General features: G+C 39.6%; 1 protein-coding gene and 1 long non-coding RNA gene across 2 annotated transcripts; both read left to right on the top strand.

The window, feature by feature from the left end:
- Nucleotides 1-21,098: 21,098 nt before the first annotated feature.
- Nucleotides 21,099-48,373, top strand: LOC113164860 (receptor activity-modifying protein 3-like). The gene is made up of 4 exons (XM_026364382.1): nucleotides 21,099-21,394; nucleotides 39,579-39,608; nucleotides 39,971-40,130; nucleotides 46,731-48,373. The coding sequence occupies exons 1-4, from the start codon at nucleotides 21,343-21,345 to the stop codon at nucleotides 46,984-46,986; spliced, it is 498 nt and encodes a 165-aa protein (XP_026220167.1). The 5' UTR covers nucleotides 21,099-21,342; the 3' UTR covers nucleotides 46,987-48,373.
- Nucleotides 48,374-63,136: 14,763 nt separating this feature from the next.
- Nucleotides 63,137-65,003, top strand: LOC113164211. Its single transcript, XR_003298979.1, has 3 exons — nucleotides 63,137-63,275; nucleotides 63,619-63,783; nucleotides 64,186-65,003. It is a non-coding gene; the product is annotated as an uncharacterized LOC113164211 (long non-coding RNA).
- Nucleotides 65,004-66,500: the final 1,497 nt, after the last annotated feature.

Below are 66,500 nucleotides of genomic sequence, written 5' to 3'. Positions count from 1 at the left end.
TTGTTTGAGAAATAATTAAAATAAGGGTCAAAGTTTTGTACAATTAGGTCCATAAATAATACGTTTTTGGCATTTGGACTCTGTACACCAGCACATTGAATTGAAACAAGTGCCTGGACACTTGTTTCAATTCAATTCCCCCCTAGCCTTTGGTTGTTTTATTAGAAAAACTGTACCATGTGTCGTATTTCAGAAAAGTTTGAAATTGATTTCTATTTTAATGAGTGAAATACATTTGAAGCATGTGATCCCCTATCAAGCAGCAAGACCTCTGGCTCACAGGTCACATAAAACCACCTAGATTAGAGCTCAGATGGATTTTAAGATGGAGCAAACCCCTTCAGTTGCAAGGGGGCGTGGCCTCCCCTCGATGGGCCATTAATTAAGGCTGTGCTGCAGGCAGCAGAAGTCCCCACAGTACTGAGGCCTTCTCAGCTCCAACTTGAACAAGTCACAGCACCTTTTTACAATAACTGTCGAAATATTAAGACTGTAGTATTATCACAGTGTATAAATATGTATTAAATCGATACAAAAAGTAAAATGTGGTTGGAGTACATACACTAAAAAGTAAATATACTCCACATTGTAAAAAACAGTACAATACTGAGCATACATGTCCAAGTATAGGAGATTTGTTTGAGAAATAATTAAAATAAGGGTCAAAGTTTTGTACAATTAGGTCCATAAACAATACGTTTTTGGCATTTGGCCTCGGTACACCACCACATTGAACTGAAACAAGTGCCTGGTCACTTGTTTCAATTCAATTCCCCCCTAGTCAAGGTCCAGACAATGTATTTCTTTTATATAATATGTTGGTACATTTTATAGTTTGATGAAAACATCCCTCTGTCTACTACAAGACAATTCTGAAGAATACATTTTTAGTGATGCATACATATTCTCAAAAAGCTATGATAAGTCCATCATTTTAGTAAAGTGGTGGCATAACAGTTAACATAATTTTCACATTTGGTTGTTTTATTAGAAAAACTGTACCATGTGTCGTATTTCAGAAAAGTTTGAAATTGATTTCTATTTTAATGAGTGAAATACATTTGAAGCATGTGATCCCCTATCAAGCAGCAAGACCTCTGGCTCACAGGTCACATAAAACCACCTAGATTAGAGCTCAGATGGATTTTAAGATGGAGCAAACCCCTTCAGGTGCAAGGGGGCGTGGCCTCCCCTCGATGGGCCATTAATTAAGGCTGTGCTGCAGGCAGCAGAAGTCCCCACAGTATTGAGGCCTTCTCAGCTCCAACTTGAACAAGTCACAGTGTTGGAAGTAAAAGCACCTTTTTACAATAACTGTCGAAATATTAAGACTGTAGTATTATCACAGTGTATAAATACGTATTAAATCAATACAAAAAGTAAAATGTGGTTGGAGTACATACACTAAAAAGTATATATACTCCACATTGTAGTGACAGTTATTAGTCTTTACTTTAAGTATACAAGTATCTTAAAAGTTAATAAAACCCATAAGATCTTAGTAAAACAAACAAACAACAACAAAAACAGTACAATGTATTTTAGACAATACTGGGCATACATGTCCAAGTATAGGAGATTTGTTTGAGAAATAATTAAAATAAGGGTCAAAGTTTTGTACAATTAGGTCCATAAACAATACGTTTTTGGCATTTTGCCTCTGTATACCAGCACATTTAATTGAAACAAGTGCCTGGTCACTTGTTTCAATTCAATTCCCCCCTAGTCAAGGTCCAGACAATGCATTTCTTTTATATAATATGTTGGTACATTTTATAGTTTGATGAAAACATCCCTCTGTCTACTACAAGACAATTCTGAAGAATACATTTTTAGTGATGCATACATATTCTCAAAAAGCTATGATAAGTCCATCATTTTAGTAAAGTGGTGGCATAACAGTTAACATAATTTTCACATTTGGTTGTTTTATTAGAAAAACTGTACACAGGTGTCGTGTATTCTAAATACACTGAAGTACACACATGGACAAAATTGTTGGTACCCCTCAGTTAATGAATGAAAAACCCCCAATGGTTATGGAAATAATTTGAAACTGACAAAAGTAATAATAGATAAAAATTTGCTGAAAATTAATTAGGTTAATTGATTAATGTAATCTGAATGGTGAGCTTTCCTGCTTTCTAACACAGTATAGTTTGTCCTTTTGAATGTATCTTTTGTTAGGATAGATAGCGGTAATTGTGATATACTTTTGGTAATTGATTTACTACCCTGCAGGTGACCAACTGATTGTAAGGGAGTTAAAAATATAGTTTTGGTCTATCTGATCTGGTCATTATTTGAATGGTTGGAAGTGGATTTGTCATTTTTAAAGGAACAATATACAACATATTTACTATACTAAACAATTAATTACCAAAAAATATTACCTCTTCAGACAACAATGGTGTAGCCTGTAAACTCTAATTTGAAATGTTTGTTTCCATGACTGACTTTCTGTTTCTGTCTGGACCTGTGTGATCCTGCCCCCTGCACATTATGTTACAGGACACCACAGGTTGCCTCACATAAAACCACCTAGATGGATTTTAAGATGGATGTAGAGTTGGCAGGCAAATTTAAGGCACACAATGATCGTGACAAGTCCAGCTAGCACCCTTATGCTTACGGCAGTGAGTATTTAAGATAAGATAAGATGAGAAAACCTTTATTAGTCCCACGATGGGGAAATTGCATTTTTACAACAGCTTAAAAACTAGAGCAGGGGTCACTAACAGGCGGACCGCGGTCCGGATCCAGACCCAGAAGCTGTCCCATACGGACCCGGAGCTACAGACCAAACCGAACGTTTTGATTCCAAATCTAGCGGGACACCTTAATTATAACCGCCGCAGCTATTGCGATCGTTACGGTAGTTATTTAGTGGACGCGAGTTAAGCCATCCCACGTGACTTCACATAGCCAATCGATTCTGTGGATCGTAGGCAGTAAAATTAGCGACTCAACAGTAGATGAGAGAAAGTTGGAGGTTGGAAAAAAATTAATAAACAGAGATGGTGATAACAGAGAGACAGAGAGGAAAGATACAGACGACAGAGAGGAGAGATACAGACCACAGAGAGGAGAGAGACAGAAGACAGAGAGGAGAGATACAGAAGACAGAGAGGAGAGAGAGACAGACGACAGAGAGGAGAGGGACAGACGACAGAGAGGAGAGGGACAGACGACAGAGAGGAGAGAGACAGACGACAGAGAGGAGAGGGACAGACGACAGAGAGGAGAGAGACAGACGACAGAGAGGAGAGGGACAGACGACAGAGAGGAGAGAGACAGACGACAGAGAGGAGAGGGACAGACGACAGAGAGGAGAGAGAGACAGACGACAGAGAGGAGAGAGACAGACGACAGAGAGGAGAGAGACAGACGACAGAGAGGAGAGAGATACAGACGACAGACAGGAGAGGGACAGACGACAGACAGGAGAGAGATACAGACGACAGAGAGGAGAGAGATACAGACGACAGAGAGGAGAGACACAGACCACAGAGAGGAGAGATACAGACGACAGAGAGGAGAGAGACAGAAGACAGAGAGGAGAGAGAGACAGACGACAGAGAGGAGAGGGATAGACGACAGACAGGAGAGGGACAGACGACAGACAGGAGAGAGATACAGACGACAGAGAGGAGAGAGATACAGACGACAGAGAGGAGAGACACAGACCACAGAGAGGAGAGATACAGACGACAGAGAGGAGAGAGACAGAAGACAGAGAGGAGAGAGAGACAGACGACAGAGAGGAGAGGGATAGACGACAGACAGGAGAGGGACAGACGACAGAGAGGAGAGAGACAGACGACAGAGAGGAGAGGGACAGACGACAGAGAGGAGAGAGACAGACGACAGAGAGGAGAGGGACAGACGACAGAGAGGAGAGAGACAGACGACAGAGAGGAGAGGGACAGACGACAGAGAGGAGAGAGAGACAGACGACAGAGAGGAGAGAGACAGACGACAGAGAGGAGAGAGAGACAGACGACAGAGAGGAGAGGGACAGACGACAGAGAGGAGAGACACAGACGACAGAGAGGAGAGACACAGACGACAGAGAGGAGAGAGATACAGACGACAGAGAGGAGAGACACAGACCACAGAGAGGAGAGATACAGACGACAGAGAGGAGAGAGACAGAAGACAGAGAGGAGAGAGAGACAGACGACAGAGAGGAGAGACACAGACGACAGAGAGGAGAGACACAGACGACAGAGAGGAGAGACACAGACGACAGAGAGGAGAGACACAGACGACAGAGAGGAGAGACACAGACGACAGAGAGGAGAGAGATACAGAAGACAGAGAGGAGAGAGAGACAGACGACAGAGAGGAGAGGGACAGACGACAGAGAGGAGAGAGACAGACGACAGAGAGGAGAGACACAGACGACAGAGAGGAGAGAGACAGACGACAGAGAGGAGAGAGATACAGACGACAGACAGGAGAGGGACAGACGACAGACAGGAGAGGGACAGACGACAGAGAGGAGAGACAGACGACAGAGAGGAGAGAGATACAGACGACAGACAGGAGAGGGACAGACGACAGACAGGAGAGGGACAGACGACAGAGAGGAGAGACACAGACGACAGAGAGGAGAGACACAGACGACAGAGAGGAGAGATACAGACGACAGACAGGAGAGGGACAGACGACGGAGAGGAGAGAGAGACAGACGACAGAGGAGAAAGTTGATAAAAGGACGGTGAGACTGAGAAAGGAAGAGATAAATATAAAAATGTCCAAAAAGAAAAATGTGCACAGTAAAGAGTTTTTAATCCACAATAGACAGACTCCTGTCTGGTCATATTACCACTGGGAGCAGTAAACCAGTATGTTTGATATGTTCAGAAACTGCAGCTCTTATTAAAAGTGCCAATGTCAAACGGCATTATGAGACAAAACACAAAGGTTTTGAACACACATACCCACTGAAATCTGAAGTGTGATCACAGAAAGTTGCTGGTCTCAGAGCCCAGTATGACCAGTCCACCAAGATCTGGAGCCACATGCTCAGTTTGATGTTACATAACAATAAATTTGTACTGAATTAATTTGATTTGACAGTCAAGTATTGATTACATTCAGGCTACTTAATAATATATCACAGTATATAGTTAAACATTATAATCTTCTGGACCTTTGCTTCCAAAAATAACCTCTTTAAATTTTTGTTGAATACCCCTGCACTAGAGTGTCAGAAAGATAGTCTGACCAAAGGAGACGAAAGACTTAACTGGCACAGTCCGAGATGAATAAACTACGAAACCTGATATTACAAAAAGTACAGTAATAAATAAAATATATACATGTAAGTACAGTATATGTATGTAGCCCCCAGAATAATATCTTGGGCTTCTAAATAGCATGCAAATAACTATGCATAACTAGTTCTTTTGATTTATAGAAATGTTACAGATGTGTTCAGTTTCTTTATTTCTTCATGTGATGTTGAGGTTGATAGAAATAATGTGCTTTGATGTTAAAGTGTGTATTGTAGTTTGGTTGCGATGTACTGTGTGCCATGTGCTTGTTCGTTGAACAAGCAATGATGTTTAGCCCTGTTAATGTGATTGGAAAATTAAGTGTCATGCCAGTGGTTTTGTATTGTGATTGGCTAAGGGGCGGGAGTTAGAGAGTGAGAGAGGTGGAGAGGCGCAGCGGACGGACATGGACATTGATATTGACACTGGCTTTGTGTGAGTACTCCAACTTTTATTTCTGCTCGCTAGAATGAAAGGGCTTCAACGTTTTTGGCCACCATGTTCACAAGCGTCGACCAGGCCTGCAACAGGGGTTTGTTGTCATTTTTATTTTGCTTATCTGTTTCTATTTGGTCGCCGGCTGGTGTGTGTGTGGGCCCACAAAATTGATGTTAAAATAAGAAAGTGATATTAATAATTAATGTTTTCTTTTATTTCAGTACAGACTTTTGATACTGTGTTTTATGACTGTGAAATATATTAAGTATTGTACACCTATTTTATGTGACAGCAAGCTGCTGATATTTTATTTGGCTCAACCAAAAGTATTTTTATTTATTTTCTCTTTTAGTTAATAAATTTGGATATAATTGGCGGATATAGTTGTTTTGGTTATCAGTTTTATAGGTTGACACAGAATAATAGACAACTATAAGGAGTACTGTACTAATTCATTTCATTCTGTTCTTTACATTTAAGGGGTGTTCATAAATTAACTTTGGGAGTAAAGTTTATGAGCTCAGGGCGCTGTCCTTCTGTTAAAGGGTGAAGGAAGCGTTACATGTAGTAGTGTGAGTATGTACAGTATACGGATATTACTGGTTAGCAGTGTTGAAAATGTACATTGTAAAGTTGGTTTATGATTATTTCACAGGTGTAATATGAGTATCAGCAGTGTTCATTGTACAGTCTGACTGCAGCAGGGAGAAAAGATCTACGTAATCTCTCCTTCGCACAGCGAGGGTGGATCAGTCTGTCACTGAAGCTGCTCCCCAGAGTACACAATTTAAGGCAAACAATGATCTTGACTAGTCCAGCTAGCACCCTTATGCTAACGTTAATTGTTGTCAGAGTAAATGGACCTGCTGACCAGCAAATTGTCATATTTACTGAGAAACTTTACATAGTGTGTAGGACTTATCACAATTCAAAGTTTAATCATCTGCTTGTATCCCATTCACTCGTGTACTGTATGTTCAATGTCCTCTACCTGACATCTCACCTGACAAAGTAATCAAGAAGTCCAGCTCTGTCCTGGGGCTGTCCCTTGGACTCAGTGCGAGAGGTGGGTGAGAGAAGGGTCCTGGCAAAACTGACATCCATGCTGGACCACGAGTCTCACCCACTGCAGGACGCCCTGTCTGCTCTGGGGAGCAGCTTCAGTGACAGACTGATCCACCTTCGCTGTGCGAGATTACGCAGATCTTTTCTCCCTGCTGCAGTCAGACTGTACAATGAACACTGCTGATACTCATATTACACCTGTGCAATAATCATAAACCAACTTTACAATGTACATTTTCAATACTGCCATCCAGTAATATCCATATACTGTGCATACTTACACTGCTACATATACTGTACTCACATGTATATATTTAATTTACTACTGTACTGTTTGTACTATCAGGTTTCATAGTCTATTTATCTCGGACTGTGCCAGTTTAGTCTTTCTTCTCCTTTGGTCAGACTATCTTTCTGACACTCTAGTATTTAAGCTGTTGTAAAAATGCAATTTCCCCATTGTGGGACTAATAAAGGTTTTCTTATCTTATCTTATCTTATCTTATCTTATCTTACCTGGGCTTCATGTCTAGGGAGGAGGGGTGGTGGTAGACAGTGCTATCCAGTATTTGTATTTTAGGCTATGACTTTTAAATAGTGTTATAGTGTCATAAATAGTGTAAATTTAATACTGTCAGTGCTACATGTCGTTCCTTTAAGAACTGTGATGCCTGGATTTTTTTTTAACATTGCAATACATTTACATTCAGTTATTTGGCAGACCATTTTATCCTAAACCACTTACAAGTGAGGTACAAGGCAAGCAAAAATTTAAGTTGAGGAGAAAAATTTATAGCATAGCAATGATGAGAAAAGGCATGTGAGTGGATGATAAAACCCAGAGATGTAGTATAGATTGAAAAAAGAAGAGGAGCAAGAACTGATCTCTGTGGCTCAATGGTAGAGAGGCTGTGAGAGTTATAAATATAAGTAAGAATGAATGAATGATTTCATCTCTGTTATCTCTGTTACAGCAGTGTAATTGTAATACATGACAGGCACAAGAGGGGCCTACAAATCTGCAGTATCCAGATGTATTATTTTTATTGCCATAGTTAATATTAGTAACAAGCAGTGTATGTTACTGGTATAATATGTTTCACTTAAGAAGAATCAACCGCAGCATCACTTTAGAAATAAATTATGAGAGGCACCACCACATACATGAAATTATGACTACATGCATACACCCTTTAGTTGCAGTAATCAAATATAGCAGCACGTTTTCTTTCTTTCTTCACTGAATCTTACTGTAATTACTGGCACATTTACTCTTGTATCATAGTTTTCTTTACATACAATTTTCAGGAATTTGTACTACTTACTTTAGTATTTCCATTATATGTTAGTATTTCTCTCCTATATTTTTTTCAACAACTTAGTAGGCTAAGTAAGCTCTATCTTTAGATAACAGAACTAATAACATTGAAAAGGCAGGGCATTTAAATTCATAAAAATATTTTCTTCTATTAAAAGTTGTTAGAACATCAACAGCAACATGAAATGAATAAAATGAACCATTATCAGACTTCATATAATAGCATATGTAAAGTGTAAAACCCTGTGACTGTGTTTCTGTAGTATAAGAAGTTTAGGTGAAGTGATTGTGGTGTTGGGAGGGGTCATGAGGGAGGAGTCAGAGAAATTAGTACAGTAACCCTTCGAGGACGTTAGGTGGCGCTGGAGAGAATACATTTTGCGGTAATTATGGTATGCAATAGGGGGCGATAGAGAGCACAAAGTGTGTGTATGCAAGATATGGTTTACAAATACACACAACTATTTTGACTCAGTTTACTATTTTTTTGAGGACCTCTCTGAAACTTTGAGGGAAGCATAAAAACAGCCTCTGGAAGTCATTATAGTGAAAAAAAAGTGAGGACCGGCCTAAATGTCCTCACTTTGTAAAAATGTCCTCACTCCAAAGGTTTAAATTTCACTATAGTCCTCACAACGATGGTCATACAAACACACACACACTGTAACACACACACACACACACACACACACACACACACACACACACACACACAAGATCACACAGTGAGTGCTAGATGTCTATATAAGGTCATGGTGGATGATAAGGGTGACTAACAGACAGTTAAAGAGGTGTGTCCTCACTTAAACAAATAAAGTCAGCTCGATCAATGACCTTTATTTGCTTGGCTATTGAAATCACTAGAACACATTGGCACAAGTACTGTAGGCATGCAGCAAAGCTAAGAGAAAATCTATAGCACATGTTTAAACCTTCTCCGCCCCAAACAATAAAAAGTGTTATCACATTTATCTATGTAAATAAAAAATTAAATTGAAAAAAAAACTGAGAGTTGAGAAGTCTAATGTATCAGCACAGTGGGGAAAATATAGATTTGTTTTTAGTAACAGCTCTTCACAGAACACTAAGTTTGCAGAGTTTGATCTGATGTTTCTTATTGTAGCATAGCAGTTAGTTATTCATTATGTAATATAACTTTCTTTAGAGGTTGGATATTATGTTTGTGGATTGTATAATCTGGGGTTTTGTTAAAAATGTATGAGACTGAATGCTCATCTTTTTTTGTACTTTGGAGTCTTGCATTGAATAACCTCTCATAATTCTCTTCTCTTAAACTGTTGATTTGAAAAACATTGCTGGGCAAGTAAAAAAACAATACCAGCTCAGGTGTGTCCTCACTTAAACAAATAAAGTCAGCTCGATCAATGACCTTTATTTGCTGGGCTATTGAAATCACTAGAACACATTGGCACAAGTACTGTAGGCATGCAGCAAAGCTAAGAGAAAATCTATAGCACATGTTTAAACCTTCTCCGCCCCAAACAATAAAAAGTGTTATCACATTTATCTATGTAAATAAAAAATTAAATTGAAAAAAAAACTGAGAGTTGAGAAGTCTAATGTATCAGCACAGTGGGGAAAATATAGATTTGTTTTTAGTAACAGCTCTTCACAGAACACTAAGTTTGCAGAGTTTGATCTGATGTTTCTTATTGTAGCATAGCAGTTAGTTATTCATTATGTAATATAACTTTCTTTAGAGGTTGGATATTATGTTTGTGGATTGTATAATCTGGGGTTTTGTTAAAAATGTATGAGACTGAATGCTCATCTTTTTTTGTACTTTGGAGTCTTGCATTGAATAACCTCTCATAATTCTCTTCTCTTAAACTGTTGATTTGAAAAACATTGCTGGGCAAGTAAAAAAACAATACCAGCTCAGTAGTAGATGATTTGTGATATTTTATAACACATTAACTGTGAAAATGTAAAGTCAAGCTTCCTATAAGGGTTGAAAGAGCTCATAAGAGTGACTTCAGAAAATATTCATGCCCCTTTTCTTTTTGCACACTTGTGTTGTTCATTACATTTTAAATAATTAAAATTAAACCATTGTTCACATTAACCTACACTCCATAACGTCTGTTTGTCTCTACACATAGGCAGTTCAGTTCTTGCTTGCAAACTAGTCCAGAACACCAAATACCCTGAAGTGAACCAACACATTTAACGTGCAGAACCATTATGTCTCACTGGACATGCTACAGAACAACAATAGAACAGTTAAACAGATATTAGATCACATGTGACAGCTACAATGAGAGCTTAAATTGAGCCTTGATGCTGCTTCTGAAGTTCAGGAAAAATCTATATAGAAACTAATAGCCTATTTTCTTCAAACGACAAAGCAACAGACTTCCTCTCCGTTATGCTTCTTCTTCATTTGACGTTTACTGGCTGGTTGGCAAACAGCTTTAAGTGAATTACTGCTAGCTTCTGGACTGGAGTCTGCTCCAACTTTGTGCTTTTGCAGGTTTAGCACACACCCACTCATTCTAACAGGTCGCGTTCGCATCAGTGGGACTACGAAATTCTAGGATTGAACCAAACTATTATTTGTGAAAAATGCTCTGAACTTTTTCTCTGTCATGCCCCATTAATGCCCTGGTAATTCCTAAACTATGGTATGGTAAGTATTATAAGGAATCTATGATAAAGGTCACCACTGAATTTCATTAATATTTCAGCAAAAGTTTCCTCTCTTACTTGTTTGGACTGGATTCTGGTGTCTTCTTGAGTTTTTGTTGTGGTTTGTCAATTCTCAGTTTATTGGAAAGTGTTAAGAAGAGTGAGGATGTGAATATAGGACCCGCAGGCCTCTGTATCTGGACCCCTGAATTCTCACAAGGGACAGCTTTCTCCTCCTGTCTCAGTCTGTCTGCTCCAAATATTAGTACTGCAATAGATTCACAACAGCTGATTAACTTTTGGTAAGTGCTGTATTACGGTGAAACAGATTCTTGACAAAAATGCTGTATGCCACATGATCAGTAAGATGTGTGTATGTTTCACCTTTGTGGGTTCCCTCCTGTGTGATGGCTGACAGGTGACTGTCTGGGCCAGTTGGGGTCTCGTCACCATGATGATTGTCCTGCTGTAAGTGTTGAAATGCTTCATCTTGCTGCGCTCTAAAAAAGTCCCACAAAAATATCAAATTAGAATGACTTAACTTGACTTAATCTATCAGTTCTAAACATCAATGAATCCTTTCATGCACCCATGCACTAATACTAATCATTTGCCTGTTTCAGCCCTTGTAGAACCAGCCACAGTGCAGCATAACAGAAGCAGCTGAGGGACAAAGTGATTTTATGGTCAACATGTGTTTTGGTTCAAATTGATGCGTTTCTATCTTCTCACCATGAGCAGTAGACAGATGTATCTTACATTATCAGCCCTTATCAAGCCTTAAATATATCCCTGACAGTATCAATATTTACCTTCCTCAAAAGCCTAAAGAGAACAGCAAAAGCAGCACATCACTGTAGCAGCACAGATACTTTACTCCCAACATGCAATCACATCGATGCACCATTCATCAGCTGGTCCCTAGTACATCTTAACCTGTTATGCACTGTACTAAATTACAAACAGTGCTTACTGTTGTGATCTAAATTCCACAGTAGAGGCAGGAAAATGAGTCATGCTTCCTCCAGCTTATCACTGCAGTGGTGCTGGATAGATAAGCTGTGGTTACATAAGAATTCAACTCCACTCACTCCTCACTTTCTCTTACAACCAAAGTGCAGAGCTAACACACCCACTTACGCAGTCACTAAAACACACATATGCACATTTACAACCTGACGCTGAACTCGCGCTGAGTGCCAAGTGCTGATGACACCAGAACAAAGAGATGCTGAGGAACACATCAGTGCAACCTTTGTTGGATAAATGACAGCAATTACCTGTCCCAGGACATTCCAGGCTCATTTTCTCTATTTTTATTTCAATTCAGTGATTCAAAGGTAGATGCCTTTTTGGATCCACAGGCCTTATGTAACATGTGGCGCCCTGTGTGATCACAAAGTGAGGCATTTTGATTTAGATTCTTTCTCAACCTTCTTTAATAACATCAACCCATCATACAGAGCTCTACCTCTCCCTACCCACCTTGCCTTCAGGCGCAACTCATTGGCCTCATTAGAGCATAATCTGTGTGCAGCTATTACAAAAACTTAACATGACATGACATGAGGGAGAAGCAGAGAGCACTGAGAGGAGGGAGGGAGCCAGATGTTCATGCCAACACACTATCCACGCGGGATGGCACTTAGTGTTTTTATAATCCTGCCTGTGCCCGAGGCAACAGAAGAAATCCTGTAACACCCCAGAGATATTAGTGCTTGTAAACCTACAGGTAAGTGTGTTTGGATCATTTAACCAGTAAGCGATAGGTCTGTCACTGTGGAGCATGAGGAGCTTCTGTTTACACAACAGTCCCACAAACTGTGACTGCATAGTTAATGTTACAGTGACTGGTGTCAGGCTTGTTTTCACTAGCTTTCCTTCTGATCTCCATCGCTGACTACACCTATAGTTCCACCTTAGCTCAAAGGTACAGAGTGTCTGAAATCTGCCATCACAAGAATTTGACAGTACTACCGAAGCAACTACTGAATTAATAAGCAGTCAAGCGTTTCTGAATCTTTGTGATGTGCCGCTGAAGCCCTGTCGAGGTTTTACACCAAATCATGTGATACTTTATTGAGGCCAGCAGAGTTATTTGGTCTGTGGTTCAAGTTTTCAACTATACTTCCTGTGTGTAAACCTAATTGTCACTCAGTCAACTGTTGAGGGGATGTGTCATGGCACCTTTCTTGCAAAGTGGTGGGGCGTATACGCAGTATCTTGGTGCCAAACAGGACGGGCTGGAGTGGACTCCCACCCTGTCTATTGATGTCGCTCCTCTGCATGGTGAAAGCTGGCAGAGATACACTCTGTAGACAAACTCACACAGTTAGAGATAAATGACTCACATCTTTTCCCTCCTGGTATGTTTACCAAGATTCTGACATGTTGTCCCAGAGATGTACCAGGTTTTGACTAACCTGATTTGTATCATTATGTTGTGTTTATTTAGTTAATATGTCGTTTTGTTTAAAGTAATTGCACATGGCTATGAAGATGTCAGGGTAAGGCACTTAATCAGCCACAAGCGAGCACTCAAACTCAACCTTGTTTGTCTAAGTCTTCTCTGGCTCAGCTATCCCTAAATATCTATCCACAACACTGTCTCCTTTATAAAACAACATTTAAGTCAATACTTCAAAAACAACGCAAACAGCAGAAGGTCAGGACAATCTGTGATATGTGCAACATGGCTGACAGTGAGGTGACATGCAGGACTACACAATAACTTTTTCCACTAGTTGCACGGATAACAGCATGACTGATAAATGCTTTGGTAATAAATAGACAATTCACAGAAACAACAAAGTGATATTTCCTTTTTTAGGAGCCTCAATTTTAGGACAGAGCAGTTTCTGGTTCTGGTTTGCAGTGACCTTAGTATATTCGCAGAAACCAGCATTAGCCAACTAGATTGCTATGGTTAACAGGGAATGGGAACTGAATTTTTTTTTCTGCATGTTTATGATTCATTTATCAAATCACGTGTGTATAACACGTGATTTGATAAATTGATCTCCCAATGTTTTTTTATAGTGCGCATTAGTTTCATTATTCGTTTTTATTATTATTATCTCTATGGTTTCACGTCAAGTCAGAAAACTGCTTACGACAATTACCTAGTACATTAGTTAGAGCTGGGCAATTTGGAAATAATGTATCATGATAATTTTTTAAATATCTGTCAATATTGATATATATCACCATATACATCAAATCACTATTCATGTCAAACTTAAAGCTTCTTCTTTACTCCTCAGTGAGATGTGAATATCATAAAGTTAATTCAGCTGATTGAATCCATCGTTTTTGACTGTGCTTACTAACTTCATGTCTCTTGCAGTAAAGCAGTCTATTACATATGTGATACCACTGTGTCTCTTGATTATTATTATTATTTTTGTTGTGAGACATGGCACGGAACAATAAACACTATCAGGTCTGTTGTTGCTGTTGCCCTTGTATCACACTGGTTGCCTCCTGCAGCACTTGCTTGGGTCTGAGACTGTAAAGTCTTGCATTGTGCATGTTCTAAATGAGGATACTGCATCAGATGGTAAAGAGATTAATGGTATTACCTGTCCATATAGAATTATGCTTTTGATTTGTAGTGGTTGGTTGTAGTGGACGCCAATTCTCAGTGGGGCTGTGCACAGCTGCAGCAGCCAAACATTAGCACGTGGTGCTGCTAGCAGCTGATACTATGGTACCGATACTATAACTTTTCCAGCCACATGATTGGTTGTCATTATCATTGGCTTTTTGTGCTTCAGTTAGTTTGACTTGCCTAACAAGATTCAGATTCAGATGGAGAAATTGTATTAGCCCGAACAGCACCAGTGAATTGTTGGTAGTTTGGCATAGATTAATCAGTTATTATCAACAATTATCACCAGTTAATTTTCTATTGGTGGACAAGTCAGTTCTTATATATTATCTAACTTGTGAAATCAGCTGAGCTACTCCACCAGCTTACCAGGTACCTTTTATGTTCCTGGACAAGCACGTACAAGTATCCCTGGTAGAGATGAAATCAATCAGTTACCAGCATTAAATTAATTCATCAACAAGTTTGAAGAACTAAAAGGTTTGATTGATTGATTGTTACAAAAAAAAAACAACCAAAAAACAAACATATTCTAATTCCCGTTTCTCAAGCTCAAGTGTCTCAGCTTCTTCTTCTGTGGGGACTTGTTGCTTTTGCACTGTATCATCAAACTGAATTTTGGGAAACTACTATGGACAATTGCTGTCATGGACTAACAGCCTTATTAATATGCATTTAACTAAAATTACGCTGTGAACAGTTTCTGCTCCTTCAGCGTGAAAGCTCAGACATGTGTGACCTGTGTAACGTGAGTCCTATCTGTGAGCCCTGGTTCAGTTTGTTTTGATGCTTTGTGAGCTGATGACTAATTGTTATGTTTGAAAGGCACTTTTGGGTGCTCCATTATGTCCACTGCATTTCTTGCACAAATCATGTTGGTGTGTACTGCACTGGAGGTCAGCCTGGCTGTGGGGTGTGGGTGTGTGTGTGTGCACACGTATCTGCCAGCTAACACTTACATAACCGCAATGATCCAGTCCGAATAGTGTGGGTGTGTACTCAGCACCGAGGAACCCAATGCAATGTTCCATCTACTGCAAATGTTTTACAGCCTAAACGTCTTTAGAAGATTTAAGTAAAGAGTACTTAATGACTCTGCAATGAGAGTATGACAGGTAACAAAGGAGGCAATGACACAGAGAGACTTGTTCTGTCTGCTGCCACACCTTCAACCTGTCAACTTTCCAGCAGAGCTGCTTATCTCTCAGCCTATAGATAGTCATGGTCTACAGGAGATATGTTTGTAAAGAATTAGCAGGAGGATGTGATAATAAAGAGAGGCTGAGCTCTGGACATGCACAGGCAGCAGCACTGTGTATCCATGGTAGAGACTCCATGAAACTGCAGGCCTGGATGTGCATGTATGAGCTCGCCTGTGAAGCCACTGAAGCTGAACTGCACCAAAACAATACTTAACCCGATGATGTGGGCTCACTGCAGCCTGTTGCTAGTCAAGTGCACGACAAAGACACAGCCCAACACCTGAACACATGCTCACATATGCTCCTTGTGTATCTAATCTGAGTTCATCATTCACTAACAGGGCTACAAAACCCTGTTCAAAGCCGCGCTTTATTCAACCTCTGGAAAGTTAACCAAAGCCGACATACGCCACGTTTTATGAGCTGGAAAAACAGCAAGTCTCAAAAAACAACAAACAAACAAACAAACAAAACAAACAAACAAACCTCACACAACACATCTAAGTGAAATTCGCACATTATTCCAGCTTCTTCCTGCTGCCAAATACAATAAGGTCAAGTTTACAACAGCTGAACCAACAGTAAGACGTAAAATGACTGCAGTACCCTAATGCCGAATTAACTAAAAATAAACCACTAAACGGTAAACGTTTTTGTTTTTTTTGGTTGAAACATGTATCCACGCCGTTTATTCACCGCACATTAAATGCACAGTTTTCCAAAAGGAGTTCTGTGAGCGGGATTCTGTCACGTTTTCAGAATAGCGCGAACCGCTCCAGCCTCCAGCAAGGAAACGGAGACATTAAAAGTGCGTAGCAACGTTTAATATTTCAATAAGAAGCACTGAAACACAGTACAGATCCAACCTAGCGGCTAAAGAGACATTTAAGGACGTGTGTTGACACTTACCGTGCAGCAGTAGTCCGTGCCGTCCCGTACTGAGGCGTCGCTCTCTCTCCTCCTCCAACTCGGAGCTCCAACTCTCCTGCGTCACTTGTTGACATCCTATTTGAACCGATTCAAACGCCTCCGGTATCCAGGCTGACTAAACACTGCATCTTTAAAATGTACTCTGCGGGCCCGGCGTCAGTGCGGAGGTCGAAGTTCAACACCTGCTCTCACGCAGGTGAGCTGGACAGGTGCGACCACGCAGCCGGTCCGGGCTGCGTCCCATTTCTGGAACCCTTCCCATTTCCTCCTCAGGACGCTGTGCAGCGGCGTGGTGCACACTGGTGGTTTCATGGACAGGTGCATGTTTGGATTGCGCTGTCCCCACGCAAATCAGACTGGAAAAAGAAACAATATGTGGCCTCAGGTGTTTCCAGATGCTTTAAACAACAAATCCCAGCAACACCTCGTTCCTCAGCCCTACAAAACACTGGTGCATTTGGTGTGTGTGTATGTATTTGATGGCCTTTGTCCTGAACATGAACAATAAACTTGTTGACAGGATTTGATCGGATTCGTAAGTGATTGTGTCCTTGATAGGTGATGCACAGTTCAAGGGATCTGTGCTACAGTCTGTGTTTCTCAGAATTCATTTAACACCATGTGACAATTGTTTTTCTTTTGCTTTATGAAACCAGACAAACGTGTAATGATTTAGTTGGTCTGACTCCCACACCCTGCACCACCTAACAAAAATTCTCACAGCTCTGCCTCCAGTCTCTGCAGGAAGATCAGCGCCCCCTTCCTGCTCGGACCAACTGTTCCTTCACTTTCTGCTTTCATACTAACGTTGGGATATGTAACTTGATCTCATCTGATCAGTACAAATACTAATCATATACGTTTTATAGTACATAGTGCAACTGTATTCTGCAGCAGAGATGACTGCACACTTACCTCAATGCTAGGTAATACTTGTACAAGTAAAAGTACCACTTTATATTCTTTACTCAAGTTTAAGTAACAGGTGTATGCTCCAAAAACTACAAGTTCACCAATTGGAAATGGATTTCTGTGGGTATACATGAAATAAGAGCATTAATCACAGTCATTGATCAAACAACATAAAAGATAAAGTTTAGACACTTTAACATTTAATTTCTTATGTTCATACATTGTAAAATAGCAGCTGATTACTGTGAACTAATACACCATCATGTATTTGTTTATTGTGTTTAGAATTAAGAATCTGCATGCGAAAAGTAACTAGAGACTAAAGCAGTCAAATAAATGTAATGATAAATAAAAGTAACATGAAATGAAAATATTTTGTAAAGCACATCATACTCATGAGAACTTTGAAAAAAAAAAGTCGCTGCAGCATTTAGGTGTTCTTGACTACAGGCTAAAAACCAGAGTGCAGTGTACACAAAAACAGTTATAAAGTCAATCTGAGTAGGGTTAACTCCCTGTCTGGCTGTGTGTTAAACATGTGCACTGTTTGTTTAAGGATTAACAGGTTCAAACATTCTTCACTGAGGCACACAGTCCATGGGTGCAGAACATTATAGATAATGGAACAAGCTATAGGAACCCATTTGACTCAGACAACTGCTTGTTTTTCCAGTGTCACAAAGCTGCCGGTTGTTTTTTGTCCTCATTGTGTCCGTTCCCACAGACGGTCTTTGAAAGACTTCAAACAATTTAGACAGATGGGGAGAATACTCCAAATTTAATGCATAGACCAACCCAGAAGAAGGCAGCATGCTCTGATCAGGTTGTCGTCTTGAATCAGGACCAGAATACCTTCAGTAATGATGCCCACTACCTCTGGCTCATGGCAAACAGCTGATGTCCACAACATGCAAACTGTCATGAGCTAGATGAAGGACCCCATGGCCAGAGATAACTCAGATTCAGAATAGAGTTCAGAAAGTTTATTAACAGAAATAGAACATAAACAAAGCAGGGGGGTTCAGCAGAGGTCCAAACGAGAGAAGGCGGTGTCAGGTGAGTACGAAGGTCTTGGTGCGAGTTGCTGTTGAGAACCAGAGGGGATGGCAGAGTTGGTCATGGCTGTGATCTGGAGGTGATTGATGAGTGTGAGAGGTGAGACTGACGACAATTCCAGGATGGCCGAGGGTGATAGAGCGTGAGGACTGAGAGCACTGAGACACGTGACTGATAAAGGAGGTAAGTTCCAGGTGAGTAGTGGGGAGTTAGCTCAAACACAATCCAAAACAGTTCAAGTTCAAAAACAGATTGATGTGAGAAGTTTAATGTCATAAACAATAAGACAGTTCAGACAAGAGTAGGCCAATCCAAACAGGCCTCATAACAGAGGTCGTAAGACGATCCAGGTCATACGCAGAGAGAAGGGTCAAAGGGAAGTCCAGCAGGCAAAATCCACCACAGAATAGACAGTCCATGTCAAAAACACTAGGAGGTCCACACAGAGTTGAAGCAGGGAAAAGAACAACGAGGGAGAGATCAGGGGACAACAATCATGTAACAGGAGGGTAGATGGGAAGCAGGTTCACGTCAGGCAGGTCTGGTGAGGGGAATCACACAGACACATGTCCAGGTCAGGTACTGTGAGCAAGGGGAATGACGGGGTGTAAGCAGAACTCACAGCACCAGGTTAGAGTTCAGGGGTTGAGAATAGACTATCTGGACAGGAGGAAGGTGAGCAGGTCTGTATATGTAGTCTGGTGGAAACCAGGTGTAGTCAATCAGGTGAGTCAGGGTAATTAGGCTGGGAGGAGGAAACAGGAAGTTGTCAAAATAAGGTCATGAGGGAAAGACAGGCAGCGAGGAGGATGGAATGGTGACACAAACATAACACAATAATAGGTAGAGAGACTTTATTTTGAATAAGACACACTGTCTCATCTCAAAAATTAAAGCATGGCTTGTATGTAGTCAAATTCAGATGCTTCAGTTTATTTATTCACTCTATGTCCCAGTGTAACAACTCCTATTTAACCAATCAGTCTGTCAGACTTAACACGTGATCATTTACCAAGAAGAAATGACAATGTAAGCTGGGATGTCCACAGAAAGTTTGCTGGACCCCTGTCCTGAATCCACTTCTTTAATACTGGATTTAGTAGTACTGTACTTATGTACATTTTTGAGGTACCTCTACTTCAGTAGTATAGTAGAAGTTGTATAAAAAATCTAATTAACTAATAAATTGTGGTGTAATCTTTAAATCCATAAATGCAGCTTGTCATGTACCAGCGACTGTTTTGGATCCTCCACAGGTTGCTCTAATAAAATACAGTAAACGTCTGTCTTTGTTTTGGATTAATTACTATATTATTATATTTTCATTGACATCATTGACATCATATTTAAAGAAACCCCTTTTACACTTTTACATTTATCACCAGCATGAAATTCAGTACTCTTTACAATGATTTTCTTTCTTAGGGTATTTGTACTTTTGCAGATTTCAGAGCATGTACTTAAGTAAAGATTTGGAGGTTCTACTTCCACTTATGTTGAAAGATTATTTAGGCAGGTACTGCCACCACCTCTGTGTTCTGATTCTGCAGTTCAACCCAATCCTGAATCTGTGTATTATATGTAAGAAAGTGAACATGTCTTAGTGTTTACTGAATGCGACATCTAACAAGGAATTAAAACAGAGAATAACTAGAGAATAAATATTATTCTGATACAAAAAGGCAGGATGGACACTCGGTTCCATGCTGTGTTTATTCAAGTGGAAACTTCTGGGATCTGGATTTCATTTGCAGGGTTGTGTGTAGATGTGTGTTTCTATGTTTTCATCAGAAATTGGTAACCAGTGAAACAAGTAAACAAAACATGTCATGTTTCTATTATTTCGTTGCCTCCTGTTTCTGCATTGCGTGGTCTCTTGATGTTTTTTTTTGCAGCTTTTCTTTTATTGATGTTCTTTAGCTGCCCCCCACATTGTCATCTGGTACATCCACCCCTGGTTGGTGTGCAGATACAGACCACTTTCTTAGTAGAATACTTATTCTTTTGCTTTTAAAGTATATTTCAGAACTTTGAACCAAAGAAAAAAAGTTTCACTTCTGCTTGTGGAGTACAGATTGAGGTGTGTACTTGCGTGTTTCTGCTGCCTCTGCTGAAGTGTCATCACTTAGTTTGATAGAGGCGTCTGTACAGTTCCAAACTCAAGGCTGACTGACGCTCAATGGTGTGAATCATTTGTCAGTGAGTGGAGACTGATCCCAGGTGCAGTGTGAGGGGAAACCAGACGATGTCAGTGTTGATTCAGAGAAAAAGCAGCAGCGGCTGTAATGATCAGATAATAATCCTTACAGTCCAATCATAAACCAGGCCTCTTTTATTACTGTTGATATGTAATGCCAGTAAATCCTTACAGTCAAAAAGTCACATCACAACTTCATTAATTACAGTGGACAAAAAACAAAGAAACAAACAAACATTCATTTCAACAACATTTCTGCTCTCTATTATTTACTGTATTTAGCATTTAGGCGCCTCCCTGACACGTGTAAATGTCTCCAAGGGATTTAGCCTTCACAGTTATTATTAATTAGTGTGAGTGATTCGCAGGACCCCTCTGCTCTCCCCCCTCCTCTGCTCTCCTCTGCTCTCCTCTCCTCCGGAGGATGCAGGACAGTGTGGCTGGTCCTGAGCTCACACTCCACACGGCTCCGACGCAGAAGTGGGCGCGACAGTCGAGCTCCGGTTTGCTTTTCTCGTGCGTGTCTGCAGATCCCTTCACAGACAGTTCGGACTCCTGACAGGATGACTGAACTCGGACCTGCACATGTGGGATGTGTTTAACTATGGTTCGCTTCAAATCGACATTTTCACGGAGCTGCAGCTGAGCTTTCATTCAGAACCTGACAGGAGCCTCTCGGCGTGATGGATACGCATGAGCTCGCAGTGCTGAAACTTTTAATCGTTGGGGTTTTAGGTGGGTATTATTATTCATCTATGGTTACACATTATTCATCGTGTTTTGATTTCTGTTTTGTTGTGTAAAATCACGGGACTCCACACACAACCACATCTACAGCCTCGGGTTGTGCGCCGTGCTCCTGCGTGTTTCGATGTCCCTCATTGCTTCAGTGTGCCAGGTTGCAAAGTGCACATAGTAATGGTGGCACAAGTTATTAGGCTCGTCAGTCATATCTCATATCACATGCTGGGAGCGGGGGGAATGTACTGTACCACTGCATCATGCCCCAGTGCGCAGACCTGACCTATATCGTGGCCAATGGGAATTTCAGGATCTGGCTCATTAGCAGGTCATGCAAGGATGAAATCATGTATGAAATTATGTTTCATGTTGTGCAAAGTTGTAAGTGATGAGCCCCACATACTAGTTCAACTGCTGCCGTGACTCACTGTAGCTGTGTGTGTTGATGCTCTGCTCTGCTCTGTGGTGTGTTACAGTGATTGAGATGAATCAAAGTATTAATGTTGGTATTCTTCCCCGTCACGGCCTGTCTTGCCATCAGCAGGAGAAGCAGCACTAGTTCAGACGCTGAGCTCGTTCCAGGGTTGTAGTTAACTAGGCTGAAGGCTCGCATAGAGCAGTTGCTGAGCTCCTATTTGGTGCAATCTGCTCTGACACTGATTGAAAATGTCTGATCTTTGCCCATATGGACACATGAGCCAGTGATACAGGACTTCAATTTCAAGGTCAGTAGTTCAGAAAGAGAAGCGCTTCCCTAGCTTGGATCCACTCTAGGAGGTCATTTAAGCATTTTAAAGATTTAAGCCTGTAGTAGACAGGAGAATGTGGTCTGTGCCTGGTCAAGATCTGCAGCCTGGACTGCCCTGGATCCCTGCCATGCGACAGCTGTGGCCCTACAACAGCCAACTAGCTTGCATGATGTTTTTTGGACTGCATGCTGATTCTAGTGTCATGGAAAGTGGGACAATGTTTGCGCGAACATATTCATATTGACATTTTGCCTGTCAAATGGTAAAATGTGGGATTTTCCTGTAGCTGCTACTGCTGCTGCTGCCACAGCATTGAGGGTTTTATATTCCCAGGCTGTAAAGACACACAGCAGTGGTTTCCTGTGACAGCTCTTGTCTAAACCCAAAGAGTTTCCCACAGAAATCCTCATTGGAAAAAAAGAAAGTGAACAGCCAGATGCAACGGGCTCAAAGAAAGCCAGAACTGAGTGTTACAAACACACTGATGCACAGTTAGGATGCGTGATGTAGCAGCGATCCCCATCTGCAGCCCAGACAAATAGGGATTCCACAGACCACAAAGCATCTGCTTACCCTAGTAAACATCTACTCACACTCTCTCACAGTGGGGGAAATGCTTGAGGGAAGCCTGTGAAATGATGTGTTTAAGCTTATTTTAGTGAAATGCTATTTATACACCTGTACAGAGATTTCAGCGTGTTCTCTGCACATGTGGCTGACGCCTAGATGCTGGACTGTTTCTTTGCACGTGGAGGTTGTTCATCACATGCACACTCCGGGGTGGAAATTCCTTCATGTTTACTAATCACAGCAAGTCAATTAGAAATGCTAGAGAATGTAAGACTGAAGAAAAAAGCTTGTTTATTCTGCATTTTTTATATGGAATATGTCCTCTTGCTCACAAAAAGTCCTAAAAAGACTAAATGCATCATTTAATTTATCATTGTTTGCCCTCCTGGTTCACTCTGTAATTCCCTTTGACCTAATCCCACATACACATTCCTGCTGCCAGAAATGCTCATTAGTGCATCGAATCTACCACTGGAAATAGTCCCTGACAAATACATATAGTTTATTCTTGGTTGACACACAAGTGTCTGCAAATAAGAAAAACCCACCAATAAATAATTGAATATAAAAAATATGAAAACTGTCTTGTTAAGAAGAGTTCTAGTGGTGGTCCAGATCAAGTTTAATACATCACACTCACTATAACGTCCTACAGGTAGGGAAGCTGGACAGGGCGGCCTGCAGACTGGGTTTGGGAACACAGTTCACAACTTTTAGTGCCTGTTAGTTATTAATTGTTTTGCATTTTAATTTACATACTTTTATCATCACCAGGTTACTTCCTACGTGCTTCTGTCAGTACATACAGGTTACAAACTACCATTAAAATACACAAGTAGTGTAAACATACAGTACATATCAAATTAAGGTAGTAAGTCTTAACAGTTTTGTAAACAATTAGCTTTTTGTAGCAGGATGCTTAACACTTAAGAGGGTAATGGTGGATTTTATTTTATTTTCACTAGATATAGACAAAACATATTTGTGTGTTGAAAGGTGTAATCTAGTACTAGAAAACTCCACAAACACCACAGTGTCCAGAAATTGTAGTATTTCTTTAGTCTCTTTAAAAGACAACATACTATGTTAATGAGATACAATGGACCAGACAGGAACAGACTTTGATTTATTGTCTGCTGTAGAATAAAAAATGAATGTACTGCAATTGTTATTCATACAACACTCAGATGAAAAGTTGTATTCATGGGATTGATGTTCAGTCAGGATTTAGGTGCCTCCTCAGAGCTCTGTAACCTTCAAACACACAAGGTAACAGCTAAATGATCTGAGTGTGGTCACACTGCAGATTCTTGTGTTGTACATTCTAGGCACCAGATGTGCATGTGGATCCTGTATCTCACTACACCCAACACAATAAAGTTCAAAGCATTAGAGAAAAGCTTGGTGTACCAAAGCCTGCAGTTATACAAGTGAGTAGTGTTCCTCACTTACAGATGTAGTGAAGTTCAGCTGCAGTGAAAATGTGAAATAGCTTTATCAATCTTTCAAATACATTTTAAAGATTAATGCACCAGGAGGGCCTTGAACTTTGTCTCTTCCCTCATCCTGTTCTTATCAAAGTCTAATGCTGACTCTAAATGTCTGCATGGAGCACACAGTGTGTTTCTGGCTGAGCACCATATGGGCAAACCCTGCAGAGGAGTCCTATTCTTTATGGATGCTCTAATTAGCTTCTGATGTGTTGTAACTAGCATGCCATGTGACCACGTCTTGAAAAGTGTCAGTTAGAATTAGCAGTGTGCTTTCAGTCTAGATCAGATATTATAGTTTTATAATACCACAAACCTGTCTCCTAAACATGTAAGTATCTATTATTATTTTTGTAGAAAATGTAATAATATAATGATTGTGATGTGTTGTGATGCAACATAATTTTGAAATTTATAAACACAATAATTATTATTTATTAACAGAAAGCAAATTGCAAGAAGGTGGTTGAGGTGGACGGCAGGCATGTAAATAGCAGCAACAAAATGCAGATTTGAGTCCAGAGTCCCAGAGTGTGATGGGGTCTGTCAGGAAAACACTGTGGTTAAGGTTAGAGAAAGATTGTGGTTTTATTTGTTTAAAGGTTAATAAACATGCTCTATGTGAAGTTACAGTTAAATGTTTCCCTATAAGGCCATAAAGTTTTTCTAACCTTAACCAAGTGCGGTGAGAGTCTTTTATGCCATATATCAATTGTCAACATATTTTAGTCATCATAGTCAACATAGATTAGTTAACATAGATGTTAATAGAAATAGTTTGCAGTTTAAGGAAATTTAAGGAAATAGACACATAATTGTAGGAGATAAAGTTGAAAATTAACAATATAATGGACAATCAAACAGAGTAAGAGTAAGTAAGACTCTTTATTCAAAGAAAAAGAATAACAATGTCAAAAGGCTGCAAGTAAAACACTCTAATGTGGCAGCTCAAACTATCCGAGAGAGCGGCGAGAGAACAAACCAACTGTTATTATGAGGAGCCATTAGACACTTCTGCTGCTGGTTCCTCAAAGGAGCGACAAGAGGCCACAGATGGAGAAGGATGGTGGTTAGTTGTCTCTTTGTATCACACTGTAGATGATAGGTGGTCTGACAAATGGGTGGGTTTCTGCCAAAGGCCACTGTCAAATTTCCAATCACAGAAGAGAATAGGTGGTAATGAGCACTATTAAACCGAGCGCTGAATTGAATGTGAAAGTCTAAGTCTGATGATAGACTGAAATGAATGATATTAATGATGACAGCAAAGGGGCGCTTTTAATCATCTGGAGTCATTTTAGTCACTAGTGACAAAACGTTTTCGGTCATGCAGCCAAAAAGTAATTTTTCACTGAAATTAGCTGTAATAAGTACAGCAGGCAAAACTGAATGCGTGTGTGCCTGTTAGGTACTAACCCACCACATCCTGCTTGAATCTACTGCTAGTATATTTTAAAGCCAGACAGAAACTGATCCTGACCCATGTTGAGCTCACTGGCAGCATCTGTTGTGTTTACTGTACAATTTTGGCTACTTGCTAACTAATGTCTACTCTATTGTGCAAATTGATGTCCACACTATGTGAAAAATATCCAGTCCTGCTGCTGACTAGATTACTGTAGCATTAAGGGCCGTGACACACCAGTGTGCTGGTGAGGATCTGTCGCAATCATTGTTGTGGTGTGTCCTGCACTGTGGGCACTAATTGGACTCCCGTTGGTGTTGATGCCTGCTGATATTGTGGAGAGGCTATTGAAGTCTCTTGGAGGTAATGCAACAGTCTAAATAATATATTTATCAGTATACACCAGTCTCACATTAACACACACTAATTACCACCACCTCGTGAACAGGGGTCAGCATGGGAACAATGCTGTGCATGAGCGACAGGTGTTTGAACTCACAGTGAATCACACCTTGAAGCACATGGAGCTTCTTAGCTGCAGAGCAGTCAGAGTGCACAGGCCGACCCCTGGGCTTACTTTCAAACAGGTGAGAAGGCGGCTCAAAATGGAAGGAAAGTATAAAGGCATCAGATGTCTGGAGTGAGAATGGTGGGAGAGAAGAAGAAAGGTGAAAGTAAAGAGCTCTGAGGATGGAAATCGTGACAGCTTCACTGAGCGGAATTTGACAGAAACTGGGCAACAACACAGTTCACCTCTGCTTTGGTTTCAGACTCCATTTATCTGTCCTTTGGTATATCTATCACATCCCTGTTTGGAGTGATAATGCATTCCACTACTGTGCCTTAATGACACAGATCGTGCCAAGAGGCTGTAATTAATGCCCAGGACAAGTTGACGTATTTGTCTGCGATGGTCTGCGTGGGGGAGAAAATCCGCCTGAGGGGTGAAGTGTTTAACGCTGCTGTGTTTCGGCAACCTTGAACATTTAAGGAAAAGTGTGGCAATTTTATTACCAGTTTGAGCAAAGGAGGCAGATAATAGGAGAGTGCAGTGCAGAGTGAAGGCTTGTTGAGACCTCATATCGCGATGCCAGGCATCACGGAGTCTGAACTGAAACTGCTTCTTTATGTGAGAACAAAAACTGACCCATTTCAATTGAACCTCTTCAATTTACAGCCTTGCCTTTTGCTGTGTAGCCGTGCAACTGCTACTGGTGTCCGAATCATTTGGCGATTTTCTAAAAGCCTACATAAAGTGCAGAAGTAATGGCTGCCATGATCTATTTTTAAAATATGAGCTTTTTTTTATAGTTGGATGCAAATGTTCTGGCGGAGCTTGTATTTGTGGTTTCAGGCTGTTTTTTAAGATTTAATATGTAATAATTATGCACTTGTCTGGAGCTGAAGAGGAACACGAAAGCCTGAATTGTGTTGCTTCTCTAATGCTGCTTTTCCGCCTGATTATGTTTACTGACTAGAAACGATTGGCAATTCATAAAGTGTGTGCTGTTTCTGCCAGTTCACCGTGCTACACTTATCTACAACTGACAGGCTGCACTGTGCATCTGTGTCAACACACGGCTGCTGACACTCAGCGTACGAATATGTTTTACTCGCAATAAATGAAAAAAACAAATGTGAAAAACACTTTTATTGACACTATTTTGTTGACATGCTTCATCACGGACAAAATATTCATGAGCTCGTGCAGCAGCTCCGGCACAAACAAGCCATGAGAGCTCATAGACAGATGGATTGGCTCAACAGGCGCCTATTCTGCTGAAGCCTAGCCGTAATTTTCTTCTCCACATGGTAAATGGGCTGCATTTATATGGAGCTGTTATCCCAGAAGCCCTTCTCGATACCTCACAGTCACCCACAACATGCTGTCAAACAACCATTCCTGAGATCACCAGCTGGCCTGCTCCACCAGCTCAGCGCTTGTTGTCCTGCACACAAACAGTGTAATCTGTTCCAAACAAGAGCTCGACTCTCCTGGAAGTCCCCACTCCTTCGGATCCTCTCTTCTCCCCCACTGGCATTTCATTTCTAACCGTCTCCTTCCTCCCACTCTCAACTCCCACGACTCCCTCCACCACCACCACCACCACCACCACTGCTGTTCTACAACTTATTTTGCTCTTTTCCTCCACTGTTTCTACTACAACATCTCTCCTCCCCCTCTTCCTGCAGTTGTTTGCCAAGTACCCCTGTCTTGCACATCTGTTTCTTTCTCCAACTTTGTCTTCCTCTCCCTGCTCCTTGACCCCCAGATCCCCCCACATGGAAGATGTATCCACTCTTATAAAAACAGCTTCTTTGTCCATCTCCTGTAAAAGAGGAACCTATAGGTCATATGTTAAAGCATCTCATTACTGCCCATGGCTATGTTAACCTCTAGTTGTTCTCAATCAGTATGATTGTGATGGAGCAAAGCAGGAAATATAGGTGATGTAGTGCTGAATATACAGGAAGTTGAAGCATTTGTCATTTTAAGAAAGTTAATCAAGTCACAATTTCAGCTGTAACATCTACTGTCTATGACAGGACTGAACTCACTGTGATTGCTCTAGTTGTTCATGGACTTCGATATCTAGACCTAGAGCTCAAAGGAAATGTTGTCCCATACAGGCCACTACAAACGGCAACAATATTGAAACTTGTTAAAAATTGTAACAATGGGACTCAGTCAGCAGTGGTGGAAAGTGACTAAGTACATTTACTTTAAGTACAGCACTCTAAGTACTATTTTAAGGTACTTGAACTTCCTTATTTGGACAGATTTACTTTCTTTGCACACGCAGATCTTGATGGAAAATCTAATCAGCCAATAAATGATGATATTATTAAGGATGAACCACTTGGTTGTTCACATATTGAGTAAAATGAGCTCTTCCTTTACCAGCTGCCACATTAGTAATGGTTACAGAACTGTGTATCATTTTTACAATAATATGATATTGATGGATGTGAAATGAATTTTGAAGTATTTTTTTCAGCTAATACTTATTAAACATAAACAGGTGTGAATGTCCTGTGATTGACTGGCGACCTGTTCTGACTGTACCCTGCCTGTCACCCAGTGTCAGCCGGGATTGAATCCAGCTCCACTGTGAGCCTTAGCAGGAAAACATTATACCTGAAGGGAGTATTTCAATGGATTTGGAATTAATTTTTCTCCCAAACCCTCCCATAATCATGTCCCTAAATTATTGACTGTTCGGCTCAGTTGGCACGTCAGCTGGTAGGCGAGTAATAATCACAAAGCAGTCAATCACTGTGGCCTTTTCTCACCACAAATACCACGGGCTTGTTTTTAGGAGGATTGAAGTAATAACAGAAAGCATAAGCCAGCATTAGCATGTAGCCTTCACTTGCAGTTCTCTCATCTGCATAGAAAAGTGATTTCTTTTTGCATAAAACAATGTACAAAACAAGCAGAGGACATTGTGTGCCTGGCGGGTCTGTCTCCCCTGTGGCTGTGGGCACTTTCAGATCTGTGATAAAACATCTGAAGCTTTCCAGCTCCAGTTCTGAGCAGCAGCAGTAGCTGACAGCTGCTGGCCACGGTTGATTAAAGAAAAAGTTGAGATTTAAATCCTCTGTTAGCAGCAGTGATCCCAGTGAGTGACATATGATACAACAAGTTTCAAATTGACTTCCCCTTAATCCGTAAACTTGTCATATTTATTGGGTAAGAGGCGTTCTATGTGGGATCAAAATCATCATATAAACCACATATGTAGTTAAATTACCAGAAGAGACTCCTGTGTTTTTCTCTCTGAAACAAGTTGAGTTTGTAAGTGGAATTTAGAGCAGGGAGGCAGGTTCTCCCCCTCAATCTCTTATTTTGATAGCAAATGTGCATCAGGCAGATTTCTCATTGGAGTCAAGTAAAAACTTTCAGATGCCAGTGGGTCAGTCTCTGAGAAGGATTTGTCTTTAAAGACATTATTGCTCACGTTCATCTACTATGCATATGAAAGATTTTAATTTGTATGTGAAGAGACAGGCTGAGTAATCTTGTCAGACATTTGCTAAAAACTAAGCTACTTGGACTAAATCCCAGGAAAATATATTCAGAAAAACATGTAGCAATAATATAAATGTTTTGTTGTTATTACCTGTAGTGATGAACTCAGCTCTGTGGAGCGTTTAAGCATGTTTCAGCTGACTGTTTTGGTTAATTCTCGGTGATAGCAGGGAGTATCTGTTTCAGGGACTAACTGGTGAACATAGTGGAGCCAGATATTTCCCTCAGTAGCTGGTGGAGACCAAAAACAGAGGTAAACCAGAGTATCACTAGGATGTCAAACATATAACTTACAATTAACACTAATGTTGTAAATGTTTTACAACATTAGTGTTAATTGTATGGTATACAACTTAACGGCCTGGTGGCTGGTGGCTCAATACAAATTTTTGTAATCCCTGATGATGTGAATGCTTCCTCAGAGACTTTTAAGTCTGAAAAGAAAATATACTATGGATATGGAATTGGGTAATAACAGAGAAAAGCTATGTTTATTTTGTAAACTGACACCAAATTTAATTAACAGTTTCAGGATCCCAATATAAGCAAATTAGTGTAGATGATACTAGATTCTAAATACATTATGAATACTGTAACAGCTTATTGCAGTCTACCTTGGTCAATTCCTCCTAAAATAACAGTAATTTTTAATATTGCACTGTTCTGTTCTATCATACCATCCTCGAAAATAAGAACACCACAGTGGCCTCCTATGTTAGCATGTTATATGGTCACTAAGTTTCCTGAGAGATCTCCCTGTCCATCTGAGTTTCTCCTTATCTCTCTGTCTGTTTATGTTTCTCTCTATCTGTCTTTTACACATCAGTGCCATTTACTGTCAAAATGACTAGAATGAAATAATGAAACATTATCTAGAGGTGTAGAGTTTTATTTTTGCCTCACAGATGTCTCATTTGACCTCTTTAAAACAACATACCCATTCTGATCCTTTGCTTCCTTTTGGTCTGCTCCAGTGTCATTTGCATTTCTACAATGCAAACCAAACATTTTCATCGGAGGGTCGTGTTCTCATTGATACAGCCTGCTTCAGCTGTTTTTCTACACATGGCGAAGCGCAGGGGGCAGCATGAGAGAAGCCACAAACTCAGTGAACTTTAGAGTAGCTTCAGAGAGCAGAGAGGGAGGTCAGGTTTTTATTCATGAACAAGTTGCATGAGCTGAGTGCTGTTTGCAGATGGAAATGAGCCTCGGATTTATTTGGACAGGCAGAGTTTGGGGCTTGGTTCGCCTCACATGCTTGGTTAGGGTTCCTGTTAGCATATGGGAAACTCAGAGCACTTGGCCCATAACCTATGCATCCAGTTTGCTGGGTCTTCCTTTTACTCTCTCCTGATATTACAAGGTGTGTCTCAATGATCTGAAGTTTTGATATAAACATCTGAAAAAAATGTTGGAAAACTTTTCCAAAGCATTAAATGTTTTTGAGATGCATGAGGTTATGTGTATTCATGCCTCCTAAGGGTCACAGGGGTGAATTTGTTACTTTAGGGTTCTCCTGTAATGCGTTTTGCATTATCTCTGGTCCATAGTGATCTAGTCTGAGAGTATAGCCCGTATCATGCAGTAGAACGCCACTGGCTGTGGCCACAAAGAGTGGGTGGCTGTGGCTGCTGAGCATCAAGTACCACTGTAACTCAGTGAGATGGATACAGTTAGTAACCTGAGACACTGATTGGTGATAACAGGGATTATGGCTGGGTTGGTGCTGTTGATTGTGACTGTATCTGTATCTGTGCTTCAGTTGTTGTTATTGTATGTGCTCAGTATATGAAGCACTCAATAGAGCTAAACAGAGTGGCAGATCACCTGCAGCTACATTGAATAACGCAAACAGCTGGAGCGGATCCCAGGTGTCCCTGGATGAAAGGCGCACAGCCTGCAGGACGCTGTACGTGTCAGATATGAAATCTTCCTGTGCATTGTGACTACAGATGTATCTGGGCTTCAGTTGTAATGCTTCTGACTGTACCTGCTAGTTCTAGTTATGTTGTTGTTACTTGTAGTGATGAACTCAGCTCTGTGAAGCGTTTTAGCATCTTTCGGCTGATTGTATTGGTTTGGTTTCTCGGCCGTAGCAGGAAGCATCTGTTTCAGAGAGTAACCACGACAAAATCTGCTGAGCTGAAAACAGCAGACCAACAAAAAGACTGGTGAACATAGTGGATCCAGATTCCTCCCTCAGTAACTGGTGGAGACCAGTGTCACTAGGTTGTCTGACATATAACTTACAATTAACACTAATGTTGTAAATGTTCAAGTTCACTGAAATCAATGGAATCAACTAAGCTTTTCCTGTTAACTTAATGTGGATCAATAAATGACAAACTCTTTTGAAAAGGTAAATAAATGCACAGTCTTGTAACCTGTCATTATGTCTGCTGTTCTTCCCTAATATTTCCATTGTTGCATATATGTATATGTATATGTATATGTATATGTATATGTATATGTATATGTATATGTATATGTATATGTATATGTATCAAATGCACTACATTTTATGCTAATGATACTGTTATGTATTTGACTGTTAACAGTACAAACCATTGATTTGGTGCAGTCTTCCTTTGGTGTTCAGTCCAGTTTAAGTTACAAGCCAAAGAGAAGAAGCTGCTGACAGTAAAATTTAAATGGTCTCAATTAGTAAAGTTTTACATTATTTATTATTATTATTACTTTTTTCAATATTGAAGTTTAAATTGAGTTGCTGTTTCTTTGTCTGGGCCAGAAATTGACTAGTATTAGTATCTTTTTTAATACTATTGGATTACAGTAACCTTCTCCTCATGAGTCTGGCTGATATACTGTATGCTAATTAAACAGTTAAAATAAAAACAGAAAATGGACTTCAGCTTTAATCTCACTTAAATCACAAAGTATACAAAGTCTTTTCTCTTCAGTAAGACCAGTAACCCTGCATGTTTGTACAACTAATGGTAGTGCACCTGAGCGTAACTGGGCACACAGTGATCTCTGCTTCAGTTAAATTCTGCTTCACATAAGACTCCACACTTTGTCAGTTTGTTTTTTAGACGGTACATTTGTAGTTTAGGATCGTATCAAACCTGCTTGTACACAGAGAACCAGAAATCTTGGAAATATTATCATTTTATAATTGGGTATGGATATGTCTTGTACGCTCTGGGGGCTTTTGAATATGCTGCCCCTTTGTCCTGGAAAATGGACTAATTTAAGTCAGATTTAAAGGATCTGGCAAGTGGCATTTCTTGGGATTGCATTTGTTTTTAAATGTATTGTCCTCACTCCTAAGTTGTGTATCAGATCCAGATCAGATCTAAACACCTGGAAATAAAAGCAGAAATGTTAATGGTTTGTCTTAAATTCATCTTTTGACGTCAAAACCAAATGTTTACAGTCTACAGCAAAAATAAAGGAACTGGCATACAGGCTATATTTTCACTGGATAATGTCTTTACTCATTTGCAGTGAGTGTCGTTATACCTCAATTAAATCAAGGGAAACACAGACATGGTGGTGATGTGAGCTAAAGGCTTAGATTTTCATGACAATGGTAGCATATTTACAATTTTTACCTTTATCAAGTTAGCATGTATTTCATGACAACCTATCCAACACTTCTAATAACCATCTTTACTATCCCTTCAATTTCTCTCTTCCTGTGCCTGTAGAAAGCTCCGTTGATTTCAGCAGCTTTGGTTTGTTTGCTGTGCACAGAGACAGATGGTGCCACAGGAAAGGCACAAGCTAAATAACACTTGATTTGTTGTCTTTTTTTTAATTTTACAGATTAGATTTGAAATACAGGATACATTATTGCTGTAGGCATAGATTCAGAGCCAGACAAGACCTCCCTCATATCCTGTGGGGGACCTTTCCCTTGTGTTTAAACCAACAAAAGGTTTTATAGCATTATAGAAAAAAAGGTAAACACTTTCCTAATTAAATCTAAGGCTTATTACCTTCTTGTTGTTGTGGCAATGATGAGGCTGGGCTTTAATTCAGTTTTGATATTAGTGGCAGGCGTCTATTTTTAAGCTGCAATAAGGGATATTTTACATGTTTTCTAAGAAATTCAAATTGAACACGTGGTTTTCTAGTCTTCTGTTGTTACCTGGTGACCCTGCATGTGTTCTTGATACCTGTGCATCAGCCCTGTCTGCCACTGAATTAACCTTATCACAGTGTAAGTTCTCTAAGAGATATAGCAGCGAGTCATAGAAAACAGTAACACGCCAGACGAAGAAGACAAAGCCAAAGAAGCAGTGCTCTTTTGCATAAAACACGCTAAAAGCCTATAGTAGCTGTGCTCAGGAGACCGGCTCTGTTAAACAATACATGGTATTACAGAGAGTTACAAAAGGCTGAGACAGGACCCAAATCAAAAATCTAACTAGAAAATTTGAATTCAGTTATGATTGAATTTGTTGAGAACAACTGTAACGAGGCAAAACAATTTCCCTCTGGGATTAATAAAGTTGTTTGAATCTTGCATCTTGAATAATTCAAACTTTACTGTAATTTTTTTTATCTCTATCATCAACATAGAATAAAAAAGAGAAGAACTAAGAAGAGCTCTAATTTCAACATGCCCCGCAATCTTTATTATTTTCAGTTACTATTATTTATATTACACCAAATGAATATGTAATGTTGTTTTAATTCACAGCTATGGCTTCATTTCATAGTTTTCTGCATACATTTCCCACAACCTCTATGAGGGTTTTATGGTTGTAAAGACATGAAAGATCATATTTTTTTGCTTCATTCTTTTAGGAATCATTATATTTGTTAATACTCTTGACTTAGATGAACTTAGATCAGATGCCTGTTTACTGGGACTCTCAAGTTTACCGACTCTAGGTATGAGCATCCAGCCCAATGGGAAGATTTTGTTGATTTAACTAGGAAGCTAATAACTGCAGCCTGGAAGCATCTTTTTATTTTAAATCCCCTCATTCAGAGAAGCTAATGAATATCCTGCAGTACGGATAATTGAATAAGGCTTAATTATATTAGTTTTATTACTTGCTTGTTGTTTGTCTTTTCTTGTCAAGAGTCAGCTATTGCTCTATAAATGAAGATGTTAATGCATTTCCAAATTAAGGTGTACCTTTGATAAGACAAGAGCCGTGGTTTCATTCAAAACTAGAGAAAGCTATTAAAATGTTAATTTGCCATCACTGTTGGCATTGGGATGTTTAAGGAACTGTAATGCTGACATGCAGTCAGTCTCCCTTTTTAAGATCATAATTGATTGGTTGTGTTGTGAATTGATGGGCTTAAGTCATGACCACCTACGTCCACAGGGGCCAGGGCAGCCTTCATTTGCATAACTGTCAGTGCCCTGCTGCCTGGTCACTCGTGTTTCTCAGCAACAGCAGTCACAACCCTGTGAACCCCAGTGACGAGGAACCTGACAGCCTGATAAATGGAGTAAAAATAGGTGAGCAGCAGGATGAATTAACAAACAGGAGACCGTCCGTCAACTGTGTGTGACTGATGAGAGGTTTAGTGATTCAGTGAATGTGATTCAATAAACTGATGTCAGATTTAATACTTTGCAAATGCTTCATTTACATATTTCAAGAGGTCAAGATGCCAACAACAACAACAAACGTTGTCAGTCATTTGTGTTTCACATCTCAGCTCTCTTAGTTCATTTCCAGCTTTCACATACATGGTTACAGCAGATTGAAAAGACACTGCTACAATCAACAGCTCACTGCTGATTAAGTATCTGTGACACCAAAGGCGGCAGCAGATAAATTGCATCACTGCTGTTTATCTTCTCTGCAGAGGAATTGTGAGATATCCTGCTGGACAGCTGTTTCTGGCAAAATGCTGTTCTAAGCTCTATGATTTTCTACACCATATGAACAGCTATTGTATATATACACATGCTGTGTACATCATTATTTTATATCAGCAATGACTTAAACACCTGGTTCAGATGTCATTAAGATATTCAGTAGCCTGATCTTATCAGCCTATGCCTATGACTTTTTAGATCCCCACCTGCCAGTTATTTAGCTGTTTCGACATAAAGGCTTGCAGCTTTAATGTTTTAATGTTTTGGTTCACACTCATCTACACTGTTTTCCGCACCACTCCAAACAAATGGTTGCATTACTCTATGCTTACCAGATGAATACACTTGCTAACACATTCACCATATCAACTTGGACTCAAATTTAATGCTACTTGCTTAAATTCTCACAGTTCTGATAGTTGACGCTGCTCAATCCAGAGTGGGATTTGGATTTGGCCCCCACTGGGACGAGACAGTCACCATGCTGCGATAATGCATACTCTGCCATAAATCTCTCACACACACACTCGCTCACTGCTGTTACTAAATCTGCCACTGTTTGCGCAGTAGATTGCGTTTCAGACTACCTCCTGCTGTTATGCAGCTCTCACACCGAAGGGAACCCTGCTGCCAGATTGTTGTTACAGGTTATTTTCATCACATCCTCCATCCTGATTGTGTTTATTAATAACTTAGGAGACAAACAGTTGGTACCAAGTCTCTGTGGTAGGCCAATTGAAATTCAACCAGTGTGAATTCAAATTTGTTCAAGAGTGTTAGGAAGCTCATTAAAACTGTGTCACATGGAGCAGAAGTCAGGGTTGGTTCAGAGACAAGAATGGACTACAGTAGTCAAATCACATTAAAATACTGTAAAAGCTGCACAGAGCAGTTTCATTTCATCATTACTTCTAAACTCTGTAACAGCCTTTAAAACATGACATCACAACTTATTTTATAAATTATGTTGGAAGCTTTGCGCTTATCAGTGAGTGAGTGTGGAATATTTGTTTTTGCTCATTCCTTCCAACAAGAGCTTATGTCAAGATGTATTTAGTGTCAGCTGTGATACACTAGATGTTATCTCTGGACTATTTTTAGCCAGGATGCGGCTTATTGTTAAAAAAAATTATATGCAACAAGGGACCTGACGGCTGAAAGCAATGTTTGACAGTCAGAGATAGAGAACTTTAGAGAATTGTACTGTGGACATTTGCAGTATTAAATTTAATTGATGTACAGACAGAGAGGAAAATACTGGATCTTCTTTGTGCTCCGACTGCTCTGGGCATCTACGTTATCTTAAGAAATGATTTTCTGTCTGCTTACATATCTTCACAATTCCCTTTTGAAGCGGAGGCAGGAAGTCAATTTAATGTCTTGGGATAACAATACAGAAAAAGATGAACGTATGGCTTTGACTTTGTGGCCTCTCATGAGCCTGGGAATTCAGGGACAGTGCCCTCAGCTGTCATCCTGTCATCTTATGGTAGAGCTGTTAGAGAACTTTTACTAGCTATTTCCTTTTTTTGTTGTTGTTTTTTGTTGAAATCCAACACTGACAGGAATTCCTTGATTGCACATTTTTGCACGTATTATGCTTTTGCTTCTTTTAAATGCAGTTCAGTTGAGTTCAGTTTTTTCAAGGTTTTTTCCTTTGGCACATTGCTACGGTAGTAGATGAGACAGGCTGAGGAAAAGTGGAGACATCAAAAAGTTAAATACATCTCTGAACAATGGCCGTCACAGACCTTAACAGGAAGTATTCATCTAAAACAGCTATACTTAGAATGGGAGGGCTTTTTCAGGATCATCACCATTTGATATTTTGAAGAGTTTGGACCATCGACCACCATAAATATTATATTATGTTGATATTAAGGTATAAAAATTAATTTTGAGAAATAATTTAATGATGCTATAGCCAGCACGTTTAACATACACTGAAGGGTTCTGCGGTCTGACTGCAGACTGCACTGCAGTTTCATTTGTGTACGGAAATGAAATTAGCTTTAATCTAACAAAAAGCTAATTAATGTAGATCACAAATTGTTGCTTGTCTAAGTGAGTAAATCACAGTAAACCTAATATAAGACCAGACCAGAATCTATTCAAAGACTCACTTAACAATAAAAAACACTTGATGAAATAGTGTCGTCACACCACCACCTCTCCACCTCAAAACATCCTTACATGCTAAAACAGGAAAGAATCTATATTTAGCTTTGCAAACTTGTTATGAGTTTTTGTCCTGTGGGGCGTCTTTCAAGCGGTTATCAGTTTTTGAAAGCGTGGCACTTCAAAGGAGATAGAGCTTCCTGTGCTGCAGCACTTTGGTCATTTGTGATACTCCGACCTGCAGTAAAACCGACCTGTCTCCTAACGTTTGGATCGGAGAGTATGGAGGGGATGAGAATGTGAATCCACTGTTTCATGCTGGATGCCCCTTTGTACTAATTGATTTGTTTAAAGAAACAACAGTCAGATGTCTGTATGAACACTCCTGTTCCCTGTAAAAAATGTTTCCTATGTACTGTAAGTGATGGAGGACACAATCCAGTCTTTCATCTGTACAAACATGTACTAAAAAGTTAATCTGTATAAAACTTCATGCTTCAAAACCAGCCTCGAAATGTTCCTGTAAATGTAAAAGATTGATAGTAAGATTCAAGATTCAAGATTCAAGATTGAAAAAACTTTATTAATCCCAGAGGGAAATTGTTTTGCCTCATTACCATTGTTCTCAAAACAGACAGAAAGAAAAGGAACCACAACCAGGAAAGATCCAACACCAACAGAAATACACAAACATAAATACACAATAACATCAATACCGAAAAACTCAATATATAAACAGAATACGTAAATAGATAAATGAAATTGGGTCAATATATTCACAGCAAGTATATGACAGTATCACTTCCCCCACCCCTTACAGAGGGGGGAGGAATTATACAGATTGATGGCCACAGGTAGAAAGGACCTCCTGTGGTTCTCTGTGGAACATTTAATGTTAATAAGTCTTTGGCTGAACGTGCTCCTCTGTCCAGTCAACAAACTGTCCACCACTCCACGGTACTCTGTGACATCGCCACCCCTAATACATCCTACAACTGCAGAGTCATCAGAGAACTTCTGAAGATGACAGGACTCTGAGTTGTACCTGAAGTCTGAGGTGTACAGGGTGAAGAGGATTGGAGACAGAACTGTCCCCTGTGGAGCACCTGTGCTACAGACACACAGTGTCAGACACACAGTTCTACAGGCGGACGTACTGTGGCCGGTTAGTGAGGTAGTCCATGATCCAGGAAATCAGGGGAGTGTTGACCTGCATGTTTTTTTATTTCTCTCCCAGCAGTGCAGGCCGGATGGTGTTGAATGCACTGGAGAAATCAAAAAACATGATCCTCACTAAGCCCCCAGGCTTGTCCAGGTGGGTGTAGGTGCGATGGAGAAGGTTTATGATGGCGTCATCCACTCCAATATGGTGTTGATAAGCAAACTGGAGGGGATCAAGTGAGGGTTTGACCAGAGGTCAGAGGGACTCCAGGATCAGCCTCTCAAAAGCCTTCATGATGTGTGATGTCAGAGCCACTGGTCTGAAGTCATTGAGGACTCTGGGACGTGGCGTCTTATTCACTGGAACAAGGCACGACTTGGGGGAGGGTGGGGGGGTCTTTTAAGCTGCAATAAGTGATATTTTACATATATACATAAGGTTGGATTGTTTTTCCATGAGGTCAAAAGCGTCTACCTTGATGTAACATAATATGTTAAAAAAGTCAGGTTAGTGCTGTTGCTCACTATGGATTCTTCTTTTTGTGCCATTTCTGCAGTTACAGTACTTTACAATAACAATCCTTAAGAGATTTGACTACGCAGAGCTTTAAATGTGCAACAGGAACAGCATTAACACACACATGCGCTTAGATCCTTTACAAATTGCTTTTCCTTTGCCTTCATCTCTCTGCTGGTCCTTCCCTCTGTATATATGTGGATAAAGTACATGGGGGTGAGCAAGGGTCACTGAGAGTTGTAGAGGTAGCTGTAAAACAGATTCCTATTGAATATATTCAACATAAAGGAACCAATCTGACTTCTGTTATTTTGTTTTTACAGTCAGTACCTGGATGATGAGAGGATTATCAGGTAAGCACATCCATCCAGTCAACCACCCATCATTTCATTCTATTTCATTCCATTCCATCGTCTGTCCAACTCTGAAAGAAGATGAAAGTGTAACTCATCGTGAAAAGAAAGTAGAAGTAAGTAGAAGTAGAAGAAAGTAGTGAGTGGAAATTGAACTGATAATGGACAGTATAAAAACATGTACATCACAGCTGTATGACGTAAAGAGAAAAATAATAATGTCCAAAAATACTGGATACTATTAAACTATTGTAATTAAGTAATAATCCATCTTTGTCAGTTCCTCTACTGTCATGAGTATTCATCAGAAGTTCTCCACCTGTAACTCTGAGTACTCTGCTCTCCTCTTTCTGTCCTGTTAGCCACTGACAGTTTCAACATAGAGCCCACTCCGCCCCGGCCGAGCAAAGCCTGCAATGAGTCCCGTCTGCACTGGGAGGTGGAGGTCTGTGGAGAGGAGTTCAAGCGGGACATGGAGCACATAGACCCGCAGTACAGGTGTAACCTTACACACTTCATCAGGTACGACCATATGGAGGCAGTGGCAGGGGACTGAATGACAGTCTTTGCAGCACCAAAGCAGAAGGTTTAGGTTTTTTTTAATATGTTTAATGAGGTAGATCCAATCAAAGTAGTGAGTGGAACAGTTTGAAGTGTCAGTTCAACATAAAGAAGTTACACAAGCTTTTAAAATCTGGTGGGGTCTAGTTATATTTGCCATCATATTGTCCAGTTTCAGCAATTACAGCTTTAGAAACTGCTCCTCCCTCATTGATCTGCCCCTGTAAAGCAGATTGAACAATCTATACTATAGTGTTCTCCAGAGGTCCAATCGTGTGTTGTTGTGTTACGCTGTTACAGTTGTGTTGCTAAATTGTTAAACACACATGATAGCCTATATACTCATATACTAGCACACTTGTTCAGAGGAAATGTTCTTTATTCCAATCTCAGAGTTTAATTCTCCTCTTTATTGTGGAACTCTCAGTAACAGAACATTTGGTGCAAAGCCCGTATTTATTTTTAGGTACGCTGGTGGTTTCATTGTGTTATGGTTATGTTTGTGTAATATGCTTGAAAAGAAGGTTTTGTGAGTGTCAGTGAAATGGAGTGACATATTTGTAGGAAATTACATAAAAAAAAGTCTTTTTAAGCTGACTCAGTTTCGCCAAGGAAGTGAATGGAGCGCCTGTACGTTTGCCTCAACTCTGGGGAAATAAAGAGAGTGCTTGTAAAAAGACAAAGCATGCTCATCATATTTTCCCAGTTTTAGCACTATATATAAATATAAGACATTACTCAGCTAAGTGGTGATGTTCGGGCTTGGTCGATGTGTTTATTGAAAGGGAATGCAATAACTGGTTGGTATTGGTAATGTTCAATGTCCAAATACTATCTTCATTTATCCCAGTTCCACCCGACATGTGCATTTATCATTATTAGTTCAGACAACACACACCGATACACACGCAGAATCAGTGTAGTTTTATTTGTGAGGCATTTATCAACGCCTAAACTGACTTCATGTACTCCCAGAGCGGATTATCAGCAGCAACACCCACCCCCACTCCCCCTTTATTTAGGAGATTTCAGTTCATCAGTGAGGGAATAACTGTTTACTTGGTACATACAGGATCTGGTATTCTCTGCTATGAAACGATTTTCTAATCATTCAGGCTTCAAAACAGGCCTGCAGCACAGAAGATTACCCCCCCCCCCCCCCTCAACCAGAGAGCCCAGGATGTGACAAATCTTAGGAGTAAAATGAAATTGTTTCCTTACATTTGTTGCCCCATGCAGCTTGATGGAAGCCGCTGAACGAAGTGCAAATGTGCTGTCGGGACACTTCACTGGCAGCAGCTTTTACGAGTTACTACAAAGCAGCTCAGTCATTTTGTGTAACCAATAACCATCTGTGCTAGATAAATGGTATCTGGACACTTAAACACCCCCACATTTTTAAGCTCTTATCTTTATCACTACTGTTTTTTTAAGTACTGTTGCCTTCCTGTCTGAGTGTTCTATATTTGTAGTTGTAGTTAAGGGGTTGCCCATCTTCCACGATGGCGCTTCACAGAAAACTGTAATCCCCATTGGCCTCCTGCAACTGGCTGAATGAGTTGGTTTTAAGAAGCGTCTGAATCAATCCAGCTTTTCACCTCATTCCTTTCCTTCACCTTTGGCCTCTCACATTCATTTTATTCTCCTTACACTGCAGAGCCACAGGGAGGGAGCCGTGAGACTGGTTACTTGTGCAATAACATACACAGATTCTGAGAAGAGCAATCAACCAGCTTCATCCATCTTGTGCTCACTCTGTTTTTCTCATCTAATATGTGTTAATAAATTTGCCAGGAACACTTCTAATGGACTAAAGAGCCACCTGCTCAGCAGTCAGCCACAGTTAGAGACTAAGTGGTGAACACAGTGGAGCATTAAGCAGCTGCAGACACAGATATTTCCCTCAGGACTTCAAAGAGAAAGAATATAGGAGGTACTGTACATTTGACAGTCACAGGTGACAATTAGTCATAAACATAGTCATCTTGTGTACCATGATAATCAACCTGTTTGCAACTTTTACACATTTGTGTCAGAAATATGAATTCATCTTGAAATAAATAAATCAGATTTATTTATTATCTATAGCGATCTGTGCAGGCGGTGCCGTGGAAATGCAGCTCCAAATGGCTTTTTGTGTTACTTGACGTCTGCTTCGTTTGTAAATAAGCAGCTGTTTGTAACCAAGTTTGCCTGATCGATTTCAGGTTTAACAATAAAAAACAACATTTAATAAAACCCGTCTCTCAAATATGAAGCCTGCTTGGACTCTCACTGAGGACACAGGAAGTGGTGTCTTTCATGTCCAAGTCCAGTTGGTGTTGTGTTGTTCGTTGAGTGTCTGAAGTCATATGACTTGGGTTAACAGCTCTGTTGGCTGTTCTCTGTGTCATAACCCTGCACGATCTGGTCATTTTCACAGTGTAATGTGTCTGTGATGGCTTACTCATCATGTGACTGAGAGATGGGAGGACATCAAGCATCAACAGGGACCGTTTCATAGCCAACATTCTGTGGGAAACACTGAATGACTTGCCTTTCTGAGAACTCTGCCTGCATGGGTTCATGTTTTTTTTTTTTTTTTTTTAGACAAACAATTAATTTGGGTGTATGATGTATGATACGTGACAGAGGACACCCAGGCTTTCTTAGAAAAACAGAAACGGAACAGAACATTAACACCCTCTGTTGGTTTTAATGTTGTGGCTGATCAGTGTATTTCAGCATAGAAAGTCATGTAAACACACTGAGGAGGTAATCAACAAAGACTAGTGTTAAACCTGTTGGATTCTCACTACTATAATCTGTGACTGTGTTATGTAGGTTATGCATGTAAATGTATGTATGATTATGTTTTTGTTAACGTTAATGAATTTAACTCATTATTTTACATCATACGCCTTTAAGTTCTTACAACCAAAACTACACATTTTAAGTAGAATTATCATAAAAATATAAAACTTAGATATTTAAGTTAAAAATAGTTCACTAAATTCCTGAGTGAGAATTTACAGTGTGTGGGACTGCACAGAGTAGGGGATTACAGAGATCTAATTTCATTAGGTTATTGTCTCTTAATGGTTCTGGAAAACACTGTATAGATTTTCAATTAGAAATTCACTTGCTAAAGTTAGTTGCAGACAGCGCTTCGAGCACTAAAATAGATTTTCTGATTGCATGAAAAAGGCAAAAAGTTTTTTTTTAAACATATGATGGTCTGGTCTCTAAACTCAGTTTTCCTAAAATTAGATTTCAAAAATCTCAGTATATTGCCTTGCTGGCAGTATTGCAGTATATCCCAATATATTGAATCGTAACCCCTGTATTTTATTGCAACATACAGCCCTGCATGTATAGGAGAACATGGTGTCATCCTGACAGTAGCTAAAACTGGAACTGACACAAAGTGGCCTGTAGACACAGAATCAATGAGCCGATTAGTGATTTGATGCAAAACAGGATTTTACAGGAACCAGACTTTTACAGGATGCATGAAACTGAAGAAGGCAGAGCTGAAACATCTGTGCAGATGTTTGGTAGTTTGAGCTAAATAAAACATCTCTTTGTATGTGTGTGTAAAACCTCTTTCTGAGCCTCGTCTCTTTGACAAATGAGCCGTGGCTCTCTGCAGTGATAGCTGCCGGCCAAACACGCAGCCGACGTGACTGTTGTTGTTTAAAATTAGCCGGTCCGAGATGGTATATACAAAGCACTGGGAGGCTGTGTTTGTATATGTGCGTCCATTTCATTTCCTTCTAATAACATTGATTTTCTGTCAGATCACGCATGTACAGGGCAGGAGGGGGGGGGCAGTAAGAGTGCAGAGTGCTGAATTACGGTCAGGGCCTTGCGTAGACCAGATGCTGATTTACAGTCATCACAGCTTTTTCCTGCTGCCACTAATGACAAGTAATGATCACTTAAATGAGCAAACCTCATAAATGGGTTCTGTGAGCTACATGGCCGTCACTGCCTCCAGGGAGAGGACAGTTAATGGGTCAAATCACATAAGGACTATGAGTAGTTAAAACTGTTCAAATCAAGTTTCATACCTGGTGTCACTTTGTTTAATTGCATCAAGCAGCCACATTACCATTGTTATCTGTAAGCTGGCGATTGTGGGATTAAAATCAGAATGTCTCTCTTATGTGCCTCCAGTCTGCTTCCTTTGAGAGAGCCAGGTAAAAGCCAATGCTGTTTTCCGTCACTAATCCTGAAACTTTAAAGAAGAAATAAGTCAGTTAGTTCCAGCCTCAGTGACACCATGCACATACACACATACAGTGTATATTATAATAATTCACTAATATGTTTTTTATTTGTTTTTAAACTAGCTTTTAGAGCTAAAGTTATAGTATGTAACTTTTTGGAATATTTATTTAGTAGAAATATGCTCCATGGAGAGAAGCTGTTTCAGGCATCTTTGAAAGCGGAACTTATTTTAGTCTGTCTGATTCGGATAGTATGTTATTACAATACAACATGCTTGCAGACATGTATTAAATTGCAGTAGCTGCGATGGTAAATTGTTGTTTTTAAAGACATAACTACTATATGGATTTCATGAAATGCAACAACCATGCATACTGGCAAATTTACTCGTAGTTAATCGTATCATTCAGCCTCACATACAATAAAATAGATTTAACTGCATATTAACATATTGACATGTTATATCATTGTTGTTGCATGACAGAACAACTTCTTTGCTGGCTGCATTAGAGTACTCAATCATGTCATCAGTCCTGGTTTCACAGGGAGCTTCCCGGTAAAGCTATCAGATGATTCCCTAAAGAAAACTTTCCTTTTAGATTAGATACTGAAGTAGCTATCAGATGCTTCAGCTGTGTCTGCACCCAGAAAAGCTTCATGTGAATACACACATTGGTAGTATGTTCCTCTCCTACAGTGTAATAGAAACTGACTGTGAACCCAGCCAAGCTGGTGCTTTGGCCTTGCGGCTGAGTATGTCGTGTCAACACATTGAAAACCTGTTAGCTGCTGTGGATTACATTTGGGACATAACTTCAAAAGCTGTAATTCCCCATGCTCCTGCGTTCTGATTACTTCTGCCTGAAAGCTCTGCTACATACTGGACATTTTTTTTTTATTTCTACCTTAAAAAATTCCTGATTCAACTCGGTTGGTTTGACAAGAAGAGGCTATTAACATAGAGCTATAATATAAAATGGAAAATTGATAGTGTGTTAAAATGACATCCATCACCCTGCATCTTACTACATTCATTTAAAGAACTGCATTGGTGTGGAGTGTTTCTCTTTCCACAATATGAGCTTTCACTGGTTTAATGATGAACTTGTGCTCAGATTTGTCACTTACCATTGGCACGTGGTGCATTTTTGGCCTTAGATGCACTCACGGTGTTCTTTATATTGTACAGTACAGTACACAGTACCTCCTACAGACACCAGGGTTTATGTCATTTGTAGCACATAATAGTGTTCTGAATAACTACAGCAGTTTTACTTAATGTTGAAGATGAAGAGTGGCTGGATAGTGTAGCGGTAAGATTGGCACCCAGGCCTTACCCTGCCTTTGCCTTGTACCTTGTCACTTTGGATAAAAGCTTCTGCTAAATGTAAATGTTCTACTTGTTAACCAGCAACTAAGATTAATTGTCAGAGTATATATTTTTTTGTAACAATGAACTCATGCTGCCTTACATACTCCATATGTTGCTTAATATCACACTCATGTCTGTCTGTAAATATGGAGGACTTCTAAACTTATAGAGTGGATCCAACATACAATTAAATTTTTTTTTATTTCAGTTATTTGACTTAGTGCCATGTAGTCACATCCCAGAGTTTAATAAGTCAAGGAACACACAACACAATCATAACAAATCTCCATAACAAAGCCGATGTCAAATACAATATGAGTTCTTTAAACAAACAGACTTAGCAGTGAAAAGGAACATGTTAGCACTGTGCTGCTTATCACTCAGTGGCTTTAATTACTGAGGTTGCAGATGCTCTGCTTTCTATCCAGCCCTATCCAACCCTAGTTTCACATAATTTCATGTTCAGATGTAAAACCAGTGTGGATACAATATAGTTGTTGTTCAGTCCACTGTGAGATGGTGAGAACAGGGACAGCTGAATGGAAAAAGCTGGAACTGGAGGATTGAGACTTCACGTTAGAGAGGGATTAGAGTTGGCTGAATGGATTCATCAAAACAGACCTCAAAGCCTGAAAAGCTTCACTAAAGCTCTCAATGGATCTGAATGCCTGTTGAAGTGAAGGAGGGCTGGGTGAGAAAGGCAAGTGAGAGTCGGTACATCCCCAGTCACAGTGGGAAAAAAACGAGCTAAACCACTGTAGGCTTTTAATGACTGTCTGCCCTTCACGGAAGTGGATGCAGAATAAATGATGTTGTTTTCATGCAGTGAGAAACTGCCCACCCGGTCCACCTTCACTATTAGAATCTTCCTAACTGTGGGCAAGTTTTAAAAAGCGCTCTAAGGTTACGAATAGCTCTGGATTAGTGGTGATGACCTTCTAACCCTGTTTCTCTCTTCTTCCCGTTCTCCTCCTCAGTGAGTACAACATCTTCACCCTCTGCACAGAGACAAAATCCCTATCGGTCAACTGCTACTGGCCCAATCCCCTGGTGGAGAGATACATTATCCACATACACAAGCACTTTTTCTCCAACTGCACCTTGGAGCGGGAAGAGTGGAAGGACCCGTCAGACGGCAAGCTAATGACGCTCATCCTCGTCCCCATTGTCCTCACGCTGGCCATGGTCGCCTTGGTGGTCTGGTGCAGCAAGAGGAGCGACATTCTGGCCTAGGAGGCGAGGAGGGCAGAGAAGGACTGAGTTCACCGTGCCAGCCTCTTCCCTAAATGAAAACCATACACAACAAAGATGTGCGCTGAGGATTTGAAAAATGACAGTTGGTCAAGTTATCCCATATGTGGCTCTATACAAACCACCTAAACAAGGATATTTAAAGGGTTTTAAATGCCTTCATGTTCCACTGTCAGATTTGTTTTAGCTCAGATTTCACTTTATGGGGAACCTGCTTGTGGCTGCTCCTGGCCACAGATCTAAGTTCACTGCAACTTGCAGTTTTGTGGTGTTATGTGCTGGACTAAACCATCCAGGCTAATACTCGAATAAATTAATGAAATGTGACATGTTATTTAGTGGTCTTTAGAGGCGGGACATGTTTAGACAAAGCTAGGCCTCTGTTTCCCACTGTTTCCGGTCTTTTTGCAAAGCTACACTAACCAGCCACTAGTTCTGGTCGCAAATTTAAAATGAGGGAACTCATTCTTCTTGTCTAAGTTTCCAGAAGAAAGTAAATATGCTCCATTGTATCAAACACTTAATTTTGTCTGGTTCGTGTTGCATCTTTGAACTTTCTTGCAGTTGTAAATCCCCTGTCAGATGAAACATGTTTGACACAAGCTACACATATTCACACACAGAGGGTGATGGTGGTTTGATGTTGGCTTCACTTATCAGGTAACTTGACCTGCAGGACAATTCACCCATCCAATGGACCAAGGCTGTGGACCTCAGAGATTCCTGTTGGAGCACTGTATCAGCCAAAGTACTCACTGTGCATCAAAGGCAGTGGGTAAACTGGTGGGAAAAAAAAGACTCCCAGACGATCCTGTTCAAATGATGACATACGATAGCTTGGAAGGATTAAAAAGAAGACCACTTTGGACCTAATGTTTTTAATTGTAAGTTTTGATCTTACTGTTGAGTTACTGAATGGATGGTCGCCACTGGAAAGGAAGTCAAAGACAAGGCAATACTATGATTCACATATTGAATTTCTTGTATGACTACCTGAGCCTGTACTTTACTGTTAATACTCACTAAAGGGGGCTCTCAAAGGACACAGAACCACTATGAATTGATATTGAGACCTCATACTGTACAGTTATACTCTCTGTCTGTGCTGTCTACTGTATTAGCTTTGTTTCCACCCATAAGTAAATACACATTTATGCTTTGAAATAAATCCTTTTGGAGAAATATTTGATTTGCTGTTCACACTTCATTTCTCTGAATCACAGCCCTCACGAGCCACAAGGCTGAACTAAATCAAGCACAGACTTTACTTTTTTGTAAGTTTTGTTTTAGAGCATTGGACATCAATCTGTTTGTCACCTCTCACCTCAACTTTTATCTATGGAAACTGAACCCATGATTAAATCGCAAGTCTCTCAAAATAGTTGGCTTTTGTACTTTCTTGTAATGGCATACTTTATTGATCCCTTGGGGAAATTATGGTTGGAAAGCTGCCAGATAGCACTACTACAACTTTTCAGTGTGTTGTCCAAGGACACCTCGATAAGTACCCAGGAACCGAACCACTAAACACTAACCCTGGGGTTTGTAGACAGTTGCTCTGCTCCACCACCTGAGCAACTGTTTCCTTCTGTTTCTTTGATTGACAGGTAGCTTTTAGCAGTGTGTCCTCCAGACACCCCTCACTATTTGATCACATCCATTTAGTATGCAGACCTGATTGAGGTTCTAGAGGCCTTTTTTTCACCTCTCATTCAAAAGTTGAAGTCAGTTCTCACTATGCCTTGGAGAAGCAAAAAGTGATGTGAAAACACTGCAGAATCATAAAAAAATGTGCCTTCTTGCTCTGACAAATAGCAGCTCACTGAAAAATAAGAATCACATTTCTTCCATGTCATGCTTTGTTCCTGTGAGTGTTGGCAGTTTCCCGGCAGTTCACAGCACTGACCGGCTATGATAACATCCATACTGATGTAATACTACATTAACAGTGGAACATACCTGCTACTAAAAATGAACCAAGCAGAGTCGAGTTGACGCAGTGAAAACACACTATTTGATGGTCACCTGTGGGTTGTTGTTCCACCTTGGCATTGACATGTTTTGTGTGAACTACTGGGGAGTGATTAAAGAACTACATCATAGTTATATTACGTATTATAGGTACATTATATTATATCTGATAAGTGATGTCACAGCCCACCTCCTGTCACCCCAGAGAGTGTCGTTCCAGTTTGTCATACATTAGATGGTCTTCATTACGCCCAGTTTAAACCACTGTCTGGTCCGAATGTGCACATTGCTGTCTTCAAAAAATTGACCACTGACTTACAGATTCACATAGACTGCTGTATCATGTCTTGAAGGTTGTCTTCATGAACTCTGAACAAGTTCTGGTATGAATACCACTGGGACATCCATGACCAGGAGAATATTCACAGATGATTAGTTAGAATACTAACTTCAACCCTGTAACAAGTTTGGAGTTACTGTTTAGAGAGAGTTTAGTAAAACGAGCTCTGAAATTGTTGGATTGTGATTCAGCATGAGGTCGACTGGTGTTTACTCCCATACAACAAAGCCAGCTGCAGTTTTTGTCCTCTGAAATGGCCGACAAGCTACTCCACCCAGCTGAGTGCTTCCTGCATACAAATTAAACCTCCCTGTTATTAGTTTCACTTTTTAGTCAGTTATCTGTCATCTGAAAAGTGAGTATTTATGAACATTCCTCTCTGTGAAATGGAAATTCAGTCATTACAAACTCAAGTCAACTGATCCTGGCAGGGCATCCTCATTTTATCTTTTTTAAGATCTGCTCACTGAATTGTTCATTGATAATATTTAATGTCACAGTTAAACTCAAAGTTAGAACTGTCCTGGTTTGCTATTTCTCACGGTGGGCTCTGAGGGTGTGTAGCATGCTGGAGAACAGATCATTTGACAGAAGAACAAACCCGAAGCTGCTGACACATTGTGCAGGAGCATGAAATGAAGTTATTAAAGCTTCAGTAACTTTTCCCCATATATACTATAAAAATATGCTCCAAAACTTACAGTATCTTAATGCGGAGCGGTGATGTTAAACACATCTCTCATATTCCCTTTTTGTGCGAGGTTAGTTTTTTTTGTAAGCTCTTAAGCGCTTTGTAAGTCCACTGTGTTGCTTGTTTTGTGTGATCTGTTCTTCTGTGTTATGCCTGGTAAGACCTGGAATGGTTCTGTGTTTGCTTCAGAGTGTTCTGTTAGGAATGGTCCTCAAACAAAATCCCTATTTCTGGCCTTTAACCAGATGTTAATAATAAATGCCTTTCTGCAGTCACACTTTACAAACAATCTTTGATAAATCACATTACACATTAATCAGTAACAGTAGTAATGGCCTTAAATTTGCTTTGGCAGATAACTAATGCGGCCAAATATGAAAATAATGACTGTTGCTGTCTTTCCACTTTTCATCCTCTTCAATGCTCTCCTCACTTCACTCGTACTAATCTTAGCTACTTCCTGCTCCACAACAGTCTCCAACTCTTTGTTCTCTTTCATTTTGCTCATTCCTCAACTCGTCAAAGTACATGGTACACAACTGGAAAACCTGATCCTGAGTTTCTAGCTTTGCTACCTTTCTACTAGCTCTACTGGACAGACAGTATGTCCACCTTCCTTCTATGCATCATGTCAACCAACTCTCTAGCCTTCCCTGTCATAGTCCCAACATTCAAACTCTGTCAGTCCTACACTCTTCCCTTTTCCTCCTCCACTTGTTTGACCATTGGCAGCCCAGTTTCCACTGGCATCTTGTAGCTCAACAGCACCAGTGGCCGTGGTTGTTAATTTGGGCTGCAACTGATCAAGTATGGAAGTCATGCTGATGAATCGTATGTGTTGGTTTCACAAATATTCTCTGACTTTCTGTCTGTGTTGAGAAGAACTGGATTAATAAAGTTTTTTCAAACTTGATTCTTGAAACTTGAATCCAGACTGGGGACTGGCACAAGAAGACACTTGACTATGCCCCCTTGTGGTTGAATTGTTCTGTTGCTGTTTAATTCTCAAGCAAATTTGACTTACTGCAACTGAATTAATACATACATGTACACACATACACACACACACACACACACACACACACACACACACACACATATATATATATATATATATATTTACCTTATACGTCGCTTTGGATAAAAGCCAAATGACTAAATGTAAATGTATCTCCATCTATAAACAGGGTTGCAATCATTATTGGACATTAACATTCCCTTTTCTGTCAGCTGAATCTTTGGCTCACAAGACCTTACCTCACATGGTTATAACATGGTGGATATAACGCAAAGGCCATTGGTTCAATCTTCATACTGGCCATTGATCAACATGATATAACTGGCCCTCTGTGTTTGAAGTGCATGCTTGATTTATGGTTCTGCATTTACTGCTATTATTTGTTTGGTCTCTGCTCTAAAACATTACTAGACCACTTTTAACCCCTTGTACTTGTGAGATAAGTCTGGACTGTAAACGAGATTCAGTCTACAGTTTGTGCAAGTCATTAATTGCAGAAGAGCAAAACCAGTCATTTACTGAAACCCGGCAGACAGCCAGGCAATCTATAATTTAAAGATACATACTTAACAACTACCGGTGAGATCCCAAACAATTAACAACTCAATCAGGATGCAGTGCACATTTGACATCGGGGAGGCTGTAGATCAGGAGTAAAGCAGTTGTCTTCCCATTCTAACACTGATGGGTTGATTCCCAGCTCCTCCTGTCACATGTTAGTGTCCTTAGGCAAGATACTGAACCCTAGGTTGCCTCTGGTGAGTCAGATCAGCTGCAAGGCAACTCTGTCATAGGTGCGTGCTTGTGTGTGCAAATGGGTGAATGAGAAGAAACGTGAACAAGGACTGTGGATTTTATCCAGGATCAGTTCCACATTTATCCTGTTGGCTTGGTTTTGACTTGTGACTTGTGATGTACTGTATAACTTCATCCATTCAAATTAAGGTTGTAGGTATTCTCGTGAAATCTAGCAGTAGATAGGATCATGATGCCGCAAACTAGTGCTACGCAAAGAAGTTGTGGTGTTTGTCAGGTCCAGGTCCTTCTTTTAATAATGTCTTTGATTTGACCACTCCTAGGATTTTTTCTTGTGCCCTTGTTTCTCATCTTTTAAATTTTTGTTATTGTCAGCCTAATGACGGCCTCCTTCACTTCCATAGACAACTCTTTGGAACTCATAATGAGAGTTTTATTGAACATATCCCAATTCCAGACCTTTTATCTGCCGGGTCTGTCATAGAATAATGAGTGAACTGGACACCTGGCCATTTGCTTGTCATGAATTGTCCAATTACCTTTGGGGAAGTGTGTCTAAAAATGGCTGCAATCCCTTAACAGTTAATTGAATTCTTTTGTTGAAAGTCTTTGCTCTTGATCACTTTATTTTAAACCCATTGTGTCACTTCTCACATACGCCTGGCTTTGACTGTAAGTTCAATTCTCTCTTGCTTTCCCACAGTTCTTAGATGACAGAGCATGTCTATGGCTTCTTTTGCACTACTGCGAAAAATGGGACTACACCTCCGAACACTGAAACCCTGGGAGAGCTTTCTTAGGCCAAAATGTGTATGCGCTCATTCAACCTCAGACATTATTCTTTTATTAGGACAAACAATACAAACGGTCAGGGAGCTGAATCCATGACAGATTTGCTTTGTGTCTATGTAAACCTTTGAAACAATACTAAGAAACCCAGCCATGCACTTTCAAATCTGATCAGTGCATCATGTAAATAAACTCAGGGTCAAACAATGCAGTCATCACTGACAGTGGGAGATGGTCAATCATGTTGACATAGCTGCCGACACTCAGTCTGATCTTCCAGAGGCTGAAGCGTGACGGCCAAAGCTGCAAATGACAAATTCAGTGACAACAACACAATCACAGTATTATTACTCACTCCAACTAAACAAACAAATGGCAAGATATCAGACAATATTTATTCCATCTGATGAAGTCCAGGAAGCCACACAAGCGTTTTTGTTTTTTTTGGGCGGTTGTAGAGACACAAACAGAGGAGACAATAGTTCACTCAGCAGTGAGGGGGACTCCTCACACTACAGCTGCAAATGTAGCTTCACACTATGCCTTCGCGGCCAGCATCTTGGAGGCAGGAAGGATATAAAAGCTTTTTCCCAGAGTTGACAGAAGAATACTGGGAAGTGGGTTGACCCAGCAGTTTTGACCAGAAGCGACACAGGAAGCGTGCCATGCTTCCATGCAGAGCTGCGCTGTTGTGATGGGCAAACTGCTGGCAGTGCACAGAGCTTTTCAAGGCTCACGTTCATTTCTTGCCATGCGTTATTGTTACTTTTGTAAACCTTGTAATATTCCATCCATTCATTATCTGAATTGCTTTTCCAGTTAAGGGTCACAGGGGTGCTGGAGCCACTCCCCGCTGTCACTAGGTGAGACGCAGGTTGTATTCCCTGGACATGTCACCAGTCTATCACAGGGCTGAAATATAGAGACAGTCAAACGTTCACACTCACATTTGCACCTTTGGGCAATTTAGAGTCACCAATTAACCAGTGGTGACCAGTTTATTGGGGAAGAAGGTTAAGGAAACCGGAGTCCCCCAAGAAAACACCTGCAGACACATCAAGAACATGCAAACTCCACACTGAAAAACTCCCAGGAAAGGTGGATTCAAACCCAGGTCCTTCTAGTGGTAAGGCAACAGTGCTAACACTACACCACCATGATGTACTTGACTAAGTAATTTAACATACACATGCTTCAGTGTCTTGTGGACCATGTACCATGGGGCTGTCTGCAGGGTTTCATTTCAACCTATTAACACAGCAGGTGATTCCACTGCTGAGTTCCTAATAAAAAGAGGAACAATCAGGTGGAGTAAAAACCTGTTGGCTCTCTGTTGTTTCTTATTTGTTAAAAACAGACATTCAATACTCAACTGCACAACATTTAAACTTTCATTAAACCGGCAATATCAGCTCAGTAATTTACAAATACAGTTGCAGCAGGTGAATGTAAGCACACTCCAGTTCTATGATTGATCTAAATATTGAAACAATGCTTGTTGAATATCTAAGTAAGAATGCTGTATATTGAACTGTTAATTAATAAGGAACATCTTCATTAGCCTCATATTCACACTCACTCACCCTCTGTTAGATTGGCTCCTGGCCCATTTCATCTTTTGTTCCTGTTTTATTTGTAGCCTCCTTTGAGTCCAGCACACACACTGTACTTTATGTTGGCTTTTATACATAATAAAGCAAACCACCTCACTTACCATTTATTCTTATTATATTATACTGGACCATTAAGCACAATATTCACATTTGCGTATAATTTGTGTATTCGTGTGTATAAGTAGATAGAAGAACTCTTCTTCATCCACAAAAGAGACACATATAGTTTTTTTGGAAAGTATCCAGACCCTTTGATGTGGCTCCAAATTGCGTTCAGGTGCATCCTCTTTGCTGTAAATTTTCTTGAGATGAGTCTAGAACTTGACTAAAATCCATCTGTGGCTAATTGTACTGACTAAACATAGTTTAGAAAGGGATGACACAGTGGTGTAGTGGCTAGCATTGTTATCATCACACCTAGAAGGTCCGGGGTTTGACTCCATGGATCGGCTGGGTGCCTTTCTCTTTGGAGATTGCGTGTTCTCACTACAGTATGTCTGTGTGGGTTTTCTCTGGGTACTCAAGCTTCCTCCCACCATCCAAAGATAGTTAGATTGAGTGACCCTAAATATGTGCATTGTGATAGACTGTTGACTTGTACAGGGTCTAATCTGCCTCTCACCCAATGACAGCTGAGATTGGCTCCCCTGTGACCCCCTTAGCGGGACAAGCAGTTACGATGATGGATGGACGGATGGATACAGTAGCTTAGAAAGACACAGATCTGTGGAAAGACACAGATCTGTGTGTACAGATCTATAGAACTCCCTGTAGACCTCCACAGTATCTCTTTGTGGTAAAGGGCATAGATGAGAACAAATTAAAAACATTTCTGAAGCACAGAAGCACAGTGGCCTCAAAATGTGTCAAATGAAAGAAAATAAAAGAAAAAAAGAACCTCACTGAGTAAGTGAACAAAAAGGATGTTGATCAGGGAGGTGACCATGAACCCAATGATCATTCTAACAGAGGTACAGACGTCCTCTGCAGATTGAAGAACCTGGCAGATGGACAAACATCTCAGTAACACTCCATCAATCAGACGGTTATGGTAGAGTGGTTAGATGGAAACCACTGCCTGTTAGGAGTTTGCCAAACAGCATTAAAAAGACTGTGAGAACATGAGGACAAAGTTTCTGTGGTCTGATGACCCAAATGTAAACTCACTGGGCAGAACTCCCAAGTACTGTGCTTCGTGAATACTAGACACCCCTCATCACCTGTTAACATCATCCTTACAGTTAAACAAGGTGGTGAACTCATCTAGTGTGGCAGGGAGATGGACTAGAATTGTAATACAGATAAATGCAGCAAAATACAGAGGAGTTCCTTCACAGTAGATGCAGTATGACCATAAGCCAAAGCACACAATGAAGACAACAGTTAAGTGGCTTTAAGTCTCTGACTGTTTTTGATTGGCCCAGAGCTCACACTTAAATCCCATAGAACATCTGTGGAGGGACCTGAAGATTTTCATGGACATATCATATCCAGTCTGATTGAGCTTGAGAGGATCTGTGAGGAGGAATGAGATACATTTCCTAAATATAGGTACGATGAGCTTATAGCTGTAATTACTGATACAATTAACTAAAAGACTCACTCACACACACACATCAATTTACCAACCACAACTTTAATGTAATACTAAACAAACCACCATCATTACAGCAACAGTGGAAAATCAGCTTAACCAGACCACACACACACACACACACACACACACACACACACACACACACACACACACACACACACACACACACACAGTTGCCTTTCTAAAGTTGTAAGAACACTCAATGACATAATGCATTCCCCAGCCCCTTGAGACATGCACACATACACACACACTCTTTCCCACAGTAAAACGCTCTGAAGCACATGACCCAAACAGGACATCCTCCCAGTCTTAAGTTCCCACTCTTCCCTTCACTCCATAAACCACTCTTTCCTACTTAAAGATCTCTTTTCTGTTCATTTGTGTTTAGTTAACAGCAGCTCAGCAGTAGCAGCTGAGTCCTACACAGATTGACAAGTTCAAAACTAGAGAACAAGTGATCTGCTGGATGTATTTAACCAAAATAGAAAATAAATATATTGAAGTTCCTGTGGAAGGTAACAGAGTTCTGGCCTGAAAATAAAGAAAATGTCAGCATCTGATAACAGTTGAGTCATCACAGCTGAATAACTCTGTCACCTTTTCATTTATCTCACTGACGTTCCAAATACACCGCGTGTCCAAAAAAAGGTCACACACTAAAATACTGTGTTGGACCCCCTTTAGCTTTGATTACAGTACGTATTCACCATGGCAACGTTTTGATAAGCTTCTGCAATGTCACAGCATTTGTTCCTAAGGTCTGGACTCTGTGGTAAATAGAGAGTACCAACAGTACAGTACCAACAACGGTCTGATTTTAGGTATCATATACACTGCCTATCCAGTCACAAACTCTCTCTTTAGCTTTCAGTATGGCACACACTCACCGTTGCTTCTTGCAATGTCACCACATGTATTCGTTAATTTTATTAAATAATTTTATTATTTATTTTATTCCATTAATTTTTCACCAAGATGTTGCATTGGTGATGGGGGAGTCAGACCTCTGCACAAAGTCTTCTTCAGCACATCCCAAAGATTCTCAATGGGGTTGAGGTCTGGACTCAATCCATGTGTGAAAATGATGTGTCATGCTCCCTAAACCACTCTTTCACAATTTGAATCCTGGTATTGTCATCTTGGAATATGCCCCCCATCAGGGAAGAAAGTCCATTAATGAAGTAACCTAGTCATTCAGTATATTCAGGTAGTCAGCTGACCTCATTCTTTGGACTCATAACGTTGCTGAACCTGGACCCGACCAACTGCAGCAACCCCAGATCATAGCACTGCCCCCACACTGTTGTACAGTAGACACTAGACATGATGGGTGCATCACTTCACCCGCCTCTCTTCTTACCCTGATGCACCATCACTCCACCACACAATGTGTCTTCAGACATGGTTGTTTAAGAAATGAGTAGCTACTCACTGCATCAGTTAGGGTTAAATAACTTGTTGCAAGGTGAAAAATAATCATCCATGCAGTAATTATGCAATGGGAGTTCTCTAACCTATTTACTTTACTTTTTTTTTAACAGGCAGTGTGTATCCATGTTTCCTACAAACTGGCAGATACAATTTGACAGAAATAACATTGCTGCTTGAATTCTGTTTGTTGGTAGGAAGAGTTTCTTTATGCTATTTCAAGACAGACATTAGCAGGAGGTCAAGTGCAGGGTTTGTGTTCTGTCTTACATCCTGAGAGAACACAACACGGGTTGACTTTTTTAACATTTACCCAAGACTACCATCTTTCTCTTAACCAAGTGCTCTGAGTTGCCCAAAACCATTAATTAATGATAAAGGTAACAGAAAAAAGTGTTGTTAAAACATGAACCGCTGACATTTAAATAATGCAGCGTCCTGCTTCTTCTTGTTTTTTTTTTTTACCACCTCCTGTACTTATTTCTCATTGCCAGTGTTGACATTTTGTCTGTCCCTCTCTGATCCTCTTTCCTGGAATCACCTCTCTTATACTTTTCTCCCTGCTCCTCTTACTCCTCCTGCTCCTCTTACTCTCCCTCCTCCCTTCTCCTTTACCCCAGTGATCCCTCTGACCTCCCACGTCCAACTGCCCTGCTGCTAGAAGCCAGATGACCAAACAGCTGTATTCTGTCTCTCACATATACATGTTGTTTTGTATGGCTGGTGGGACACTTATTGACATAAAGCATCCCCTGACCCCTTTTCCTAACCCTAAATATAACAACTAACCCTAAAACCCTAAAATCAAGTTGTTTGCCTCTCATTTCCTTTCATTTTCCAAGTCCCTTGAGATGTCCCAAATGTCTTTACATTTTTAGTCACAAAATGTAATAATGCACACACATAAAACGCATACTCACAACTCAGACATTACTAAATTAAACAGTGTCATGCAATAAGCACAGACATTTTAGGAATACTGTATTTGTGTGTTTCCACATCGTCAGACTGGAGGCCACATTTGGACTCTATTCAAAGTTTTGCAACATCTTACATTTTTCCGGTAACAGCAAGACGTTCTGGTGGCTCTGGATATGTCTCACGGTTTGTTTTCCAACATCTCTCCTGTTTATGTGTTCTACTGTGGGAAAACTGAGGATACAGCAGCTTTAAGTATCAAATTCTGCTGTACAAGACACTGAAGGATGAATCTCTTTGATAGTATAATTCTCTGATCTTCATTACCTTAACATTGATTTAATTAAATTGAATTAATTAAGTATTTACCTTTATTTTAATGATACAGATGACAATAATCTACATCTACATCATTAGAACAGAAAGAAAAACCTACATATAAATAAAGCTCAATTTCTGAATTGCATAACTCCAACAGATCAATTTCCATTTGAAAACTGGATCATTGCTACTATAAGATTCAGATGTAGATACTGTAACAAAACATCAGAGGAAACATGCTGAAGATAAACACAGAAGGTTATGTTTTGGTTTAGTCTGGGAAATGTTAAGATTACACATGAGTAAAATAAACTAAACTTATTTAGAAAAATAAATTTTCCACTTAAAATATTAAAATATCTCTTTTCAGTTTCAGATTGATTTTTTGTTTGTACATTAGATAAAAAGATCAGACTGGTGCTGCCAGAGGTTTACGTGCCATTACATGATGGTAGCATTGACTAAGATAGGGTTATTTTACCACTAGATTGCTAATTTCATGCTATATGTATTAGGCTCTAAGAAATCACTTGATACTATTGATACGCCTGTTACTGCACTGCTAGTGTTACTGCTACAATGTTAATCAATATCCAAGTACATTTCAGATTCTGTGCTATTTCTTTGCAGTTCTTAAGCTAAAACCATGAGATGACTACAAGAAATGTGCAAATAGGTTGATGGATGACATGTCAGTAAGAGGTTTTCTATGATAAGTGTAAGTGCATCTCAGTGATATTTATAACCTCAGAAGTGAATTTCACTTTTCCGGTGACGTGTTTGCACCTTGTTGTATTCTGGGTGTTGCATCCTGCTGCTGCAAGTACAAAAGTGGATTCAAAGGAGAATTCTGCTAAAAGTAGAGTTCCCTCCAGCTTGAACTTCCTGTTTACACCCATACTCACACTTAAACACACTTAAACACGCACACACATCCATTTTAATCACAAGGCTGAAACCTGCACTTGCTGACATGAATTCACGTAGCACGCGTTTCCCGTACATACACACTTATTTTTGCATACTAAGACATACTATCTTTGCAGAGGGTCTTCCTCATGATCTTCATGTTTTTCCTTACTGTGGACTCCCACTGTGTGCACCAGTCAACCAGCTGAACTGCCTGTGGTATCGTCAGCTCCAGTTGTATCCCTGTTATCTACATGCAGACAAAGAATGAAAACACTCACTGTGATGTTTGGATTTATTAGGGTATCACTAGGTATTATTTCATGTCACATAGTCGAGTTGCAGGCTTGTATGGCTCCAGGACAGACTGGACTGAGGTAGAACAAGAACTCAGATGAGTCAAGCTGAACTGAAAAAATAACCCCATTCACACCACATAAAGCTTTTGCTTCAAGCTGTAAAACTCTACTTGAAGAAGAAGACTTCACTGTTATGAATTGTCAGGGGGGGAATGGGGTTAGACAGGTAGAAATGAAAGTAGAGACAGGCTGAGAGTGAAAACCCTGGAGAGTCCTTTTTAACACTTCTGTTAAGATTTCTTCTTTTGACATGACTAAGATGATTATTCAGATTTTTTATTGCCAGGAGAGGAAAGACAGATAGAAGGGATAAAAAAATAGTCTAGCGCAATAACTTTTGTTTCTGCTTTGGGGTAAATTGTCATAAAAATGTATAGGTATCAGGTACAATTAGTCTTCTTTAGTGAATAATGTTAAGTTTATTTTAATGTGTTGCATCATAAAATTTGAACTATCACTACAGTAAATCCCAATATTAGATAAGTCTGCAAAACATCAATTAATTAAAATGATCCTAAACATAGGTAAAACTGATAAAAAAAAACAATATATATTTTACAGAATCCATTAAAAAAACAGACTTTCCTACATTTTAAGAGTTTTACCATCCACACAGTTAAATAATACAAAATCAAAATTCTGTCTTGCTCTACGGCCGATGTCTTGCATATCTCGGCCAAACCAAACAGCCACAGATGGCAAATGTATCTACATATACAGATTTATGGCACCCTTATGTCTTAGTACCTAGTCATGGATGGACCTGTAAATAAAATCTTCTAGTAAGATAGTAACTGTATTTAGTTGGCTATGTACCTGGACTCTGTCAGATCATGAATTAATTTAAGCAACTTTATCAAAAAACTACTGAAATGAAATGCCAAATTGGAAAAAAAGTCAATCTATCAATGCTTTCAATGCAATATTGAGTGGTAAATGGTAGTTAGTTAGTTATTTAGTGTGGGTTAAAATAATTTGGTTTTGTGCACATAACACATCAGAAAATGAAAAAGTTTACAGCTCTTCAACCCTTTTCATTACAGTCATAACTCTCAATTAGTCAAAAAATACCAAGCAAAAGTAGTCAGCAGTATTTATCAACGGCTACATGTTTACAGAACTGAAGCTTGTCTGCAAAAAATGCAAAAATGTTCCAAAATGTAAAGACCAACACTAGTAATCAACTACAATGCCTCCTTGCACATGTAGGGTAACGCACAAACACGCCTCTTCATATGACTCAGTGATCATCAGGATGTGGGCAATTCCACAGATGTTAAATACCAGTTAGTTTAAGCTAAACAATGATGATGACCTTGGATGAATAATGGCACATCTTTAAGAACCCAAAGCAAGTTCAGCTGCCAACAAAAGGTCACTTTTGGAAATATAATGATGTGGATGACTGAGATTCTTAACATACGCACCCAGAATTTCATTTCAGTGGAGTTAATTAAGAAAGGCTATATACCATTTACCACAGGTGCTGCATGTCAGATCTGCTTCCAAAAGAAGCTTCATTAAACAGATGTTACCAAGCAACAAGAGGTGTTAGAAAGTGAAACGAATGCTATGTGATGTTTAAAACCACTCTGTGTATGTGAGTGTGCTCTTATATCTCTTCAAACAAGCAGCAGTGCGGCTTGCTTTGAGAGCATTTGTGTACACTGTAAGAAATGTTTGTAGAAATTACGGTAAAAAACTGTTAAATAGCAACAGTATATTACCGTTAAATGCAAAACAATATATCACAGTAATAGATACACCTTTTTACTGTTAATCAAGAAACAGTATGTAACTGTACTTTTTACTGTGAAAGTATGTAGAAAACACACAGTTTTACCGTTAAAACATAAAATTTAGCTAAAATTAATGGGAAAATACCGTAAGGCCACAAGCAAGTAAATATCGTAAAATTAATGGTATTATTTGGTTTAAATTACAGATTTTGTTGACGTATACATTGAAATTTACGGTTTAAAACCTTTTATAATTCAACAAAAACATTTTCTTTTTTCTACAGAAAGGAGATGTTAAAAATATGGTATTTATGTTGATTTTGAAATAAAATATATGTTTACATATACTGTTATTATCTGTCATTTTATGTTCTACACTTGTAAGGCGTTAATGTGTGATGGAAAACTAAAACATGAATAATACATTTCTTGAAGAAATTAAAGTCGTTGGTGTTGAAAAATACCAAATATCTCATGTATCAAGTTTCTGGAAAAGTTTGTCCTAATTATGTTGTTATTGGTTTTGCTGTTGACCTCTGACCTCTAATGTAGCTACAGCACAAACTGGAAATATAATAAATAGGATTTGAAATGCGGCCCACACTGGGATCAGCCTCCATACTGTAAATGACCAGGTCCATTTATATCACCGTAATACTTAATACTGAAAACATGGTGAGTTACCGTAACATATGGTTTACTGGTTGTAAATGTATTTTATTTTATTTTATTTTATTTTCTCAAACTGTCTGTGAACCACCGTCATTTAAAGACTAACAGACGGAGCACTGACGTATTCAGAGAGCGGGAAACTGTGGTTCAAATGTTAACGGACGCTGAACAGCCACACTTCTGTCCGAGCAGCACCGCGGAATACAGCGTCTCCTGAATGTTAGCCTGGAGGAGCGACGTGTGGAGGTAAGTTTGAACTTTAAAATAACGCTTCGGTAAGTTTTCTTCTTAAAAGTTACGGTTATTGTAATTGACATTAAAGTTGAGGTTAACTACATGTTCCCAAAACGTTATTTAGTTAACATTTTTAACGTAGCCGCTAGCTAACCTTAATGCTAATCTTACACGTTAACTTGCTAGCTAACATTTGTCTTACATCTAACTGTCTTAGATATATTTGTGTTAAACATTAATGTGTTTAGCTAGCTAGCTAAGTGTACAACAAAATGTGTAGTTATCATTTCATTTCATTTGTGATTTCTGCTTACAACATTGAAGTACTACGTCCTTCACGGCAGACTTCATCGTAATGAACCACATTGTTTATTCAAGTGTTGAGCTGGTTGCAACGAGACATTTTGTAGATATAGAGCTTTTAAAGCTCACATTTAGTGGAGGCACAAGGTATCTGCTCTTGTTAATGTTAGTGTTACTGTTGGGAGGCAGTGGCGCAGTACCAGTGTGAAAATGAGCAGTGAACTGTCCAGTAACAGGATCTACTAATGTTTTCAAGGTCAGATCTTCCTCTACTGGCCACATGTCACGAGAACATAGAGATTTCTCTAGCAATCTCTTTTAAGTTAAGTAAACTGCATTTATATTTATTATTTTTTATTTAAAAAATAAATAATATAAAAAATTATATTATTTGTTTAGTTGAGTCTTAGTTATCTGTCTTCAGTACCTTGTCTAACAAGTTGTTTTCTGGCTGCAGAGGATCACGACAGTCCAGAACGTAAACATGATGGGCAACTTGAGTCTTAAAGCCAAACTGGTGCCAACATCTGCTTACTGTTCCCTGTTCAGAACATTGTTCCATGTCTGTCTTCCATCATGTCAACCCCAGCGATGTCAAGGCAAATTAGAGGTAAGCTGTGGCATAGTTTAGCAAACAATATGTAGATGCAAGCACAATTTCAATTTCATAGAGTTTATGTTCCTCAAGAAAACAGCCTCATCGTACACAAAAGAAACAAGCAGTCTGAAATGTGACTGTGGATTTTGTGACTGGTTCAGTGAATGTATAATTGTATTGTTGTTGTTGCATTGTACTGTTGATGTCTTAGTGACAAATATGTTAGTGTCTGTGTGTCACACTGATACTGTTGATAAACATATGACCTGTAAAACTATATATCAGATATCTGTGTTTAGGCATTACGCTTAAACGCTGCATCAATGTAACATTTGCTTCTATTTTCTGGCTGCAGAGTGGATCATGCCAGTCCACGTCATACTTGACGAACGCGAATGATGACAAGACCTGTTCAAAGTTCCAGTTCCTGAACATCATTCCACATCTGTAGAGGACTTCAGACTTCATTCAAGAGTGAGCCTTATGAGTTAAACACCGCTGATGTTTAGACAAATTAGAGGTAAGCTGTATTATTGGCCCCCTCATTCATGTTAGTGTAATAAAGAATAGAAAGATGCAATCAAAATTTAAACTTGACTCAACTTGATCTTTCTCAAAGCAACAGCTTCATTATACACATAAGAAACCAGAACTCTAAAGTATAGTTGTGAATTGTCTGACTGCCTAAGTGGAGACATCTGAGTATTTAGGCTGGTAATGCTGTTGATTGCTTGGTGATTAATATGTCAGATTCTATATTTTGCCCATATACTCATAACATGCTCTGCAAAACTATACTTCAACTTTCTATCACGTAAAATTAATTGGAACTGTGTATGTAAGGCTGTATATATGTGTGTGGGTATAATGCTCATCACTGCATCAATTTTAATTTTGCTTTGTTTCTGTTTTCTGGCTGCAGAGAAAAACCTGCCAGTCCACAGTGTGCACCTTATGGACATCTTGGGAATCTTCTAGAAGAAATGATGACAACATACATCATGGGTTCTAGTTTATGGAATATCACGTTCATGAGAGACTCTAAACCATGTTGAGCACCATCTTCAGTCATGTCTGACCTATTATTCATCCTGGGCAAGTGGCCACATTTTCTTATGATGTTTATATTGTTAATTTCACTGTACATTGACCTAAAAATACATGCTGTTTTTCAAGCTCTTAAAACTACTTTGTGAGTTAAATGGGCAGTTTACTGGATCAGATCAACACAGAATGCTTAAAGGCACAACCTTAACTTTTAATGATTATAGTTTGTTGTTTTACAATGTATTTATATGTTTATTTTGGAATTTATTATAAGTAATTGTTGACTGTAAAATCTATGCCAATCAGCTGTAATGCCTTATTTGATTTACCGTACTTTTTACAGTAAAATTCTGGCAACCCCAGCTGCCGGTATTTTACCGCAACTTTTAATCTTTGTAATAATGTGTCATACATTTTCACCCTATTTTTTACGGTGAATTTCTGGCAACCACAGCTGCCGGTATTTTACCGTAACTGTGAATCTTTGCAATAAAATGCAGTAATGTTGTATACTGTTGTACTGTGTTTATAACTGAAAAAGAACTGTATCTAGGTTTACAGTATACCTGTTATTTTACATAGTTTACCTGTCAATAGATTTAACTATAGCAGTTATTTTTATAGTAAATTACCGTAAACAGGTTTACAGTAAACCTGTGTTTTTATAGTAATTTCATGTAAACCAAAAAAGTTGCCAAGTATAAAATGTACAGTTTCTTATTAAATATACCGTAATGTGTCATACATTTTCACCCTATTTTATGCGGTGAAATTCTGGCAACCACAGCTGCCGGTATTTCACCGTTAATAACACAATTTTTTTTTTACAGTGTAGTAGTGTGTCTGTAAAACTGTTATTTAAGATTCAGCATTGTAAACATTGTAAAGTTAAATTCCCTCTTTGCTCTTTTCACACAAAAAGGAACATTTCATCTATGGCACACTAACAGCAATCTACTCTATGGTTTCATATAAAAAGAAAAAGCTCCCTAGCTTTTAGTATTTAAATCAGAAGACAGCTGTTTCACTTAAATAAAACTAAAAAGCTCCCAGAACAGAAGAATTGCAAACGTAATGAATAGAAACTTTTCACTACCTCACTAAGGAAACCTGTCTGTTAGTTCTGAGTGCAGAATTAGCCGACACTTCAAGAGATCTAGTCAGATATGTAGATGTTTTACACTAAAACTGCAGGATCTCTAAAACTGAATATTAAGGTCCGACAGTTCACACTCTTACTACGTGCTGAACGCTGTCTATGTTTGACAGGATGAAGAAGAGATTCAGTTTGGGAATAGGTGACAGCTGACACAGGATCAAACTGATATTTTTAAATTTAAATACTAATCTAATGTTGTAATTTGCTAGAGAAGAAATATGAAACTGGCATACAGGGTTTCATGATCCTGCATGTCTAATTAAATCCCGTGCTGACCCAGTTTATCAGGACTGAAGCCTGTTTTTACTATAATCAACTCTATCAACCTTTGATAAACTGGGAGGAAAGAGATATGTTTTCTTAAGTTCAGTTTTATAAAGACAATGACAAGAAGGTGGCAACTCTGCTCTGCATTTAGGATACACAGGATATTTCTCTCTACGTATGGAGCCAACATAGTTTAAAGGCTTGTTAAATATTAACACATTGTTAAACTACTGTAGCTGTTGTTTCTCACTGAATATTTCTATTAAATTTGGTTTAAAAGCACTATGTGCACCACGCAACAATGTCTCTAGCGACATTAATATGTCCCCATATAGAGCTAGGTTCATAAATAATGGAATGATGACAAGCTTTTTGGAGTTTGTCCTCTGGACAACACCATGTTGAATTTGAAATGAACCACTTGAGTGTTGAGGTGAGTGAGGTCACAGAGTTTCAGCTTTAATTCATGAGGTTTGACAAAAGTCTGGCATCGATCATTCAGGAATTACAGCCATTTTCACACAGGGGTTTTAATTTCAAACCCAATGTGGTTGTGTACAGAGGCCAAATGCCAAAAAATGTATCATCTTTCGATTATTTATGCACCTATCACTACGTGTGCATATGTCTCTGCTTTCACAGCTTCCCTAATTATCACAACAACAAGCTCTACCATGTCTCTGTACGAGTGTTGACTTTACAAGCCTACCCTGACATCCAAACACTTCTGATACAGTTCATTAGCATTGCTCATTGTGATCACT

Source organism: Anabas testudineus, chromosome 2, assembly GCF_900324465.2.
Source record: "Anabas testudineus chromosome 2, fAnaTes1.2, whole genome shotgun sequence".
NCBI classification, from domain to species: domain Eukaryota; kingdom Metazoa; phylum Chordata; class Actinopteri; order Anabantiformes; family Anabantidae; genus Anabas; species Anabas testudineus.
This window is presented reverse-complemented; position numbering and strand designations above follow the sequence as displayed.

Bases quoted from the DNA above. Each gene is read 5' to 3' on its own strand.
- LOC113164860 (XM_026364382.1), top strand. From the start codon at position 21,343: ATGGATACGCATGAGCTCGCAGTGCTGAAACTTTTAATCGTTGGGGTT. The intron at 39,609-39,970 runs GTAAGCACATCC...CTGTCCTGTTAG, and splicing joins GATGATGAGAGGATTATCAG to CCACTGACAGTTTCAACATA. The intron at 40,131-46,730 runs GTACGACCATAT...TCTCCTCCTCAG, and splicing joins AACCTTACACACTTCATCAG to TGAGTACAACATCTTCACCC.